This window comes from Crassostrea angulata, chromosome 3 (assembly GCF_025612915.1).
Source record: "Crassostrea angulata isolate pt1a10 chromosome 3, ASM2561291v2, whole genome shotgun sequence".
NCBI classification, from domain to species: Eukaryota; Metazoa; Mollusca; class Bivalvia; order Ostreida; family Ostreidae; genus Magallana; species Magallana angulata.
The window spans coordinates 6,406,075-6,467,022 of record NC_069113.1 but is presented as its reverse complement, the minus strand read 5'-3'; the positions used below and the strand labels follow the sequence as shown (position 1 = coordinate 6,467,022).

General features: G+C 34.9%; 3 protein-coding genes and 1 pseudogene across 6 annotated transcripts in view; all 4 read left to right on the top strand.

The window, feature by feature from the left end:
- The first annotated feature begins 1,260 nt into the window (after nt 1-1,260).
- On the top strand, nt 1,261-24,506 carry LOC128177202 (organic cation transporter protein-like; annotated as a pseudogene).
- Nucleotides 24,507-24,673: 167 nt separating this feature from the next.
- On the top strand, nt 24,674-30,068 carry LOC128177199 (uncharacterized). Its single transcript, XM_052843796.1, has 2 exons — nt 24,674-24,725; nt 25,088-30,068. The coding sequence occupies exon 2, from the start codon at nt 25,245-25,247 to the stop codon at nt 30,066-30,068; it is 4,824 nt and encodes a 1,607-aa protein (XP_052699756.1). The 5' UTR covers nt 24,674-24,725; nt 25,088-25,244.
- Nucleotides 30,069-33,531: 3,463 nt separating this feature from the next.
- On the top strand, nt 33,532-44,257 carry LOC128177201 (organic cation transporter protein-like). 4 transcript variants are annotated; one of them, XM_052843797.1, is made up of 12 exons: nt 33,543-33,610; nt 35,553-35,578; nt 35,985-36,133; nt 36,253-36,449; nt 36,751-36,981; nt 37,370-37,572; nt 38,745-39,050; nt 40,028-40,162; nt 41,450-41,535; nt 43,220-43,340; nt 43,511-43,583; nt 44,007-44,257. In XM_052843797.1, exons 3-12 carry the CDS (start codon nt 35,998-36,000, stop codon nt 44,202-44,204), a joined length of 1,686 nt encoding a protein of 561 aa, XP_052699757.1. In that variant the 5' UTR covers nt 33,543-33,610; nt 35,553-35,578; nt 35,985-35,997; the 3' UTR covers nt 44,205-44,257. The 4 variants fall into 4 exon arrangements, with proteins under 4 accessions (XP_052699758.1, XP_052699757.1, XP_052699760.1 ...); XM_052843799.1 differs by lacking the exon at nt 33,543-33,610 and adding an exon at nt 34,064-34,315; XM_052843798.1 differs by lacking the exon at nt 35,553-35,578 and having other exon boundaries at nt 33,532-33,610.
- Nucleotides 44,258-52,618: 8,361 nt separating this feature from the next.
- Nucleotides 52,619-60,948, top strand: part of LOC128178718 (follistatin-A-like) — a 9,565-nt gene continuing 1,235 nt past the window's right edge. The window contains exons 1-4 of the mRNA XM_052846013.1: nt 52,619-52,886; nt 58,390-58,584; nt 60,351-60,569; nt 60,669-60,890. Of these exons, the coding sequence (XP_052701973.1) occupies nt 52,829-52,886; nt 58,390-58,584; nt 60,351-60,569; nt 60,669-60,890 (694 nt within the window). The 5' untranslated portion in view covers nt 52,619-52,828. The remainder of the gene's footprint in view (nt 52,887-58,389; nt 58,585-60,350; nt 60,570-60,668; nt 60,891-60,948) is intronic.

The window sequence follows — 60,948 nt, the reverse complement described above, 5'->3', positions numbered from 1 at the left end:
TGACCTGACTTCATTCCCGGGGATCATGATGTGAACAATCTTGAATCTACTCTACCTGTTGATGCTTCCACGCAAGTTAAATATTTTTTGGTCGATTGGTTTTTGAAAAGATGTTAACAGATTTTTCTCTACACATTCCTATTTCTACTTCTCCCCCATTGTTGCCCCACTCTCGGGGATTGTGGTATGGACAATTTACAGCTTTTCTGACCATTTGGTTTTTGAGAAGTTATATTTTAAAAATGTCGAAAAAATTCCAATGATTGTTTTTATTATTTCCCCTTTAAAGAGGGTTTGACCAGTTTCAAACAAAGTTTTAACTTAAATTTCTTGTATAAACTTAGGAATGCTTGTCATGTTTGGTTAAAACCAGTCCTGTGGTTTTGGAAAAAAAAATTGAAAATATTAAAGTTTATTCACAGACATATAGAAGGACAGACAAAGAGACAGACAGGCAACGGGAGCCGGTCAAAAAGGAACCAGAGGAGCTCACTTAAGCTTTAATCTCAGATGAGCTTAATGGGCATAGGCGTCGGAACCGGGGGGGCTAGGGGGGGGCTTAGCCCCCCCACTTTTTTTTCAAAGTTATACCTAACCATTACAAACATAGCATGATAGAGGGTTCAGCCCCCCCCCCCCACTTTTTGTCGTAGGAAAGATTATTGTTCCTAAATTTACCTTGAAAGATTGAGAAGTTATATTCAGAAGCATACTAGCCCCCGCCCCCCCCCCCCCCCCCCCAACGGATTAGGAATTTCATGATTTTGGAGTAAAAAATTTGGGTAAGTAATTTTTTTTTTGGAAGTATAGGAAGTATAGGTATACTAGGTATACTCCCCCCCCCCCCACCCCCCACGGATTAGGATTTCCATGATTTTTGGAGTTACTTTTTTCTCAATATTTCTGAGGATTAGTCTAGCCCCCCCACTTTCAATTTGCTTCCGACGCCTATGATGGGTTGTAAGAATAAAAATTTGATGAAGTTAAATGTTGAAGCCTCCCATACATCTTAAAGTTTAGACAAACGCTTGTATCATTAGTAAAATATTCGTATGAATTGAAGTTTCCCAATAAAAATTTAAATCTGTTACATGAAATTTATCTGGAAGTAACATAATGCTAGAATAAAAATGGTATCTATTTTTGATATTTATGGTTTTTAATGAACGCAAACTGCTTTAAAACATATTATTGTTTCTTACCATTTGAGTCTCAAATTATGACACAGGGCACATAATCATTGATGGATGTCATGTAAAAGTCTAATTCTAGAGGAAAAAATAATTGAATGAAATCAGAAACGTTTCACTTTAAACAACCTAGCTACAATGTGCTTTCTGACACCACGATAGGGAGATCACCCATTACTAAGTCCTGGTAAAGCATACATTTCTTTAATCTTTTTATCAACATCCCTCCCGAAATTTAAAACCACGTTTCCTTCATGATGATGTTAGTTAAAATTTATTAAACAAACTGATCATGATTTTAATTAAAGTGTTAATTTATGGTGTTCCGATAGGGCTACTTCGACCTTTTCACTTATGCCTTTAGACTGAAGATGTGAAAATTCAAAGTTGCGAAGGTGTGAAGTCGAAGGGGCGAAATTGCGACGGCGAAGCGAAAGCCAGTATGCGAAGTCGAAGAAGCGAGATAGTAGTATTGCTCCTTCGAATTTGCACTTTCGCCTTCTTTTCTTCGCGCTTAAAGGTGATAGTGCAAAGGTCGAAGTGGCCCCATCGGAACACCTTTATCCACTGAAAGCTTGAACTGAATGTAAGTAAACCAAACCACTGTGCTGGATAATTATGCCAGTGCAAAGGTGGCACAATTTTTTCATTTATACCAAATTTTAGACCATTGTCTAGAGGATATTGGTATGCAATGCCTTTTGTCTTTAGTGTATCTCACATGAGAGGTGAGATTTAAAAATTAATATCCCATAAGGAAATAAACATTACCATAGGAGATATAATATTCCTACACGAAATGTTGAAAATACAGTAGTAATTTCTAAAATGTAATGGAGATTATATTTCCGCGATAAAATTTTCGGAAATAAGCATTTCCTGAGAAATTTGATTCAAACAGGTTGTTTTCCTATAGCAATTTGTAATTTAAAAAAAATTAAAAATCGTGCATCGCTTTTGCGAGTACACAAAACGTTGTAAGCATTCGAATTGATGTGCGTTTCATTATAATTTGGATCGCATTCGGTCGCATCTAAGAAGTGTGTATGTCCACAATTTTGAGGAGCCTTGATGCGACATCAAAAACGCATGCAACGAATGCGAGACCTCGTGCAATGTATTAGATAGGTCGTGCGAAGCCACAAAATTTCGATCTCAAAGTGTTGAAAAGTGCTCGTACGCCAATTGTGAACATGCATACTATTCATGCACATTCACACTATTATCCCAATGTAACGCACGGACATCTGTACTAACTTTAATTAACAGCGCTTTGTGTACTTGCAAGAGTGATGCAAGATTTTTAAAGGTCGTAAGATGAATTGCAGTTATCTATGCATGTGATTTGCGACCATGAGACTGTTGTTCAACGTGTCTCATATAATCTTGCAAAGTTTTTCTCTAATTGTACGATTTATCAGCTTCAATACTTTGCCACTAAAACTGAAACTGAACTTAATTTATTTTACAACGATTGATAAGCAAGTTCTACAACTTATATTAATATCCTCGTTGGCACGGATGTAAGTGCGAGGGGGTCATTGGTGTGGGAAGAAGCCGGAGTACCCGAAGAGAATCCATGTGTCAAAGCGGGTGACCGCCATACCCTATCACATACAGCCACTGTCGATCAAAAGGATCGAACTCTGGTCGCAGCGGTGACAAGCGAGTGTATTGTCTACTACGCTACTTGAACACCACTACGCTACTTGGACACCACTAGTATATGTACCTTGTATAAGCATATCTGATTAAAACCTCAATTGACCTTGGAAGTTACTGCACAAAAACCTCTTCGCACTCAACTATGTCTACTGAAGAGCGTCGGAAACGGGCGGTATTATTATACAACAGTCACATATATTGACGCCAAGATATATCACAAGATTTAATGCGTTTGCATCGTACAGCATTCGCTCTAGATCGTGCGAGCACAAATTGTTTTTTATATGCGATTATTTAGGCAACAATTTACGATCCAAATCTAATTTTTTTTAGTGCACGAACATTTGGGCGCTTCTGCTCATGCGCCAATTATGAAAAGGCTTTTATTGAAATATTTTTTGTTGAAGAAGTTACTTCCCGTGTCGAGAGACTTTTTTTTAAATTCGAAATTCGATATGTATCGATTAGTTCCGATTTCGAGTATGACGTCTAATGACAACGTTAACGTCAACTTGATATATAAATAGCTGAAACAAATGGACAGGAGACAAAGAGATTTTTCAAGGACCGATTTGTTGACAAACATTTATCTAATGATGTATTTCTTCTATATTTTTTATAGGTATACGATACATAAAAATCATTGCATGGCATTTTGTATATATCGCATCCCATATTTGCCCTCGGTTGCTGTATATCGGCCCTCAAGGATGACAGCTCTTGAGCTGATATATAACGATATCTGGCTATCATAAAAATGCAACGTAATAAGCAATATACATGTATAATTATAACATATTTATACTATGAGCTGATCTTATTTCACAGATGTGACATATTTTGTGCATTTCAAACTTAAGATCTCTAATTTTCACCTCTTTTGACTTGTATACATTTGACTAGTGATACGTTACTTTCTGTAACATGCAAATAGTCCTACAATTGCATGTATTTAAATATGTAGTATTTACAGTATTATATACAAATTTGTTATTGAAAAATACACTTTCGGCATTTCGAGAAAGTAACCCTTAGATTTGTAAGCCCTAGCTTTTAAACCCAAGAAAATTTCTCTTTGTGAAGCTCCACAAGGCTTTTAAAACTACGCTCCACGAGGCCGAGATAATTGTGCCCCATAAGGTATTTAGAACTATGCTGAATAAACCCTCAAAACTTAGCTCCACAAAGTCTTTAGAACTATGCTTCACAAGGGTTTCAAAAACACACCCCAAGTACTTCAGAACTGTCCTCAACAAAGTTGTTAGAACTATGTTCCAAAAGTTTTTTTTAGAACTATTCTCTACAATTTCATTAGAACTTTGCTTCATAATGACTTTAAAACTATATTGCACAAGGTCTTTAGAACTAGGCTCCAAAAGGTCTTTTCACTATGCCCCACAAGGTCTTTATTCGGAATGTTAGAGTTATGACTTTGAGTGTATATCTTGTGAAAGTAGAAAACTGGGCAACTTATCAAATATTAACCAAAATGAAGTTCTATGTATTCCATTTTCAAAATTATTTTCTTTCACAAAATAATAAATCGGCAAATCGAAACTTAACCTGTACAGAAGAATGCATGTGAATATTCAACCTGAGGATGTACAAACAATGATTTTAAGTGGGGTGTGCGGCCATCTTGTAAATTTGAAGATAAGAATGCAAACATGTATTAAAATGGCCTGTCTCTGCCCGAAACTGACCAAAACCGCTGCCAAAAGATATAAAAGCACCAAATATGAGATTCCAAATGTTCTTCTGCATGCAAATCATGCACACAAAAACAGGACAATGCCCCTCCAATCACTCAAAACAACCGCCGAACCACGCAGCCACAGACCCACTCCGAAGATTTAAAAATCTGAAGAAAAAAACATGAAGGGGGCTCACCGGTGTCCCCTCCACAACCACCCGTTGAGAAAAAGTCCGAATCCGAGCACTTTTATGCTGTGACTCTGCCTCAAAATAGGTTACCCTATTTATATTAGCCAGCATGGGATCTATTTTTAGAACAAGAAAAATCAAGTCTATAGTAAGAACTCCTGTGTCTTTGGAGGCACATTGACATTATATTTTCATAGAAGAAAATAAATGTCAATTCAAAACAATTCGTGTTTAATTTGATATACATCTCTTATACCTGTCCCATTTATGTTGTATGGGTTTTTTAAGTTCTATGAGGATAGATTAAAGTAAATTCTTTTTTAAAAGCGGTGTGTTAAAGCCCCACAAGGTTTTTATAACTGTGCCACATAAGGTCTTTAGAAGTATTCTCCAAAAAGTATTTAGAACTATGTTCCACAAGGTCTTTTGAAATATTCTATATCAGCCATGAATACTGTCCTCTACAATGACTTTAGAACTATGCTCTGCAAGAACTACAGGTATGCTACACAGAACTTTACAAAATATAACTTAAAACTGAAACCTCTTCACCCAATAATGCTTTTTGCCAAGTTTGGTTGAAATTGGTCCTGGGGTTCTGTAGAGGAAGTTTACGACCATCAGTTGACAACAACGACAGACAACTGACAAATTTTGACCAGAAAAGCTGTCTTGAGCCTTTAACTTAGGTGGTCTAGAAAAGATAAGATCAACTCACAACCAGATATACATTTTTCTTATCCAAACGAAATTGCCAGTTTGTTTTATGCATTAGGTTGGAGTCTCATACGTTAGTAGTGTTTTTCAACATAATTGCAAAATTAATGAAAGGTATCATTTGTGAAAAAACCAACCAAGTGAAAACTTCATGCCACTTCTAATTTATACCACTTTAGACAAAGACAAACATATGGTGCACAAGAGTATGTACCTTAGAATATTTACCCATCTTAAGTCTTTATATGAAATCTGTTTTCAATTCATGAAAATTAAATTAAATTTCAAAAAAGAATATAACCACCGTTCTGTCGTTTTAAAGAATTGATACAAAACGGCAAACTAAAGCGACCTAGATACTTTCAAACATGAAGCGTTGATATTGTCCGTTTAAATAACATTGAGGTATATTTTTTAATTATGTAAGGGAAAACCCATAAGACCACTGTACCTAACAGCCGAAACTATATAAGTGATAGTGATATTATATTGCTCAATTTTTAAGGGTTATCGAACATTGGTATGGAGCAGATGACATTAACAATCTATAAATAAATCATTATAATGATGGTTGAATTGTGCCACCATACAATATAAATATCAACCAGCTTTGAGATCGAGATTTAAGTCGAATGATACGAGCACACCTGGCATAAACTGCAAAAGGTGGAACCAACAGTCACTTCAATATTGGCATTTCAGGCTATTAGAATTATTTATTCAAAATTATACTCCAACTCGTAGACTAGCAATACTTTTTCTCGTTTGGATTACCTTGAAATGGTATTCTCAAGCAGATTTTCGTGAGCTTTTTCTTCTTGAAGAAAAACTATTATAAAAAGTCATTTAAATCTATGAACAGTCATTATATACAATAAATTAATTTTTTAAAAAGAGATAAAGAAACCCCCTCCCGCAAAACAAAAATACATTTTCCTTACTGATATATTTAAAATTAACAAGATAGTCTGAACTGATGTACATGTATTCATGGTTTTAACTTACCAAAATGTGATAGGTTTTAGCAGATAATTTATAATAAATTGTATGAATCAAACTAAATATATTTAATTCTACAACATATTTTGATGTGAATATACTATATAGAATATAATCCATACAAATTTGAGTAAAATACTCTCAGTAATAAAATTAACCATTTACTTATAAAATTAAATTATAATGATGGATCGCTCTATAGTTCAATATGTTCAATATCTGTTAAGGAATTTCTGTCTTATTGTAACGATGACTAATTATCGTCTTTATTCACTAGACGGGGATAGGTTTTTTTTTTTAAAATGGTAATTAAGTGTTATTAATTATAAATTTGGATGTAATCGAAAGTAATGTGTAATTGACCAATTTTTCTATAATTTCTATAATTTATTTAAATACTTTCAAAAAGGCATGTAATTCAAATTACTTAAAATTCTTTCAATTACATCCTGATGTATATATGAATAAGAAAGCTGTCTAATATCCATTGTCCCCCACACTTACAATAATACATAATATAAAACATCAATATCAATGTGTCAAATATTTATCAATTTGTTAGAGAACAAATGATTTTGATGGTATGTTCGATCTCTTTTTCTTCAAAATTTTAATTTTTTTTATTCGTATAATTAATGTTTCCAATTTTAATTGAATATCATAAAATTAATTCTGTTTATTTTACAAAAAAATACTGTTATTTGAAATGAATAAACTAAAGTCACGCTGGTTTAATTGACAGTTTAGCGTAGCGTTATGGCTTCAGTTGGGTTCTAAGTTTTTGTTGCCCAATACGTCCCTGTGGTCGGTTTCCGTAATGACCAATTGACCAACAGAAGTGAACTTTTGATGATAACAATTATAGTCTGTTCTCTACCCCAGACACACCCGTATTTTCCCAATGTGTTTATATTAAAAAAGAATTTAGTGAATATAAATGTTCAGTTTCAGTGATCCAGAAAAGACATTTTAAAAGTTGGTTAGGGGACATGAATTCTAAACAGTTAATGAACATTAAATGCAACAAATGAACATATGTAGGTGCTGTAGCTAAATCATCAGTTAACTTTCATAACATTACTTGTACATGTCAATATATTAAATACATGTATTTTCTCAAATGTAATTTGTAATCTAGTTAATTATTCTTGCAAAGTAATTGTTATATAATTAATAACATTCGAAAATCCTTGTAATGGTAATGGTTATTTAATTGAAGGTTTAAAGCAAGAAATTGCAATAAATTACTTTGAATGTATTTGACCCCAGACCTGTAGCTCGAATTTTTTTCGCTTTCCAAAGTAATGAAACTTTCAAGTAGATATGCACATTGTATAAATACAACAAATATTAGAACTTGATTTATAAATTGTATGTACCCGGCCATTTTCTTATATTTTGAATAGTACTTATTTTGCAAGTTACATGTCATTTTAGCTGATAGACGGGAATTTAACCGACTGTTGTGTTTATTTCATAAGACACCTGTAATTTGAGCTGATAGACATAAATGTGAGCGACCAATGTGTTTATTTTATAAGATACCTGTAATTTGAACTTATGGAACAAAACTTGGATGTGGACGAGATTTGGAGAGCGTTGAAACCATGGGGCCGCTATCAGATCCGACAGATAATCTTTTTGTTGGCTACAAATCTACCATCTTCCCTTAACCTTCTGGCGGTGGTTTTTATCGGTAAGACAGAAACATGCACATGGTGCTGATGTTCACAATCAGGCGTCTATGGTCTTTTGATATAACGTCTCAAATATAAATTAATTTTTTCATTGGTAAATTAAATTACTTTTACAATTAACAGGATACAGACCCGACTTCCAATGTGCCGAAATCTCGCCGACCAATCTCAACAGTTCAATCAATTCCACATTTGACGTCACGTATGACGAATGTTCGGTAACGATGTCCTACAACCAATCCAATTCTTCTCAGACGATCACTTCCTGTCCAAACGGCTACAAGTACAATGCTCACGACGACATCTCTTTTGTTACGGAGGTAAATGTTTAAATCATCAAGTTTCTGAATTTGAGTTCTTTCATCCAAATTGCAAGCAAAAATAAAATTTGAAATAACTTTAATTATTATCCACTCTAATTTTGGTTAATTATTACACCCAAAACCGATTGCTTTGCGTCAAATTGGGGCTTTATGGATTTTAACATAGCCTTGTCTTTCAACTATGGTCGATGTATATTTTTTACAAGCAATAAGGTAAAGAAGACACACTCATGAATATTCTTAAATCAAAGTTCACCAGGAGGCAACAGTTGAATTTAATCAGAAAGAAAAAATATCAAAAACGCTGAAGCTAATTTTTTCTTTTTTGAGTAATTGATGAGTATATTTTCTTTCATTAAGATAATTAATTAAAAACAAAAATTATTTTGTGTATTTGAGAATTTAAATCATACAGTTCATTTAAAGTACTTAGTATGAAATCACGGTCTTTCTTTCTTTTTAGTGGGGACTAGTGTGCGGAGAGTCTGTCAAAGTGGACATTTCTCATTCTCAGAACTTGGTCAGGGTGTGGGCGGTTTCCTGTTTACCGGTCTCTCCAATAAGTTCGGCAGGAAGACTATCCACGTCAGCTCTCACATCCTTCTTTTTATTCTATGCCTTGTCACTGCATTCATCCCATCCTATGTAGGATTCACCATTCTCAGACTTTTCACTGGCATGGCAGTGGAGGTACACTTGATAGAAAATAAATATTTTTGATATCATTTTTCGAATAATTTTTTGATATTTCACCTAGAATGCTGGGTATTAAGGAAAAGGAAAGAGGATCAATTTGAATGCAAGATTTAATTTGTCACCAACATGAATTGTTCTAAACTTTAATCTTCCTTGCCTAGTTCACTTAAGGGGGATGTGCGGTCATCTTGTACATTTGAGAATAAGAATGTAGACATTTTTTGAAATGGCTTGTTTCTATCCAATATTGGTCAAAATTGTTGCCAAAAGATATAAAAATAATAAATATGAAGTCCTACATGTCAAATGTACAAGATGACCGCACACCCCCCTTAAAAAACAACGTCTATGCAGCCTTGTTAACACTAAAACCTTTATAAAGAGTCGTTATAGTATTGAGTACATTCTAGAGAACACTTGGACGTTTAAAATTTGCTCTTTGTTTCCTTTTTTTTAAAGGCATGGTCACGATTTTAGTCAAATTCTATTTTCCTGTTTTTTTATTTTTTAAAATGCTTTAAGAATGCATTCTAATTATCAAATGAAATATGAGAGTCAGTCGTAGAGTTATAAGCAAGATACAAGGCACACAATTTTTTGTCATGTAAAATATAAGTTCTCTCGGTTTTTGTTTTTGTTTACATAGGTTCAATTGAATATACCTGTAAATAATCTTTTTCAAGCTGTTTTGTCTGTTTTCGTATTCATTTTAAGCATAAAAAACCAGATCCTAACGTTCAACACATGAATTTTATGTCAAAAACTAGAATCTTCACTTCAACATTCAAAATGTAAACAAAAGCTTTGTTTACACAGCGAAGAATTGTAAAAAAAAATGCTCTGTAAGTCATTTCTTACCCAACGAATGATACTCAAATTTTGGCCGCCTATTAGAAATGCCTGACTAAAGAATTGCAAACATTAAAATAAGAAAAAAAATATTTTTGATCAAAATCGTGCCCATGCCTCTTCAATGCTCTTAATGTTTATTATTACCAGTAAATTATAAAAACAATTGAAAAAATGCAGATGACCATCCATTTAACGAAGTATATTTACTATGCAGGGATGTTTGTTGACCAGTGTTACACTATGTGTAGAAACAGTTCCCATGGAGTGGCGATTCATCGCAGAAGTCGCTGGAATCACCGCCTGGACGACAGGAATGGTGATGCTGACTCCCTTAGCATATATTATGCAGACCTTCTCCTGGAGATACCTTCAACTTCTCATGGCACTGCTGTCTGTGTACATCTGGTAGAATACTGGTACAAAATATCTATCAAAGTAATTGTACATACTTTGAATATATATATAAAAACTGGTTTTAGCGAAGTCCTATGGACCAGTGGATTCAGAGTAGCTTCAAGAGATTAACGAACTCGTAATAATAACTATATCGAATTCACCATAAACATGTTTTCTTTCACAAGACTGCAGTATTTGCTCATTGAGGCTTAGAATGAAAATACACTATTTTGATACCTTTAATGATTGGATTGTTAATTTGTTTATTTAAAAAATTGTGTGAAAATAAATTCATCCAAACTATTATGTTTGATAGTAGTGAAAACTTTTTTAACTGAAAAGAAGTAAGCTATAGAAGTGCTATATGTCTTTATTATTCACTTCTACGGGACTCAAATTCAGTTCTCTATATCTCTAAAAATTTGTTATATCCGAATTCATAATAACCGTTAAACTTTGCAATTATCAAATAAGACTTTTGCAGGGGACTAAAAAAACTTCATTATATTCGAAATTTTGCTATATCTGTGTTCGAACTAAACGATTTTCTCTCTCTCTCTCTCTCTCTCTCTCTCTCTACTTTAAAGCTTTCATTGTCCAGATGTGTTTCTTTCAGGCTGTTTGACGAATCTCTAAGATGGCTTATGGCAAATGGTCGTTTGGACGAGGCAGAAAAGGTGGTACGGAGGGCCGCTAAAATGAACAAAACGTCCTTTAAGCAAGTAATCAATATCGTCAAAACTAAAATGCGTGTAATGGAAGCTCTGGATAAAGAAAACGGTGCAATAATGGTCGCATCTGACTCTGATGCTGTGATTCAAACCTACATCCCAAAAAATACTGAAGTCAGAAAGTATTCAATGATTGACATATTGCAGGATCGACTAATACTTATTAATTCCGCCATACTTTGGTTTGTATGGTAAATAGACACGCTTGACCTATAGTTCATTTTTTGCACTTAGTAATGAAGTTGGTTTAAGATCACCTGAATCAAAGGTATAGGTAAGCGTTTCTGATCACCTGTTGTCCATTGTCTGTCAGTTTGTCCGTCCGTCTGTCTGTCAACCTTTACATTTGTTAACTTTTCCTTTAGAACTACAAGACCAAATTTAACCAACCTTGGTACAAAGTATCATTATGGAGAAGGAAATGTAGATAATTAAGATAAAGAGCAACATTCTTTTGAAAAGGGAGATAATTCTGAAACAGTGAAAAAGTGTGTGTGTCTTCTTTATCTTCTCAAGAACCGCTGCACTAAAACTGCCCATATTTACATTAAAGCTGGTATATATAGTGAAGATTCTAAAATTGTTGAAATCGTGACCCCAGTATGATACTTAAGCCCAAATACAGGTTCATAATTTATCATTTAAAAAAATTGGAAATATTTGAAAATCTTCTTATCTGGTACTAGAATGCTACAACTTGTGATATTACTGCAAGTATTCTAGGATAATGTAGATTATAAATTGTGAAAAGCGTGATCCCCATACTAATACCGGGGTCCCAAAAGATATTCAAAGTTTAATGTACTTCACTTTGAGATATTACTTTGAAAGCATCCTAAAAAATTGTGTAAATTCTAAACTGTGAAAACCGTGACCCCTAGACTAATACTCAAAGTTTAACATAGAAATATATAGGAAAAATATTTGAAAATCTGATTAAGTACTAAAATGCTACAGTTTCTGATATAACTATGAAAACATCCTAAAAGTTTGTGTATATTCTAAATTTTTAATACTGTGACCCCTTGACTAATAATAGGGTCCCAAGACGGGTTCAAATTTTAACAAAGAGATACATAGGGAAAAAGTTTAAAATCTTCTCAAAAACTACAATGCTATATTGTGTGATATTTCCATGCAAGAATCCTGAGATAGTGTAGATTCTAAATCGTTAAAATCTTTTTCATTGAAAAAAGTCTCCAAATAAAAAAAAATATTTCTTTTAAAAAAATAATGGGATATCATTGGTCAGCTTTTAGTTAGATCTAATGTAATACAAAAGCATTTCATGCGATAAACATGATAAATAGATCACTCTCTTTTGGTGATTAACGAAGCAGCAAAATTTACTTCCAATTAAAATTGTTACGCAAGCAAACAAAACGGGGGGGGGGGGGGGGTTGTTGTTATGTAATTGTTCCATTCTCAAAACAAGCCCATTAGAATAATATTTTTAGTAACCTACATCTAATTAAAGATTTACGTGTACCTGATGAATGATAATGGAAAAAGATTGGCAGACACATGTGGACTTTACAAATTGGTGATAGGTGCGACCCTCTTCTCTCATAAAGATATCTACAAGAAAACTTGGAACTCACCCAATAGAAGGGACTAAAATCAGATTCATCATATCATCATCAACAGTCGATGGATACACTCAATTGAAAATGTCTTGGTAAAAAGAGGTGCAGATGATGGTGGTGATTACCATCTACCTCTTGTTATGGTCAAACTACAGCTGAAAAAGGCGGAGAAATTGAAAGACGGAACAAAATTTATTCATAGATTTAACATCACCCATCTAGAAGAAAAAAAGTTTACCCCCTTGCTTAAAAACAGATTTCAAGTACTAGGTGATATAGGTAAAGAATTGACGAACACCCCTGTGAGAACATCTGGGAAAGCATCAGGAAAGTTTTACCGACGTCAGCAACACAGTATTAGATGTTAAAAAGAAACAAGATAAAAAATGGATTGATGCCAACATCTGGACCCTTATTGACAACAGGAAACATCGAAAAGAGAAAATGATGAATGCGAAATCATAAAGACTGTTGGAAAATTATAGTAAAGAATATTGTAAAGCCTAATAGGCATGATAGAAGATCAAATTTAGACAAAGAAGCAAATGAGGCAGAGAAGCAGCCTAAAGATTTAGTGAAGTTTACAGAATCACAAGAGATCTAACTTGAAGCTACTCCAAATACAGTGGTACTGAGAAAGATAAAAACGGAAATGAAATAACATCAGAAAACCCTAAACTCAAAAGTTCGGCAGAACATTTTATCCAAGTACTCAATCGCCTCGAACCAACAGAAACATCATCCGTTGATGAGAACTTTCGGGAACAATAAGAAATAGAACTTGAACCACCTCTGAAGGAAGAAATAAAGAGAGCCTTTAACAATTTAGAAACAACAAAGCTCCAGACATAGACAGTTTAGAGAGTCTACTGTTTGAAGCCGATCCCAAGATACCTACAGACCAGCGACATGTCCTGTTCACAAAAATATGGAAGTTAGAGGCGTTTCCAAAGGACTGGCATAAGGGACTTATTGTAAAGTTGCTAAAGAAGGCTGATAGAATAGACAGTTCAGACTGGCGTGGTATAACATCCTAATCGATTCCTAGTAAAGTCTTTTGCAAAATAATCTGCAGCGGCTTAGTGAAGTAATCGATTATAAACTAAGGAAACAGCGAGCAGGATTCAGACCAGATGCAGGATGCATAGACCATATCTTTACTCTGTGCAACATCATGGAGCAATGCATCAAATGGAACAGCAAATTGACCTGAACTTTATCGACATTGAAGAAGCGTTTGATAGAGTGCATCGTGAGAGACTATGGAAAATACTTTCAGCATATGTATGCTCAGAAAAATTTATTCGAATTTTTAAAGCCTTCTACAATAACTTCGCTTGCAGCGTGATTGATGACAACAAATTAGCAAGTGGCTCAGCATCACAAGTGGAGTATGACAAGGAATTATCATGTCACCATTCCTATTCTTTGTGGTAATAGACTGGGTCATGGAGAAAACAGTCGGCAACAAGCGTAGAAGAATAAGATGGACCATTACATCTCTGTTAGAAGACCTTGAGTTTGCCAATTTAGCCTTAACTTCTTCCAACAAATACAGAGGAAAACGTAAGATCTTTCCAAACATGCAAAATAAATTGAATTAAATATCAATAGAATTAAGACGAAAATATAATGCAGCTAGCTCCGTCGAACTGTAGACAATGAACCATTAAAAGAAGTAGAAAATTTCACGTATCTTGGAAGTGTCATCAGCAAAAGCAATGCAACATCAAAAGATATTGGAAGCAGACTGCAGAGGACAACCATATCATTTCAACAACTAAATAAGATATGGAAAAACATCATCTTAAACAGCCAGATGACCAAAACTAAGACATACAACAGCAATGTATTTTCAGTACTTCTATATGGATCAGAATGTTGGCGAATCACTCAGAAAAATTCCTAGAGGCGTTCAGGGTGGTTCCATAACGGATGCTTAAGAAATATCTGCAAAATTTACTGGCGAAACAAGATCACCAACCATGCACTGTACGAGAAAACAGCTCAAAGAAATATCATGATCTAAATAAAGCAAAAAAAATTGAGATGACTTGGACATACAGTAAAAAGGGAGCCAAATAACATCTCAAAAGTAGCGTTAAAATGGACTCCGGGAAACGCCAGAGGGGAGAACCAAAGGAAACTTGGTGAAGTACTCTGACCACCGAGTTCAAAAACACTGGAAATACCTGGGTTGAAATGGAGAAAATCGCTTAATTAAGACCGTTATCACTGGAGGTCTCTGGTTACAGCCTTATACACCACCAGGTGCAAAGAGGATAAGTTAGTAAGATTGAAGCTGTCACCGCATAGTAATCAAAGTAATGCGAGGCGCAAATCCAATGCCAGCGCAAAAAGTAAAATTTGCCGCATGCCTCATAAGAACACACATCTGATTTGCCGAGGCCGATCGCAAAAAGAAAATAATGATAAGTTTATTGATTAGCTATTTTGAATATTTCGATCCCGACATCAATGTTCACTAATTTCCAACATTTTCAGGGTGTGGATCTTTGTTCTTAGTATTGATTCACGAACACACAAAATAAGCAAGAAAAAATATAAGAATAAGGATTTTTTTTTTACAATGTAGCAGTCATTGATAGTCGTTGATGAATTTTCCACGTTTAGTTTATAACACAGCTGAGAATGCAAATGGTTAAGATTCTTCGATACACTATTATTTGAATCTTTCTTTCAAATGTAATTTTAAAACCACTGAGATCATTTTTACTATGTAAACATCGTCATATATTCAATATCTTATATACAGGTTACAGTGACCTTGTTTTAACTTTTTTTACTTATTTGTAGTTTATTTTCGAATTAAGTTACCTTTAATACGTTGATGCTTTGGATAATGAGATTGATCTAAAGTTAGGATATCTAAAAAGTAAGCTTCTTTTAATTCGTTGTTTAATTAAATGTCAAATCTTCGAATAAATGAGATTTTACCTATATATTTTCAAATAGAATGATACAAGAACTACAGTTCAGGTGGGCGATGTAGCCCACAGACAGCAAATTGAAATGGCAATGAAAGTGTATATAATTGCCTGACATATAAGGGAATTGATGATATGATCTTTCCTCAGTTACTGGCGTCACATTTAAAAGATCTTTTTTTTATCAAAATCAATATACCAGTCAATGAAGTACAATTCAAATCGATAAAAGGGAAAACCCCAAGATTTCTATATTGATCTTCATCTGTTCATACCCAGAGATGGTTTATACACCATTCGGAAGTACCGGGACACCTCGCACAATTCTTTAACGTTATCAACTGGGGTACTTTATGTTGTTTGCAATGCGAAATCACCGTACTTTGGTTATGTATTGAAACCTGAAGTAGAAAGGGGGGGGGGGTGTCAAAACTGATAGACTGGACTTTTAAATTTTGTTATGACCTGGAAATCTAACTCATTCTGTGATTTCATTTCATTTCTTGCAAAAAAAGTGTACCAATCGGTTAGAAATACATTCCACAAACACTTTCAAGAGATTTAACTTTGAAAATATTAAACTTTTTATGACACAACAAACACCACAGGAGTCAATGGTAGGATATATCGCTATTAATTTCTAACTGTTTGATCAATGCTCATTTAAAAATCATACGAAATCAACTTCTTTTTACTTACTTAGTGATTTATGATGTTTATTTGCGTGTTTATAAGAGAACCGTTTGTTTTTAGCTGCTTTTAATATTAATCCATTAATTCAGGGTGACAAACAGTCTTACATATGCCGGTGTAACGAAGAATATTGACCCGGGTTGAAAATTGACCCGGGGGTCATTTTTCAACGTTGAATATTGACCCGGGGGGTCATTTTTCAACGTTGAAAATTGAGACCAAAATCGTGAAATTTATACCCGGGGTCATTTTTCAACAGTATGAGAAAGATTTTTCTAAACTCTGACGACATCGACACGTTGAAAATTGATCCTGTTGAGAATTGACCCCAACCTCAGAGTTTTGATCTGAACTGGAACTTACTCTACACAGTTTAAATGTACAATCATGCACATATTTGAAAGTTTTAGTTTTAAAATGTTCATACTGTCCGATACATATGCGGATGGGCTAATTTCTTTTAGGTTGATAGGTCCAATTAATCATTTAATTTTGAGACTGAAACTATGATATCCATTTATTATTACTATACTATGTAAATAAAGCTAAGAAAATGACCGTTTGCTTCGGAATGGAACAGGCGAGTAGGGCTAGAATACTTTTTGACATAGATGACATGGTTTTCATCCCTCATGTGACAGAATTTTAAGTTTCAACTTGTCATAATCTCTGATAAATATATCTAACAAATGTATTGCCCGTTATTGTCACTTTTAATGCAATTCAACAGAGCTCTATTCGACAAGCACCTGGCGTTGTATTTTCTAATAATTGAAAATATAACCTCTATACTGTTTTATTGGGTAAAGGGTATATGTATTTATATCAAGACAAAATGATATAATGTCAAATACCTATGCTTAATTTGAAGAAGTCAGCATCCCTGACAAAAAAATAAATGAATGGTTGTCATATTTTTATCTTTTTTATGTATACTGTATTATTCATATATACTTAACAATAATTTTTCATAAACTTGTCGGATTAACTTTATTGAAGCACCATCCAATTTTCTGCATATGCAGAGACGTAGTTCTTTTTAAAAAATGCAATTTATTTAGAACTATCATTTTGAGTTTTCAATTCCATTAATTACCGGTAAATTAGAAACACAAGCAACTGACGTAATATATTTCCTCAAAATTAAAAACATATAGTATACAGCAAAAATGTTATCATTTTTTTTTTTAAAAGTAGGTTTACATCTAAATATACAGTCGGAGGATGGTTGATCTAATTATATTAATGGTATACATGAAAAGGCATGCAAAAAGTTGAATATATTAAGATTACTCAAGCATACAATTGATAGATAAACACTAGTTAAAATTCGGCTTTTATCAGACCTAGACTGGAATATGGTGATGTTGTTTGGAGCAGCTGCATCAAGGAAAATCCGAATTGCTTAAACATGTACAAATTGAAGCAACCAGGACAGTGGCATGGATAAAATTGCAAAATTGTTTTCCATATTTATATTTATATTAGAGCTTCAAAGCGTTTTTGATTCTCTTAGGTTACACGGTTTAAACCTATTTAAGTATTATACATGTATATTTACTTAATACGGTATACTAGTATAGTCCCCTTTTATTTACTGTTCTTTTCAAATGGGCTGGATCATGAAAATGTCATTCTTATGTTTGTATCCCTGCAGGTATAAATGAAGGTGATATGTTTGTAAATGTAGGTGTGAGTCAACATGTCTACCAACAATATGTCATACAATCATATATGATAAATATTCAGATAGTTATTTAATATTCAAGTATCCCCTGTCTTATATGCACATAATATCAATAATATTCTGTAAACTTGTAATACTATATTCGTATGACTATAGATAATTTATTCTTGACTTTGTATGTTTGAAAGGGTTTACATAGGCTATGACTCTTATCCAATCCATTCAATAATTTGAACATTCCGTTCAATAAAACACGTTTAAATTGAATTAATAATGTAGGTGGCTGTGATGGAAAGGTCAACCATCTACTCCAACGCTGCTGTATGATCTTCTTCTACATATTTCTATTCAAAAAATGCAATTTACCTATATATTGACGAAAACAACTACTGTTAGTATTTATGATAAATTTTTGTAATCAAAGCGATTTAAAAACTATTACAAAAATTAGGTTGCTAACTTGCCACAGATTCCATGAAGCAGAATTGTGTATGCCTAAAAAAAATCAGCGGTTTGATGATATTTAGTTACCCTAGTAACTACGTAACAAATAGAATTTTAAAAAAAGCTTTCAAGATATAGTTACTACAGCTTATCATGTTAGCATATCATCATTTTGTACACTGTTATTGGCTGGATAGGTGTGAATACAAAATTCAGATAATCACAGTTTTAACAAACTGAGTGGGTGCAAGCACAAAAATCTCTAAATTTTGTAGTTGCACACACCCAGAAAATCTACAATGAACAATATCAAAGTTTCAATTTACTGGGTGAACGTAAAACCAAAATTAAACAATATGATGTATTGTAATTTTTAAAATATTTACATTTGTACACTTCTCCAGCGAATTTAAAAAATGGAGTTTAACTTCATTGAATATTTTAACGTGTAATTATGTATATGTCAAGGGGTAGCTAATATATAATATTCTGGGCTACATTTGGGAACAATTAAGAACTCCAAGGCCTTTTGTGGAAATGACGCTGAATATTTATTGTTGTATTTGTATATTATCGAATAAATGGTTTCCTCAAGTACAGCTAGGTGATCTATAATCATATACAATTATAATATTACTAAAGCACTCTCATTCTCTACATTCACTCATTAAATTTATCTTTAGTTAAATAATATTTAAATTACACATATTTGATTAAAATAACTCACCAAGTATAACAGCAATATGAACTAAGATAATAGTCGGGTTGACAAGCTATGAAGCTTAATAATTCAACCGTCTGTCTTGGGTGGCGTCGTGATATTAAATCAAAGTCGTGCTAAAAATTCGATAATGCAAATGGACATGCGCACTCACTCACTTAAACCCGAAAAACCAGTCTAACACACCCATTCATTCACTGATCCACCCGCCAAACGTAACTACGTGACCTTTCGTACTACTATCATACAATGAATGATTGCATGAATGAATGAAGCGGTGTAAATGTAAACAAATGAACAATGGGAAATGAAAACATGAAATGTTGAAATAAGTGAACGCAAATATGAATACTAATGAACTAAAATAATTAATCCTGTGACATATACAAATATTCTTAAAAAACATATATTTTTTAGAGAAATATATAGATATCACACAAAACAGCAATTATACGCGAAAAATTTATTATGAATAAAATAGTTATTACATATTTAAAGGGATAATATGGAAATTAAAAAATATTCATTTATAAAGCTTCATTTTTAACCCCCCCCCCCCCCCCCCGTTGAAACATATAAATATAAAGAATAAATGTATGAACTGATAATTTTTAATTAAATAAACTCAAGTTATAATATTGATTCCTTATTTTGTGCTTCTTTGCTGTTGAATTTTGAACTGGTTTCATGATCATAATTCAACGATGCGGGTCAATTTTCAACGGATTAGGATCTTTATTCAACACCTTTCGTCTCATTATTCAATGTGGAAAAATGACCCCCGGGTCAATTTTCAACCCGGGTCAAAATTCTTCGTTACACCGGACTGAATCTGATTTCTGCCACACTGTATGGAAACCGTTTCGTGAACTTCTTTCTTCTAAGTGCCATTGAATATTTCTCAGCCTTGACCGAATTTCTTCTGTTAAACAGGTAAAACATAACAATAATAATCTTCATTAAGTTTAATTTAAACTGAAAATTAAGAACGTTATTAGAAATACTGAATTTTGAGAAAAAATATTCATAAATTAGTTTATAAGTAACTTTTTTGCACAATAAAAATACATTTTAATATGAATGGAACTGTAGCTGTACGGTTTCTCAACCCGCATTTTCCGTGAGGCTATAGTTGTGGAACTAATCTGTACTTTACATATCAGAATTTGTGTCGATATCTTATCGATGTCACGTCGGCGTTGTGAAACTCCATAATAATCATTAATGTCGTATTATTGAACCTTGGTGTCGATATCGACGATATCGGATCAATATCTATTTGCCAGCATCAAATAGGCAAATACAAATAATCAGGAACGATATCGGTGTCGATATCGTCATTTTGTGTACAATATCCTCGATATCGACATCGACATCATAAATGTATTGCAACCTATTTCAGGTTCGACAACTATATCCTCATTTTGTGTATGACATCAACATCGACATCATAAATGTATTGCAACCTATATCCTCATTTTGTGTATGATGTCCTCGATATTGACATTAATTTAATACAATTTATCAGGTTCAATATTGATATCGATATCGTCAATTTGTGTTCGATATCGTCGATATCGACATCGTAGTGGTCTAGGACATGTATGATGATAATGATAATAATTTGCTTCCTTACATTGTCTTCATTTAGAACTGATCTCTTAAAACTGTAAATGTTCTTCCAATTTGATTTAGAAACTTATAAACAAGTCATATCTATCAGTAATATTTTTTACGTTGCGTTAATTCCTTAATTAATAAACGACGTCGACATTATTTTTGAAATAATAAATATAAAGTGAACTCACAACCAAATTAAGAAGTGTAGTTAGTTTATTACAGTTGTAAAAAATATCGCCACAAATATCATGTTTGTTGCTCGCAAATCTATTATAGATGTCAACTGTTAAAATTCATGTGCAAAAGAAAACAGCATCCTTAAACATTGAATGATATTGTAAGCTCTTTGTTTACATCAATTTTCATGGAGCCATTCCTACCGATAAAATGTAGGTCTACTTTCCGACATTGCGAAAATACTATTAAAGACGTACACGATGCTTTAAAGAATTGAATAGAAACAACTGACTGTTCTAAATTTAGTGATTTAATAAGTGCATTTGACAAAGTGAGCTTTTCTGATCACAATTTGTCCGTTGTCTGTTGTCGTCGTTGTTGTCGTCGTCGTTGTTGTAAACTTTTCACATTTTCATCTTCTACTCAAGAACCACTGGGCAGATTTCAACCAAATTTGGCACAAAGCACCACTAGGTGAAGGGGATTCAAGTTTGTTCAAATGAAGGGCCACGCCCTCTTTAAAGGGGATATAATTGAGAATTGAAAATTTGTTGGTATTTTTCAAAAATCTTCTTCTCAAAAACTATTCGGCCTGAATAGCTTAAAATTGTGTGGAGGCATCCTCAGGTAGTGTAGATTCAAGTTTGTTCAAATCATGGTCCCCAGGGGAAGAAAGGGGCCACAAGAGGGGGATCAAGTTTTACATAGGAATATATAGAGAAAATCTTTAAAAATCTTCTTCTCAAAAACTATCAGGCCAGAAAAGCTCAAATTAAAATGGGAGCATCCTCAGATAGTGTAGATTCAAGTTTGTTCAAATCATGGTCCCCGGGGGTAGGAGGGGGGCCACAATTGGGGGATCAAGTTTTACATAGGAATATATAGAGAAAATCTTAAAAAAATCTTCTTCTCAAAAACTATTAGGTCAGAAAAGCTCAAATTAAAGTGGAAGCATCCTCAGGTAGTGTAGATTCAAGATTGTTCAAATCATGGTCTGTGAGTGAAGGGTGGGGCCATAATAGGGGGAATATGTTTTACATAGGAATATATAGAGAAAATGTTTAAAAATATTCTTCTCAAAGACTATTAGGCTAGATTGGCTCAAATTAAAATGGAAGCATCCTCAGGTAGTGTAGATTCAAGTTTGTTCAAATCAAGGTCCCTGGGGGTAGGGTGGGGCCACAATGGAGGGATCAAGTTTTACATAGGAATATATAGAGAAAATCTTTAAAAATCTTCTTCTCAAAACCTATTAGGCCAGGAAAGCTCAAATTAAAATGGAAGCATCCTCAGGTAGTGTAGATTCAAGATTGTTCAAATCGTGGTCCCTGGGGGTAGGGGGCCACAGTCGGGGTATAAATTTTTATACAGGAATTTATAGAGAAAATCTTTTAAAAACTTTCTTATGAAAACTATTTGGCCAACAAGCTCAAATTGGCGTGTAACCATCCTCAGATAATTTAGATTTAAGTTTGTTCAAAGCACGGTCCATGGGGGTAGGGCGGGGCCACAATGGGGAATAAATTTTAATCTATAGAGAAAATCTTTAAAAATCTTCTTCTCAAAACTATTAGGCCAGGAAAACCCAAATTTGAGTGGAAGCATCCCCAGATCGTATAGATTCAAGTTTGTTTAAATAATAGTCCAGGAGTAGGGCGAGGCTACAATGGGGGATGAATTTTTACATAGGAATATATAGAGAAAATCTTTAAAAATCTTTTCAAAAACTATTAGACCAGGAAATGGGGGGGGGGGGTATATTGGAATAGAGAAAAATTTTCTTACAGGTACAACAACAAAATGGGGCTTGGTATTTACCAAAAAAAAAAGAGAGGTGGATAAAAATTGGGAGATTTTCAATTTTTTTTAGCAAGATCTGCTGTACTTAGTTGTCAAGATGTTTTGATACTGTAATGCTAATTTGATCAGAATTAAGGCAATTGTTGCTCAGGTGAACGATGTGGCCCCTGGGCCTCTTCTTTCTTTAGAATTGAGAGGAAAAAAACCGTGATTATGCTGATTGGAATTGCTGGGGGATCCCTTTTAATCTCTACGCTGATATCGTCGTTGCAAGGTATACAGAAGTAATTTCAATCTACTTTTGATGTGCTCCTTTGTAAAACTTTCTTTCTTAAAAAATGACTTTGATGTGACGATGTCATCCATTGTATTTAGTCGAAGTCTTCGTTGATTTAAAGGTGGTGTGGGACACCCCCATATTGTGATGTACTGCCTATCAAAATGAACGATGAAATCAAGTATAAATTCATATACATGTAATATTTTGCCCCGAAATAGCTACTCAACAGTGAAGCGCAGTGGGTTAGAGTTACTAAAAAAAAGAAGAGCAACAACAATGAATCTGTAGTTCATGAGTTTGAATCCCACTGAACCTTTTTTACATCTTTCCAAACATTTTAAAATCATTTTTGGATAAGAAAATTAAATGTGTCTTTCCGACAAACAATATAATCCTAACTCCTTTATGACACTTCTATAATCTTGCCATTTATTCAAAGATCCACTACGACAAGAAATTTCAACAAATATTTCCTTTTCTGAATTTTGATAGATTTTGTCACACAAATCACTTCCATGAACCCTTTCAGACGTTTATTTTCGTTCATATTGTAGGGTAGAGCTCGGCCCTAGGATACCTGGCAACGTTTTTCGTGGTGATGGGAAAGTACGGTATTACCGGGGCGTTCAGTTCCGTCTTCTTGTTTACGTCCGAGCTATACCCCACGAATCTCAGGTATTTGACATTGTTGGTGTTTAAGTACTATCCTTAATAAGCGATGTGTGAAAATATTGAATATAGGAACAGATTTGAATAAACACTTTTTCATTCGTCGTATTGTTTACAGGAATTCTGGCTATGGATTTGCCGCGGTATTGGCGGTGCTTTGGCTCCTTTTGCAAATACTTTTGTAAGTGTTTACACAATTAAAAGCATGTAATTGTAGGGAATGTTCTGTCAACCAAAAAAAGATTAAATAAATACATAAATAACAATAATTACATTTGGTGTTCTTAAAAAATGTTTAACGATATAAGATGTTAAAGTTAAGTGGTCTTGTTTGTTTGGCAAAATTGCCAAAATACTTTTAATCATATTCGGTATTTGATTATTTAAAGTCTTATTAAAGGTACTAACACTGTGTTGTCTAGTAGAAAGAGTATATTATTAATATGATCAATGGAGGTGATATAATTGTAACTTGGTTTGTACCAATAACGTTTTTATCACCTGATGTAATGCGTTTAAAATTGATTACTTTTAGCACAGCTACGTGGCGTGGGGACCCGGTGTGGTATTCAGCATCATGTGCTTTCTCTCCGCCATTATGACATTTCATCTACCGGAAACACGTGGCCGAGAACTTCCGACCAGTATAGAAGAACTTAAAATGTGGTATAAAGAACACAGCGGCTTGGACCAAACAAAACACAGACACTGTCGAGAAAAAAATAAACTAGATGTTATAATTTGTGTAATGAATTGAATTAAATGATTTACTGTATTTTTGGTCTTTCTTTCTTTTCTTATCATTCCATATCTCAATATACGTGTAGTGGAATTCATTTGTTACATTAATTGCGCTCCATACATGCGAGCTAGTATTATCTCCCTTTTTTGTTATGCACCACGTGTTGAATAAGAAGCTTTCCATTTTGAAGCTTGTGGGCCACTACAATGTATGTTTTTGTTGTTTTATATGTGCTCCTAAAATGTTTAAGCTTATGAATACCTTATATGATAGTTTTTTCTTTGTAAACTTTACTTATCAAGAAATTAACGGTCAGCAATGATGTCAATATATTATTTGGATATAGTCTTTCCTTGTGCAGTTTTGAGTATTGTTCTCATATATTTCACAATATTACACTGTCAGAATGTTAAGAATTACATATATTTCAAAGTAAATGTAGGATTTATCAGTTTCCCTAGTCCAAGTATTTTCCAAATTTTTTATGTATGGAACGCCATTCTTGTCATCAACAGTACATGTGTGAATTTATAAGACAATTGTTTAAATGTGATTTTTGTTCTTTTGTAGCTTTTTACCTGCTTTATCCAATAAACCATGAAATGAATAAACTGGTTGAAACTTTCTGTATCAGAGACAGAACAGTAAAAAGATTGTAACGACTTGGACAAGGAGATTCACATTTTGGCGTCTACGACGAAACGGCGTTCATCGATAATTGGATCTGATGTCTTATACAAGTCTAACTATGGAACAAGGCTCGGAACTTGAAGACCCTCAGTCACGAATAAGGACTCTGACCGAAAAGGGAGCAGAGGGATTCTCAAAGCGTAGCGATGATTATACTACTCACATAAACGCTCAATGGGCAGCTGTCGAGAACCTAATTTCAACATACAGCTCTACCATCACAAACTTAGAATATTTAGACAAATTTGAAGGTGACCTTTCAAAAGCTTATGCAGATTTTTGTTCAACATCTGCTGATTTTGCAGCATTTCTTACAAGGACAAGAACAGAAGATAGCATTCAAGAGCTTCAAAAACATTCAGCATTTATGCAAAAATGCAAAGAACTTGTGAATTCAGTGATCGATAAAATATCTGAAGTGCGCGGAGTAGCTCTTGAAAATGCTTCACGTCGGTCAAAGATATCGCAATCAAAACTCACACATATATCCAGTTCCTCTTCACAACTGGCACGCTCAAAGGCAAAGGCGGAAGCAGCTAAAGCTCGGTTAGACTATGTTCAACAAGAGACATCCCTACTGAAACAACAGGCAGCTATTGCTGAACAGGAAGAGATATCTCGTGCAGCGGCCATGAGGAAACAGAAAGAGCTTGAAGCGGAACTGAAACTCTTGAACACTAAACAGGAAGTGGCAGCAACCAAGGCTGAAGCAGAAGCACTAGAGAATGAAGAGGCTGAAGGTAAACCCACAATGCAGAATATAGAAAGGTTGAATGCACTTATCGATCCTATAGAGCGTACAACACAATATATCAACGAACAATCGGCTATTAACCAAAAAGATAAGGAAAAGCCACAAGTTGATTTCAATTCAAATGTGCAAACATTCCCTTTGATACAGCCTCATACTCAAGTGGATGCATTTATCAGTCCTGTGGAGCAAACAATCCCTCACATCAATGTACAGTCGAACAATAACCAAACTGAAAAAATGAAATCAGAAGTCAACTTCAATTCGAATGTGCAGACTTTTCCCATAAGCCAGCCTCATACTCAAAACACTGAAAGTGTCATGCCAAACAGACCCGATCAAGTTCAAGACTTTACTAAGTTTCTTCTGAAGAAAGACCTGCTAATATCTCGTCTCACTCGATTCGATGATCAACCACAGACATTCATATTCTGGAAAGCACAGTTCGAAGAAATAATGAAGGAACTCGAGGCGACAAACACTGAGGAACTCGACCTTCTTACAAAGTGGTTAGGACCAACTTCATCAAAGTACGCTGCAAGCATTAGATCGTCAAACGTTTCAAATCCAGCTGAAGCCCTAAGAAAAATTTGGGAGCGTCTTAATGAACGATATGGCAGCCCTGAACTATTGGAGTCCATGTTGATGTCTAAACTATCAGTTTTCCCAAAACTCACTAACAGAGACAATGTGAAACTATATGACTTGCTAGACTTAATCTCAGAAATTGAATCCCTTATGGCAAATCCAAAGTACACAACTTTATTGAGCCATTTCAATGCTTCATCAGGTTTAGCGCCAATACTTGGTAAGCTTCCACATAACATACAAGAGAAGTGGACTTCCTATGCTTACAAGTACAAAAAGCAACACAACACTGTCTTCCCTCCCTTCTCTTGCTTTGTGGAGTTCATGCAAGACATCAGCAAAATGAAAAATGATCCGGGGTTCATGTACAACAGTGAAACTACATATTCAAGCACAACAAAGGAGAAAGCTGGTCCGAGATCCAATCTGGGGAAACAATGGATAGCAACAAAGAAAACCGAAGTTAGACAGAATTCAGAAAACATGAAGTCCACCTCCATGTGTCCTCTCCACAAGGCCAATCATAGTCTTAATGATTGTCGTGGCTTCAAAGACAAATCATATGAGGAACGGAAACGATTTCTGCGAGAGAACAAACTTTGCTTTAAATGTTGCAATTCTGATCAACACAAGTCCCGGGAATGCACAGAACTTATTCACTGCAATCAGTGCGGTAGCAGTTCGCATCCGTCAGCACTTCATATTGGAACACCCGTGAGCCGTTATGGTGGGGAGAAGACTGGCGAAAATTCCGCAACATCCGCATGTACCCAGATACGTAAAGATGGATTCTCAGGGAAGTCATGTGCTAAAGTGATTTTGGTAAACCTACACCAAGCCAGAAATCCAAGCAAGTCGCTGAAAGCATACGCAATTATAGACGACCAAAGCAATAGATCCTTGGTGAAGTCTGAAGTTTTTGATCGTCTCAATATGGATAGTGTAATGACAGACTACCAGTTAACTTCCTGTTCAGGAGTAACTGACATGCTTGGCAGACAAGCTCGAGACCTTATCGTTTCATCGCTGGACGGATCGACATCTATCATTATACCCAATATCATAGAATGTAACCAGATCCCCGATATCCGAAATGAGATACCTACACCGGATGTAGCGAGATCATACACTCATCTTCAAGACATCGCTGACAACATACCTGAAGTTGATGAAAACATTCCGATTCTCCTCTTGATTGGTCGTGATACACCAGAAGCACATCTCGTAGAAGAGCAGCGCACAGGTGCGAGGAACTCACCATTCGGACAGAAACTTACCTTAGGTTGGGTGATTGTCGGCGAATCCTGTCTAAACAAGGTACACCGTCCTAACTCTGTCGTGGTAAACAAAACTTACCTTTTACCAAATGGGAGGTCGTCAATATTCCAACCATGTCCAAACGACATACACATAGAAGTTCAGAATAAAGATATCAGTTTCTTGCCTCAGGATCTGGATACATCTATATTCATGAAACAGAAGGATGATGACACAATCGGTCTCTCAGTTGATGACAAAGATTTCATCAGGACCATGGATGAAGACGTTCATCTCACTGCGGAAGGAAATTGGGAAGCTCCTTTGCCGTTTAGAGAAAATCGACAACGACTTCCAAATAACAGATCGTATGCACTGAAGCGAGCGCACAATCTGGATAATAGTCTTCGAAAGGATCAAACGAAACGAGAACATTTTATGACATTCATGAAAAAGATATTCGACTGCAACCATGCGGAAATTGCACCACAACTCATGAAAGAAGAAGAATGTTGGTACTTACCAATATTTGGGGTGTACCATCCTAAAAAGCCATCCCAAATTAGAGCTGTGTTCGACTCATCTGCCAAATATCAGAGTATTTCCTTGAATGACGTTCTTCTTTCTGGTCCGGACCTGAACAACAATCTGTTAGGTGTACTTTTACGCTTTCGAAAAGAACCAATAGCTGTTACAGCTGATATAGAATCTATGTTTCACTGTTTCCTAGTTGATAAGAAGCACAGGAACTTCCTCCGCTTCTTCTGGTACAAAGACAACGACATTAACAATGAGTTGATAGAGTACCGTATGCGAGTACACGTTTTTGGGAACTCACCTTCACCGGCTGTAGCTGTATACTGTCTTCGCAAGGCCGCTTGTGCCAAGGAAGACGACTATGGATGTGATGTCGTAGATTTCGTCAGACGAAACTTCTACGTGGACGACGGATTAATTTCTCTATCGACTCCTGACGAAGCGGTCAGTTTGCTCAAAAGAACTCAAGCTGCTCTTAGAGAGGGTGGTAATCTACGTTTGCATAAAGTTGCATCTAACGACAAGCATGTGATGGATGCCTTTCCGTTTGAAGATAGAGCAAAGGACTTCAAAGATATCGATCTTAGCGTTGACAAACTTCCTATGCAGAGAAGCTTAGGGTTGAACTGGGAGCTTGAGTCTGACTCATTCACATATCGTTTGTCAAAGGAAGAAAGACCTTTCAGTAAGCGGGGACTATTGTCGACTATTAATGGCATCTTTGATCCCATTGGATTTGTTGCACCAGTAGTAGTTTCTGGGAAAATCTTGATGAGAGAGACTTTGAGAGGTTCGTACAACTGGGATGATCCCCTTCCTGTTCATCTCTTGGACAAGTGGTCAAACTGGAAGAACTCTCTGAGATTCCTTGAAGATGTACATATACCAAGGACATACACACCCTCTTCTCTATCAAAAACCCTCTGCAAAGAGCTCCATATTTTCTCAGATGCTTCAGAGGCTGCCATTGCCTCAGTAGCATACTTGCGCACAGTCGACGACTCGAACAACATCCACGTGGGATTCATTTTAGGAAAATGTAAACTTGCGCCAACAAGTGGTCATTCTGTACCGCGCTTGGAGCTCTGCGCAGCAGTGATGTCCGTCCAGTTATATGACATCATAAGTGAAGAACTGGACATGAAGTTTAACACCGTTAGGTTTTACACAGACAGTATGGTGGTGTTGGGTTATATCAATAACAAAGGCAAAAGATTTTTCAAGTATGTTGAAAACCGAGTGGAAAGAATCAGGAAATCAACAACACCCAAGCAGTGGAGTTATGTCCCAACAAAATCCAACCCAGCAGATGCGGGCACGAGAAACCTTACTGCGGAAGTCATTAATGACAACATATGGATTCGAGGACCACCTCAACTCAAGGAACCTTTGGAGGAGGATCCGAACACTGATTACAGTCTTTTTGAACCAGAAAATGACCCTGAGATTCGTAAGGAAGAAGAGGTTAAAACCCTGAAAACAGCAGTTGACGGAAAAAAGGACCAATCTGCGACTTTTTGTATAACTCACAGATCAGAGAGGTTCTCCAGGTGGAAGGTGTTTGTGAAATCTATAGACTGTTTAAGGTCTATATCTAGGAAGTTCCATCACTCCTTGGATATTCAAGCCTCACCAACATCAGAAGAACTGATCATACGTATGGTTCAACATGAAGTTTGCACAGGAGATAATGTGCTTGCAATCACGGAAGTCATTACCAAGAAATAGCAGTCTCATCGCATTAAATCCAATAATCGATGATAAAGGTTTACTACGGGTAGGAGGTCGTTTGAAAAGAGGATACCTGAGTATCAATGAGAGGCACCCACTTATCATCCCAAAGAATCATCATGTGGCTATACTGCTTGTACGACATTTCCATGAAGCAGTAAAACACCAAGGTAGACATTTCACGGCCGGAGCCCTGCAATCTGCAGGGTATTGGATCATTGGAGGAAAGCGCCTGATATCATCTCTGCTACACAAATGCATAAAGTGTCGGCGTCTACGCGGCAAATACCAATGTCAACTGATGTCCGACTTACCTGCAGACCGACTACAGCCAAGTCCTCCTTTCACCTTCATCGGGCTAGATACCTTTGGACCATGGAGCATTGTGACTCGTAAAACAAGAGGAGGAGCCTCCAACAGCAAGCGTTGGGCCGTTCTCTTTACTTGCCTTTACACTAGAGCTATCCACATAGAGGTGATCGAGGAATTATCATCATCCTCTTTCATCAACTGTTTGCGAAGATTCATCTCTCTCAGGGGCAATGTGAAGGAAATCCGCTCTGACCGGGGATCCAATTTTGTGGGAGCAACTGAAGACCTTGATGTCAACGTCATTAATGTGGAAGACAATCCTGTTCGAGAATTTCTGTACGACCAGAAGGTGACGTGGATTTTCAACCCCCCACATTCCTCCCACATGGGTGGAGTGTGGGAGCGGATGATTGGCATTGCGAGGAGAATACTCGACTCTATGCTTATGGACTTACATTCAAGACATCTCACTCATGAGGTATTGACTACTCTAATGGCTGAAGTATGTGCCATCGTGAATTCTAGGCCAATTGCACCTGTATGTTCTGACCCTGAATCTCCAGTGACCCTCAGCCCAAACATGTTACTTACACAAAAGTCGGGAGAAATTTCAACAAACTTTGTACAGCAAGATATCAAAGATTTGTACAAAGCACAATGGCGGTGCGTTCAGCACTTGGCAAATATTTTCTGGGACCGTTGGAAGAAGGAATATTTACAAACGCTCCAATCGAGGACCAAATGGCAGTCTGTGGTTCCAGATCTATGTGTTGGAGACATTGTACTTCTTAAAGACCAGACAACTGCACGGATCGAGTGGCCGATTGGAATCATTACCAATGCTATAAAGAGTGTCGATGGCCGGGTCCGCAAAGTCCAAGTCAAGGTATCAAGAGATGGGAAACCAATTGTATACACGAGACCCATATCAGACATTATTCTCTTAATACATGACGAGTGACATTCTCATGTTGTACTGCAATCCACTTAGTTGCCAAATGTGTTCATTGTAATCATTTGTTTGAATATGATATTATAATATATTTCAAGAAGAAATATGTCACTATACGGTTTAATGTATTATTATTGTTTAAATGTATAAGATAATAGTGATATTTTCAATATCAGGTGGGGAGTGTAGTGGAATTCATTTGTTACATTAATTGCGCTCCATACATGCGAGCTAGTATTATCTCCCTTTTTTGTTATGCACCACGTGTTGAATAAGAAGCTTTCCATTTTGAAGCTTGTGGGCCACTACAATGTATGTTTTTGTTGTTTTATATGTGCTCCTAAAATGTTTAAGCTTATGAATACCTTATATGATAGTTTTTTCTTTGTAAACTTTACTTATCAAGAAATTAACGGTCAGCAATGATGTCAATATATTATTTGGATATAGTCTTTCCTTGTGCAGTTTTGAGTATTGTTCTCATATATTTCACAATATTACACTGTCAGAATGTTAAGAATTACATATATTTCAAAGTAAATGTAGGATTTATCAGTTTCCCTAGTCCAAGTATTTTCCAAATTTTTTATGTATGGAACGCCATTCTTGTCATCAACAGTACATGTGTGAATTTATAAGACAATTGTTTAAATGTGATTTTTGTTCTTTTGTAGCTTTTTACCTGCTTTATTCAATAAACCATGAAATGAATAAACTGGTTGAAACTTTCTGTATCAGAGACAGAACAGTATGTACACCTCGAAGACGCTTGAAATAGACAAACAGTCATCAGCAGTTAAAGAACTATGGTATCCTCATATAGTTATTAAGTAGCAAAATCACAACAGATTTGTCCCTTAAACACAACATACAACAAAGACCACAAGACCGTAAAAGCAAGAGTGTACAGAGACCAAGTATTGGTAATCAGATTTCAAAACGTAAACACAAATAGTCAAAGGTAAATTGAGTGTTAGGTCATTTACAATGTTCTCTTGTTAAAGCGGTTTTGTCAATCTAACAAAAATATGTTGTTTTTTTAATTTATGCAGAGAAAAATTGAGCTAAAGTATAAGAATTTCACATGAATATATAAAAACATACCAGCATGCCATTCTCGTCCTTCATTTTTTTCTCGTTGCTCAAAGTGAAAGTGCCTGTTGACAAGACCCACCCCGTCGAGTTAGACCCCTGGAACTGATTTTCAGATCAAAACACAAAATCTTTCAAATACATGCATACCACGCACCGTTTAAACAAGATGCCACATCGCCTACCTGAGTAACAATAGCCCTAATATAATCAGCTTTTATTTTAGTCAATACACAAACGTCCCCCAAAAACAAAATAAAACAAAAACAACAACATCAACAAAAACAAATAAACAAACAAACTTGGATAATGTAGTAGAATAGATGCTTGTATAATAGGGTTTTCTATTTTTTCACTATATATTCTTATGTTTAACATTTAGCTCCTTTTGTAACGGGATGATTTTTTGTCCTGTCACATTTGTATTTGAGAAAATTTTAAGATTTTTCTATATATAATCCTATGTAAACATTTGACCCTCCCCCCATTCTCCCCTACTGTAACCCATCTTACCCCTATATATGGATAATAGATTTAAGAGAATATTTTTTTAAGAATCTTCTTCTCAAAAACAAATTGGCAAGGAATGATGTAACTTGAGTGAGGAATATCTGGAGAATACCTTAGGATGCTTTCAAATAAGTAACAGTTTTATTAAGACTTAGTACAATACAGAGAATATCAAGTTGTTTATATTGAATGATAAATTAGTATTGGTGCATCTCCATCTTAATGAAATGTACAAACAGCCATCACGTGCACAACATGCATTTTTTAGCTATGATATTCAATTAATAAATTCAGGTCCCACTATGTCCTCCTTCTGTACCCAGATTGGATAATATTTGATCCCAAAATCCCAAGAAAAACTTGTAAGTTTCAATCTTGTGGAAAACATCCTTTATTGAAATGCTTTCAAATGTTGCCTAATAAATGATCTCATATTTTTCACTTTAAAACCATAGTATTTGATATCAGACTGTTTACATAAGCTTCTTTAAATAAAGAAAACTGAGTTCAAATAATAACCCACACGTTGACATTTTTAAGTGATCTGATGGTTATTACGTTGTAAAATTTGTAAATATGAGCCTGCATTAATTAGAATAGAAGCCATATCGAGTCAGGGTTCAGTTGAGGCACGCACACACACACATTCGACAGGAGCGGTATAGGGTGCGAGGTGAGTTCAAATGCTCGAATATATGACAAATCGGTGACATTAATATGTGTGGAAAAAACCCTCTCAACTATTCAGTCAATCAGGCAAAAATAAAAATAGAGATATATTGTAATATTTAAGTTAAAAGTGTGGATCTTCACTCATTTTATCTGACTGATTTGTTGCATTTTGTCTATTCATATAAACTAAAAGCAAATGATAATTTTCTCTCTTTTTTGCGTTATTACCTTATGATTTTGTTTTATCTATGATGGAAAATTTCCATTAAGAATACAAGGATATGTATTTATCTTCTAATAGTACACAGGCGCTTGATCTCAGTAACTCGGTCATTGATAACCTTATTTGGATAAACTTCTGATGAATTGAACGCGTTTGAAGAAATAATTGTTTTGAAATATCCTCATGATGCTTCATGGTTGTTTTGCAGTCAACAACATTACATCTACTGGTTGCTGCAATTTGGAATAATATATACAGTTATAAACTAAAAGAGTTCTCAATGTCTTACTTTGGAAAACTAATATACTAAATAGTTTTTATCTGATACTCAAGATAATGTACCCAACATTCTTTTATACTATTAACGTTTGATGTGAATTTTAGCTCACCTGGTAAATTAAATGGCCTGTTACTTGATCACGGTTTGAGTGCCTTTTTGACTATCTGTATTTCAACTCCTTATTGAAACTTCAACCAGACGTGGTACGTAACATCTTTTGGTGAAGAAATTTCAAGTTTATTTAAATCCTAAAGACCCTGAAAGAAAACAAACCGTTAATGTCATATTTTGTCAGTTTTTTGGTACATAAGATAGTTCATAAGTTTGTTCAATCATCGACCGCGGAGGTACATATATATTAAAGGCTCGAACAAAGTTTGAAGATTGTAGATCTGGTGGGGAAGGGGAATTTCCAATTCATTTTGAAATATATAAAATATATTTACCTAAGATGCTGTGAAAGATACGTGAAAACACGTTACTTAACATAGTTAATTTATGACATAAACCCTAAAGTCAGGTCACTTTGGAGTTGGTAACATATTTACTTGTTCGAAGAAATACGTAGGGAAAACCCTTTCAGGAAAACTGAATATTCTTTAGAACGTGAAGACTTCAGACATGGACGCTTACTAGAATTCTTAGGAGATCAAGGTTATGTATTCTTTAACACTTTTTAATATCTTTTGCTCATCGTTTAGGAAAGGAGAGGTTCCAAATTTACATCTTACATTACTTAAGATCAGTGTAAAACGTTTTAAGTTTTAAATCTATAACCTGTAGGGTTCAAGAAAGTACCAAAACTATGGTTTAACATTGAAAGTTTTATTTTGAATAATTGCTGTCTGGGTTCAGAAAAATAAGCAAAATCTGATGCAATAGGATAGATACATGTACATATATAAGTACAGATAGATGTAGATAAAGAAACATGCTCTAGAATGTGGAAGCAATAGATATTTTAAAGATTATTATGCATGATTATTATTATTAGGCATAATAAAAAGTTACAAAAAGCCACATATTGATTACAGAAAGGATTCACTATAGCAAGTCCACATTCAAGTTGTACACAGCAATTGGGATAAAATGAAATCAGTTATTATCATTTCTTGATTTTTCATATTCTATATCCTAATTTACATGGATATAAAGAATAACTGTAGTTTCAAAGGACTAAAAAAATCCATGTCTTTGTGACTTCCTTATCTAAATAAGTTTTAATTTCACTCATTCTTATCTAATCTCATGATTTTTAACTTGAATGCATAGCAGAATATTTACATTTTCTTGAAAGTGAGAGGGATAGGATAAACAATGTTCTGAGATTTTTTTCGATAATGATTTAGACGACGTATGAAGGAATTAAAAATATGTTAATGAATACAATTTTGTATTTGATATCGTAGAGCTAGTTAGAATTATTTATTTATTTTTTAGACTGGTTGAACATTGATGCAGTACAGGTGAACAATTTATTCCATAGGTTTTTTGTATATTCAACTTAATATTAAATCTTTTACCATAATACATGGTTTATGTCTGGTTTTGACAAATGACTTAGTCTAAGACGCTTAGTGGACATCATGCATGGCCATCTCACAAGTTCAAACATATGTCTGTGCATAAAGTAATAAAGAGTACATGTTGCCATTGATGGCAACCTAAAATCATGCAAACCTACTGAATAAAGGTAAGTTTCTTAATGCAGGGGCACGTCTTGAACTTAATTTATTGAACTGGAAGGGGAAGGAAAATCAGAAATTTATTTATATCAATAAAGTAGTTTAAATAATCACATGTAGTCATAATTGTTTGAAAGGGTATTTAGATTGTATATATTTATCCGCACATTATATTCTATTTTACAAGATAATTAAAACTGATGGAACAAAACTTGGACGTCGACGAGATTTGGAGAACGTTGAAGCCATGGGGACGCTATCAGATTAAACAAATGTGTTTTATGTGGGCTGTTATGCTACCATGTTCACTGCATCTGCTGGCGGTGGTTTTCATCGGTAAGCAAATGGTGGGAAAAGACAATACACTTGTGGTAATGTCCACATACGGTTTTCCAGAAAACTGAAAACCTTCAGGTATTTGCGTGTGTTTTTATTAGAATAGTTTTGATTTACAGGATACAGACCCGACTTCCAGTGCGCCGAAATCTCGCCGGCCAATCAGAACAGTTCTATCAATTCTACTTATGATGTCACATATGACGAATGTTCGGTGATGATGTCCTACAACCAATCCAATTTCTCTCAGACGATCACTTCCTGTCCAAACGGCTACAAGTACAATGCTCACGACGACATCTCCTTTGTTACGGAGGTAAATGTTTAAACCATCAAGTTTCTGATGTGAGAAAATTGACAAGTTAAGATGAACGTCCAGTAGAAAAGTAGAAACTTTTCGACAATTTTTAAAGATCTTTTGCGTCTTTTTTTTCAACAGTATGTTTTCAAGTATTTTATTATTTCACCAAAATTGTCTTATTGCGACAAAATTGGTAGTATAAAAAAATCAACAGAATATAATAGAACGCCGATTGAAAGTGATATTATCAGACCGGCTATTGAAAGACAAGTACATATCTACCGTCATGGCGTCTTGACTTTTTCTGTTTTTTCAGTGGGGACTTGTGTGCGGCGAATCTGCCAAAGTGGACATTTCTCAGTCCCTCATGCTCCTGGGTCAAGGTGTGGGCGGCTTCCTGTGTACTGGTCTCTCCGATAAGTTCGGCAGAAAGACCGTGCACATCAGCTCTCACATCCTTCTCTTTGTTCTATGCCTTGTCACTGCGTTCATCCCCTCCTATATAGGATTCGCCATTCTCAGATTCTTCACTGGTATGGCTGTAGAGGTAAGCCCGTGTCTGTCAAGTAGAAATTATTACATGTAGTTGCAATGCTAACATTCATATTTGCAAAGGTGTTAATAAAACGGCTCGTTTTTTCGGGAACTGTCAACAAGGTCAAATGCAGAATATATATCTTAATTTGTTTACAGTAGATATTGGGCGTTAATTGTGAATCTTTGCTGTGGTCTAAAAAAACCACGATGACTGTATCGAAAAAAAATGGCTCTATATAACTTTAATGACGTCACATCGAAAAAATGCGCGAACCTTTCATTTGGACACTAACTAAATATAACTTTCCAATATTTAACTGGTTTATTGATTTACCATCATTTGGTCAATACAAGGAGTGGTTGTAGAATTAAATATGATACCGGTTTATCATAAACAGGGTTTGTTGTTGTCCGGCGTTACCCAGTATGTAGAAACACTTCCGATGGAGTGGCGATTCTGCGCAGAAGTCATTGGACTCGTCGCCTGGACGACAGGAATTGTGATGCTTACTCCCCTAGCTTACATCATGCAGACCTTTTCCTGGAGATACCTTCAACTTCTCCTGGCACTGTTCTCTGTGTACAGTCTGGTAGAATACTGGTACAGAATTATCCATCAAAGTAATGGTAGAATACTGATACAGAATTATCCACCAAAGTAATGGTAGAATACTGATACAGAATTATCCACCAAAGTAATGGTAGAATATTGATACAGAGTTATCCATCAAAGTAATGGTAGAATACTGATACAGAATTATCCATCAAAGTAATGGTAGAATATTGATACAGAGTTATCCATCAAAGTAATGGTAGAATACTGGTACAGAATTATCCATCAAAGTAATGGTAGAATACTGATACAGAATTATCCATCAAAGTAATGGTAGAATATTGATACAGAGTTATCCATCAAAGTCATGGTAGAATATTGATACAGAGTTATCCATCAAAGTAATGGTAGAATATTGATACAGAGTTATCCATCAAAGTAATGGTAGAATATTGATACAGAGTTATCCATCAAAGTAATGGTAGAATACTGGTACAGAATTATCCATCAAAGTAATGGTAGAATACTGATACAGAATTATCCATCAAAGTAATGGTAGAATATTGATACAGAGTTATCCATCAAAGTAATGGTAGAATATTGATACAGAATTATCCATCAAAGTAATGGTAGAATACTGATACAGAATTATCCATCAAAGTAATGGTAGAATATTGATACAGAGTTATCCATCAAAGTCATGGTAGAATATTGATACAGAGTTATCCATCAAAGTAATGGTAGAATATTGATACAGAGTTATCCATCAAAGTAATGGTAGAATATTGATACAGAGTTATCCATCAAAGTAATGGTAGAATACTGGTACAGAATTATCCATCAAAGTAATGGTAGAATACTGATACAGAATTATCCATCAAAGTAATGGTAGAATATTGATACAGAGTTATCCATCAAAGTAATGGTAGAATATTGATACAGAGTTATCCATCAAAGTCATGGTAGAATATTGATACAGAGTTATCCATCAAAGTAATGGTAGAATACTGGTACAGAATTATCCATCAAAGTAATGGTAGAATACTGATACAGAATTATCCATCAAAGTAATGGTAGAATATTGATACAGAGTTATCCATCAAAGTAATGGTAGAATACTGATACAGAATTATCTTTCAAAGTAATTGTACATTTATATACTATCAACTAACTTTAACTTCCCATAGCAATATAAATTTTAGATGTGTGTTTTGTTTCAGGCTCTTTGACGAATCTCTTAGATGGCTCATGGCAAATGGTCGTTTGGACGAGGCAGAAAAGGTGGTGCGGAAGGCTGCTAAAATGAACAAAATGTCTTTTGATAAAGTCATTAGTATCGTCAAAGCTAAAATGATTGAAATGGAAGCTCTGGACAAAGAAAATGGTTCTATACAGGTTGCATCTGACCCCGATGTTGTGGTTGAAACCTACATTCCTAAAAATACGGAAGTCAAGAAGTATTCAATGGCTGACATTTTACGGGATCGGTTGATTTTTATCAATTCTGCCATCATATGGTTCCTATGGTAACATTTTAAAATAATTTAATTCTGATTGTAATGCCTCATTTGATTGGCTAAACAAATTCATATATATCGTATATAACATAACTTGCCTACGTCATCACAATACGACGCGCGAGCGAAACGTATTAATCCGCTTGACGTTACGTTTAAATGTTGTACAAATTAACCTATTTTATCTAATTAATGGGCCTTATTATTTAATTTAAATAGTGAAATAATTAAATTATAAGGAATAAATTTAATTTCTACCTATGTTATACGAGCATAACACAACTTGGAATAGTTTATGCTTTTTTATAAACCGCTTCGGGATATATAAAGCGTAAACTGCTCCAAGTTATGTTATATCGTATAACATACAATGTAGGTAGAAATTAAATTCATTCCTTAACAGTTATATGAGTTTGATTCCATTTAAAGCAGTAAACCTGGTTCCGTTCAAATATAAACCTATAAATTACAAAAACAACAAATTAAAGGTTTTTTAAAAACAATGTTGAAGTTCCTGGTTATATACTGTCTAGTATTCTGATCAATTTTATAATTCTACGGTTATAATATTAAGAACTGACGTTGTTGTTACTCTACATGTATTTGCCTTCTGTGTCTAAATATTTTTTAAACTTCCTCAGTAAAGCTGTAAAGTGACAAATAGCAGTTTAGTTTCAATTTAAAATTGACTCTCGATCTGCTTGAGAGTGTACTTGTATCATGCTTTACTTTCTATGGTTAGTGTGGGTTTAAAAACAACCTGATGCAGTAAAAAAATATTTAAAATACTTGTAAACAAAAGCCGTCCCGAATTTAAGACGAATTGCAATAACTGTCACGAATGCAAGGATCATCGTTCATAACTTTAGCATCCAATAATTGATTCAGAATCCATTGTTCTCATTGCAGTTTGTGTTTAAGATCCCTCTCCGTCAACACAGTTATTGCTCTTGGTTTGTATTTGATTTTGTTTCTCTTTTGACCAGGGTGACGAACAGTCTAACGTATTACGGACTGAATCTGATTTCTACCACACTGTATGGAAACCGTTTCGTGAACTTCTTTCTTCTAGGCGCCATTGAATATTTCTCAGCCCTGACTGAATTTCTTCTGTTAAACAGGTAAAATATATATATTTACATTCTACTGTGTTTTTCCATTAAATTCTGTGACGTTCAAATGCCTCTAAATGCAACAAGTAGTCAAAGGTCAAATTGACTAGTTTTCTTATGACGTCACAAACGTTGAACGCTGTAAACTGCAACGTCACAAGCGAAAATCAAAGTTCACGCTTGTGGCTGTTACTGTGGCTCTTCCATTTATATTAACTTACCCTTAGGATAAGATCATAATTTTAAGGTATAATTCACATTTGCAGACAAGGCAAGAACTTAAAAAATGTAAATATAAGCATTAAATCATGATTTTTTGAAGTATACACTCTCATAACTGCCGCGGTGTGTGCATACAAATTTTCATAACGCGCTAACGCGCGTTACTCAATTTGTATGCACACACCGCGGCAGTTATGAGAGTGTATACTTCAAAAAATCATGATTCAATGCTATAGTAACCTGCATTTAGAACTTAAGAACACTAATATAATGGTTATCTAGTTGCATTGTACAGTAAGTAAAATGTTAGAACCATTTTAACAAAAGCTTGGACTTTGAGTTGTGTCAAATAGCAATGTGACGTAAGTGTGTCTATTTCTTTGCTGGCCACTCAGCCATGACTCTTTGAAATCAACAAGATTTGTCTGGCTTTTGAGCTAAGACTACGCAATCGATCATTTTAAACATGTTCTGATGCAAGAAATAGATAGCTTCGTCCAACCGAAAATCCAAGGTCTTCTTAAAATTGTTCTAAAAGAGGAAAATGATTCTAGCATATAAAAAATATTATTGTTTCTTTTAATACATACAAATGTAAATGTATAAAGTATTAAATTACAAATCTTGACCTATATTATAATATACAAAACATTAGAATGGATTACAAATCAATTAATTTTTTTAATTTTTCATATCTTTTAAACCATACAAATATAGAAGTACATATATGTACAAATGAGAGATTTAGCAATACGAATTGAAATTGTGCAATATTAATGAAAAATACACAATACAAATGGAAATAATAAAAATTACAGAGTATAAATGAAAATAACATTAACATTATTAACATAAAAAGTAAGATTTTATTGATACAATTTCACGAAAGCTTTGCTCAAGCTATTTCACAACAGATAAAAATCTTAACTTTGTATCTCGATTGTAACTCAACTAATGACACCGACATTTTTGTGAAATATCATAAATGCCTATCTAAGCCGTTCTAAACATTAAAGATTGGGAAAAAATGAAACTGAAGATGTTGAATTTCATTTTGTTGTTTTTTTCCTTCAGAATTGGAAGGAAGAAGACTTTGATTTTCCTGATGGGTATATCTGGGATATCTCTTCTAATCTCTACACTTATATCAACATTAAGAGGTATTTCTATCAGCGTCAATTACATTTATTCCACCTCGTGTGTGTGTTTTTTATCAATTGCTTATATTTTCTGAACGAGTACATACTTGTAGTGTATATAATGGGTACATTTCGTTGACCTGTGACTTTAAAAGGTGTAGATTTAGACGATTTACAATTTCCGATATTCGACAAAATTTAATGTTTTCTTTTCGTATTTTCTTATTTCTTGATATTTTTGGATAAAACTTGCCATACTTTAAATAATGAACTCCTTATTTATCAATCTGTTAGTTTAAATATCATTTTTTAGAACCGCAAACATCTTGTTTTGTGATTTTTATCAGGCCCCGAATTTGCCGAGTTTTTACGATCTACTGTACCAGTTATCGGCTTCGTGATAATAACAGTAAAATCCCTGTACATGTTGATTTTATACTCTGCTAAATGAAATTTGAATTATGCCCCTTGTGGGGTCAGACTAAAGTAGTCGAGGTTGTGATACATTATAAACAAAACTCATAAAATTATTCGTTTATTATCATACGGTAATTCACCAAATCGTACACTATTAATACATAATTGTGCAATCAGGCCTTCAACTGCGGTACGAATCTCTCGGAGAGTAATTTTAAAATTCCTTTTGTTTATACATGTCATATGTATTGATATTATATGTAAAATCAAAGGAGGGATATAATAACGTACCACAAAGAGGTAATATTCTATTTTTAACTTATTACGTCATTTTCCCCACTGCTGAAAGTGCAAAGATTGTAAATCAGCGGTAAACAATGATCGTTTAAGCTCATGTATAAAATATATTCAAGAAAGTTTTCAAGCAAACCTACTTTTCTTTATTCGAAAAAGACGACTGAATTAAAAAAGCTTGGGTTGTCCCGTGCTATAAACCCGAACTCTTAGTTTAGCCGATAACTGGTCTTAGCCGATAACTAGTACAGTACCAGTATAATCATGTATAATATTATGGTTCCAAAACCAGGGAGAGTGCACCTGTTTGGGGTGGAGATTGTTTTTCTTCCTCTCTTTTGATCCAAAACCACCCTACTTGTTTTTTTTTAATTTACTGTAGAAAAATAATGTCCCACCACGATTTTGAGATTTTACTGATGTGCATGTTTTACTTAGATGCCTCACTTACAAAATTGCTGATACAGTGTAGGTAGGCGGTTGATAATTTGCTGAAAAATACCGTTTCCCCTCATGTATCATGCATTTATCATGATGCTATAGGCGATTAATGGGCAACTGATAAAATTATATACAGCGAATAAAACTGTTCACGTGCATTTAAGTGTAAATAATAAGCTTCTTTTTTATGATGCTTTTGGTCACTGTTAAATTAAGGTGGTATGGGACATCTGTCGATATTAATGTGTATTAAAGTACATTATCACCGGATTAGAAATTTTCAAATTTTACTATACTTAACCAAAAATACGTTTCAAAATTTTTTAAATTCCCCTGCGTGATTCAAACTTATGACTTACAGGTCCGTAGTGAACTCTCAGACCCACTGCACTATACGTTGTTAGATAACAATTTTTCGAAAGAAATTATTTTTAAAATATACTTGATTTTATTGTTTACTTCGATAAATAATACGTCACAACATGGAGGTGTCCAATACCACCTTAAGTCTCTCTGGAAAAAGGAGACGCTGGAACATTTGATCTTACTTTAGGGGACAGTTCGGCTCTGGGCTACCTGGCGACGTCATTGGTCCTGGTTGGAAAGTACGGTATTACCGGAGCGTTCAGTTCCGTCTTCCTGTATACATCAGAGCTATACCCCACCAATCTAAGGTATTTGGCAATGTTGGTGACTAATTAGTACCAGGCCTATACATTGATATAATTATAACATGCAATGAAATATGTTCAGAACATTGTCATTCAGCAGTATATGAAAAAATACGTATAAAGAAACAGCATATATAAGATAAATAATTGTATTAAAATTCAATTATCAACAGGAATTCTGGTTACGGATATGCCTCTGTTTTTGCCAGAGTTGGTGGTGTTTTAGCTCCTTTTTCAAGTACTTTTGTAAGTATTACATTGTAACACAATACTTGTACAGTGCGTACAAAATTTGTTGGGAATGTTCTGATGTACACAAAGTACAGTAATGTAATTGTATAACTGCGACAAATAGAGTTCATATAGGTAGAAATAATATACGTGTGCATATTTAAATAATACAGACATCGCAGTTGCGTGGTCAGTTTCAATGTTGGTAAGTTTGCAAAATGTTTTTAAAATCCAATTCTATCTGTGATAATCCAATTTTGAACAATGCAAGTTTAAAATGGCAGTTATCAACATATAAATTATAGAATTATATTTTTAATTGTCAGGTTGGTGATTATGAAGATAAGATCAGCACAGTTGAATAGTACACGACCAATATATATCTATGTCGGTAGTAATACGTGCGAGCATAATTTAAATATTTTTACTGACTTTTAGCACAGCTACGTGGCGTGGGGACCCGGTGTGGTATTCAGCACCATGTGCTTTCTTTCCGCCATTATGATATTTCATCTACCGGAAACACGTGGACGAGAACTTCCTACCAGTATAGAAGAACTTAAAATGTGGTATAAAGAACACAGTGGAATCCAAAATTCTGGAACCAAAGTTAAAAAAGAAATTGCCCATACATAAATGAAGTTAATTACACAGTTCGTGGAATAAATTAAATTAAATATGCCACTTTTTGTCATGTTTTGTTCACTTTTATCTTTTTATAAAGACACGCATGTGCACTGAAATTACACTTCAAACACCCCCTCTGATTGTTTGTTTGGATACTTAGCACTAAAAAGCAGCTATAAAGAGTCTTGACATTCTCATATAATACTGTTGGATATAACGGTGCAAAATCATTATGAAGAGCGAGCCCCTAGGGTCAACATATTACAGAGAGCACACAAAGAGAGAGCCTTGAAAGATCAGTCAGAAATTTTAAAACGCATACAAAAATATTAATATTAAAACATAATGTCCTCTTGCTGTGAAGGTGAAGTGGTCATCAAGTTTCTGAATTAACATAGTTTCCAAATGATGAGATTCCGTCAGATTAATTAAATCATCGATTATTCTTTTGATAGTCGAAATGGATAGAGACATGGGTGCAATGCGGAAGTCGGTGTATATTTAGGGACCAATAAAGAAAGAATATTGATACCAGTATCATCATCATTACTATCGAAACCCGCATCACGTGAAATATACATATAGAGATAGAATTCAATGAAAATAAAACGGCATGGCGAATATAAATGTCGTGACCATTTCAATAGATATATACGTAGTTCATTATTATGTATCATAACTTTTAGGGACCAGGGTTTTTCTGTTAATGAAATACGACCACGCTCTTTGAATATATTGAAATAAACACCCACATAAACATTAAAAGTAAGCTCGACATTTTCTCATAACTTTCATTTAACAAAGTCACACAAAAAAAGAATACACTCAGCTCACATCAACTACTGTAGAAGCAGAAATATTCGTTTGGGATTTAATTTGTTTATTTTCGTTGGTAGTGCATGTATTAATCAACGAAATTAAATCCATGACGAATTATTAACGTCAGCATTCATAAATACAGAGTTGATACGCGATATATTTTTGAGACTGCGATATGAAGAAATTAATCAGGTTTAAAAACAACGAATTTTTAACCCAATTGCAAAGAACATAATCATATGCTTTTACAGGATTTTATAACAATGATCTTTACTACATCGTGAGGTATGGATTTTTTTTATCCATAAACCACATACCCGATAATTATACCAGTTACATTGTTTTGTGATATTTACTAAATCAGGATTTCAGTGCGTGTTGGGGGAGGGAAGGGGGGGGGGGGGGGGCAAAATAAAAAACAATATACGAGTTACCGTTCCTTTCCTTCCGACCAGTTATTGTAAGCTGTCAGAACGTCATATCTTGCATAAGGTATACGTCCTTTTGTTCTGAATCTCATAGAAAATAACTATGGACGAAAGGCAGGTCGGCGATTTACTGCAATTCACGTGATGGAATCAATATATCTGCAAATTAATTATTCTCTTTTGAGAAGTGGACAGGCATAGCCAACATCCACTTCTCTTCGCAAGTCTTCATATTTTGATTTTGGAAAATGTGTAAATGTGGGAACCAAAGACGGTTTCCGCTTCATCCCATGTTTCGACTCCAGTTTCCCTGAATTTTCTTAACAGACCTACTATTTCTACATTTTAAACATTATTGCATCCATATATCAGAAAAAAATCAACAATAACCTGCTGTCATATCATTTTCTCAACTTCTACATTCCGGGTTTAAATTATGAGATCACTCGCTATATAGGTATTATTCTGATTGTAGATTTTAGATTAAAGGTATTTTTCTTATAATTTACAGAGGTATATAGGACGGTTTTACAATTTAAGACAAATTAACAAAATGCATACGACAAAGTAAGTAACTGTCACATGAAACAATGAAAATTCTTTATTTCAAAGTTTCTTGTATGCTATATTAATCAATGTTCGTTTTAATGTTTAAAAACGGATGTAGAGCAAAATTTGTCACCTAAGAGGTGGCTAAAAAGGGGGAAAATACCACACTGTAATTTTGAGACTCGATATTTGTTTGTACATTGTAAGATTAAGTTGATTAAGCTACGTTTTCAACATTATTGTATTAAATAGGTTTCCAATTTTATCCGAAACATAAAAATTTAATCTGCGCTGACCTAGATAAACAATGTGATACACAAAATTTAAACCCGGGATGTAGAAGTTGCGAAAACGAGTTGACAGCGGGTTAGTTGTGATTTTTTTGTGATACATGGATGCAATAATGTTTAAAATGGAGAAATAGTAGGTCTGTTACGAAAATTCAGGGAAACTGGAGTCAAAACATGGGTCGAAGCGTAAACCGTCTTTGGTTCCGACATTTACACGTTTTCCATAATCAAAATATGAGGCTATGCCTGTCCACTTCTCAAAAGAGAATACAAATTCACGGGAAACTTTAGATAGAAGAATTACATGCGCGGATCCAGAAATTTTTTCCAGGGGGAGGGTCAGACGGTTATTTGAGTGATATTCTTTGTAATTTTTTAATGTGATTTAAACAAAATTGGAATTTTGCAAGGGAGTCCAGACACCCCTGACCACCTCTCTAGATCCGCGCGTGAATTATACAACATTGGCATGCTCATTTTCTATCAGTCCGATTAAAACCACACCCTTTCTTCTTAAATGTGTGGGATAACTGTATACAAGAAAACTCAAATTTCTTTAAAAATGTCCAGATAGAAGCAGGTAGAATAATTATAGGTCTTCGGAAAAACTCATATAGGAATGCTTTGTATTCAGAGTAAGGGTAAGAATCATTATGTAAGAGAAGGGAAAGACCAACAACTTTTATTATTCCACAAGATCATTTATGATATACATGTACTAGTAGTCCCTCTATAATCTTACCTTTTAAACTACCGCGGCATGGTTACAATCTTCGTAACGTTGGTAACTTTAACTTTGTTATACCAAAGTCTGGGACAATTTCATATTACGCGTATAACAGGATTTTGCTATCAACTACATGTATTTAGCCATGGAATAATTAACACTGGAAACAAAATGCAATGAGTCCTTTTCATCCTTTAAACACGTGCTCAAAAAACAACCCGTTGAAATAGCAAAAATGTCAAAAACATTTATGAAAATCGCAAAGAAAATATTGTTCACTTAAATTTCAATTCAATTTAAGTGACACTTCAGTTTGTAACAATTGTGGACACACATGTGAAAATAACTTTCATTTTTTTCTTACCTGCCCATCTTGAAGTGATCTAAGACCATTGCGCTTTACAGTTTTCAAAATACTAGAAATCTCAAAAATCTCAATTCTGATCAAGTTTTACATGTTTTGATTTTCAGCGATAGACAACTTCCCTATAAAACTACCGGTAACTGCTCAATTTTTCAAGGAGTTCAACTCTAGATCAAGTCAACAAAAAAATTCTTATTTACTGTAACACTATGTTCATAATAAACATTTTGCATAATATTATCATACATAATATCTCAGTTTACCTAAGCACTCTCTTATTCTTATGTTGTATATTTTCTTTGCTGTATATTTCATTTACGATAATTATTCATATAATATTATTTTTTTTATTTTCTATCATTTATGACTTTTTTCTTCTTTTTTGTTTCTTTTTTTTTCATTTCTTTTTCCAAATTAGTTCGAATTCCTTTTCTGGTGCAATTACCTATTATAACAATGTATGTACTTATTACACTGCATACTTAAATAGAATTAAACACCAGTTATAACTTTGATCCTTGGGAAGAGGACTTACATAGACATTCTAGAGGACTTAGATTGGCACTGTCTGATGTCCAATCCTTTTATGTATCTATTTGCACAATAAAATATTTGTTAGATATAAATATCCAGACCTCCTGAGAATTATTGATAGCATTGTTGATCATTTGATCCAGACGGCGGGATATGACGACGCGCTCTTCGTTTGTTAACCCTGACCTTGGAATTTTTGTCTCCTTGACATCAAAATATTCATGATAATGAATTCCGTGATTCTGATGGATTGCAAAAACTGACCTAATTAGCCATTGTCTGCTTTATCTAAATTACTCATGTTTAATGGCGACCGGCATTTAATTTGAAAAATTCTCAACATGACAAAACAGATTTAAAGCAAAGCACGTGACTTAGCCCACACATCTACATCAATCAGGTCTAAGATCATAGGGAGGCATTAGCCATGAATTGCAACTCATTGTTACAAAACACCTACATATTTCACGCTGTTTTGCGGATTCAAATTCAGAGACGGTATTGTTGACATAAGCTAGGAAACTATGATCATGTCACGAAACTGCGTACTGTTAAGATGAATTGTTATTGCAGTTTTCCTTAAGCTTGAGTTATCGCACTTCTTTTATAAGGTGCATAATCAATATTCTTTATCTTTATTATTTTAACAACATCATTTACATAATAAAGTCAAGATAAATGGTACACATTATTTATTTTGAATGAATTTTTACGCTTAATCATGTACAATGTATACAGTCAAGCTTCCCTACCCCCCCCCCCCCCCCCCCCCCCACTACATATCACAAAGAGAAAAATAAAATAAACGACTTTAAAAATGTTTGTTGACAAGATATTGAAAAAACATGACTTAAAACTCCTTGAGAGCGATATAAGTGCATACTGGAACCAACATTTTAACTCATTAAAAAGGCGTTCATTTTTGTGGAAGGGAAAAACCCCATTTTTTGCAAGGATGGAACACAGTCAAAATGTGACCCTGCACTTAAAAGTTAAACAGAGGAATGCATGTGGAGTTTAAACAAACTTGAAGTAATCAACCATGTAAGATATTGTTTTTATCCCATGCAAATGTGCACAAGCCGATGACACGAACAAACCTCTACTGAAGTATGTATAAAAGAAAAATTAAAGTGCATTTTAAAACCACACGCCATCAAACAAATAACGGATAAAAGCAAGGTCTGCTGTACCCGATAATCTCTCCCCTACGTCACCGACCAGCGCGCCCCCTGTCGCCTACCACCCGACGCGGCGGGGGCTCTTGTCTGCCTTAACATAACTAGAGGGCAGATCACAAGATTTATGAACAAGATTCCATTTCCGCAACGTGATAACGTTTATCGTAATGATTTATTATTAAGTTCTGTCTTGAACATTAGCAAATTGTGAAAAAGCTAATTGTCTTTCAGGGACATTTAAGTCCGACCCTTTGATTTTTTATTTTTTGCTGCTTATACAGAAAGAACCTCAGACTTTAACATGTAGTTACCTTACCGACTAAATAAGTATAAAAAATTTTGCACTTGAAAACATTACGTGCACTTATTTTATAAAAGTCGTTCATATTGTTTCAAATACATATTTACTTATGTTTCAAGCTATTTTAAGCAATATAAAATTCACAAATATATCAGAATTCAAAATATAGGCTCTAATATGAAACCATCAAGATTATAACTGCGATATCGGTCACTAGTTGGACAGTTTCGCTTCAATCTTTGAGAATGAAAAAAGAAAAAAAAGTCCATCTTTGAGAAAAGTTTATCAAAAGTTTAACAAAAGGCGCTTACAGCTGGACCACTCTAATTGGTTAACAAAATCTCGTGAGTTATTTTATATTATGTATTTGATAGCATGAATTATGAACCTGTTCAGATTATGATATAATGATATAGTCGATATATCGCTTCAGTGTAATCATACATGTATCAACTCTGTAGGGAGGACAGTTGAATAGCAATTTTATTTCAATCGTGAGCAATGTTTTTTTTTCTTATCACTTTTTTATCAAGTGAGTGAAACACTTGTAGTAATGCATTTATTTTCGGAAATATTATCCGTGAAATAAATACGCGGATCTACAACTTCTTTTTGTAGAGGCCTTGTTCCACGGTGAAATACTTTTTAGAATTTACCACCACTTAAAAAAAATTAATTAACTAATAGTGCACATTGTGTGCGTCGTGCTTGATTTTATGACCGTGAGGCCATATAATACGCTATAATAATTTGTCGCGAAAATGACGTTACGTAATATACTGTTGATACAGGGTCACACTCACATTTGTTACTCGCGCAAACGTACGTCTACAAATGTATTCATGTCAGACTTGGAGCTGTGCGGACTGGAATCTGTTGTTTCTGTCAGTGCCTGACCATTCCTGATGGGAGAGCGAGCGGTTTCTCTTTTCATCACAATGAAGTTTTAAGGAGACTGGTTGGTCATCCAATTAACCATAAGATCTTCCTTAAAATTTTAGATACAACTTTTTTAGCCTTAATGTCGAAAATGGGCACGGCCATTTATTCCTCTTAATCACAGAATTCAAACACTCCAAGATCTTTGTTTTACATATGTTATATTAAAAGTTTGAAACTTTTAACATTGGGGTTCGTGCTAAAACAGAGGCTTGGTACCGACATGTTACCTCCCCTCACAGGAAGATAATACTGTACACAGAAATGAGTCAGATTTTGAGTAGAAGCACTCTTATTGAAAAACACATTTATTCATCTTTAATAACACTCAAATTACTTTGTAATACGTCACAAAAGGCGGACTACGTGAAATACCTCACATCCGCGTTCAAATACAGGAAATCAGTTTGGAATTTACAAATATCCACAAATCTGGTGAAAGTGAAAATTGTTAAAACAAACACGTAAGTTAACTCCAACACCAAGTGCCACCAGAAGCGCTACAGGTGGAGTGAACGAAGGACGAATATATAAGATGATGCAGGGTTTATATTACTTATCTATGATCAGCCATTTCGACTTTTTCTTAAGCTCTTTTATTGCTGCTTGTGTCCCATAAAGTGCTTTATACAAGGTGTCACGTAACAGCCATTAGACAGACTATGACCTTCGACGTCTGGAGACAGACGTATAAACCCACGGCGCACGGGGGAGAAACGTAAAGTTTGACAAATTAAAGAGTACTTTTGCATCAGCGATCATTTTTGACTGTTCACGACTTCTTTTTATCCTAGTAGTCGGACGTAAACTATCATAAGATCCTTATAAATCCAGTGCTTTGTTCTGAATAAACTTTTTGAAAGAACGATCTTTGATTTTTTACTAGAAGTACATGTTTTAAATCCATGACTATAGACTGAGTCAATATTTGATAGTAAGAATATACACTTTAAGTGCATTTTATGGATTTTTATAATTAAGTGTCAGTTAGCATAACGCATGAATTTCCGAGAAAAGTTGTATTGTGTAAAATATGTTCCTGGGTTGTTTTTTTTAATTTATGCAAATTGCAAAGTGTTACGGATGTTTATATATTTTTTAAGGTAATCAGCTTTCTGTGAATCGAAATTATAAACCATTTATTTTTTATTCTAATAAACCAAGTTTTTATTGACCGTTTATGTAATAAACCATTACTTACAATATATATCCCACAGAAACCAAACTAAGGTAACAATGATAATTCACCAGAACACCATTGACTCAAAAATGCCGTGATCGATTCTTAAATGCTTGGCGATATCAGCATTTCTCTACTAACTTTTTCATTTTCTGAATCTCTCTCAACCGTACCAGTCACTGTCATAACGAGAGAGAGAGAGAGAGAGAGAGAGAGAGAGAGAGAGAGAGAGAGAGAGAGAGAGAGAGAGAGAGAGAGAGAGAGAGAGAGAGAAATCGTCTTGTACACGTATAAACACAAAATTATTTTTGTTGTCTAATGTATTCATAAATATTGCACCCAGGTTGCAAAAGGAAAAAAAAGGTTTTCAGACGTGCACCAAAACAAATTTCAGATAGCAATCACCACACCTATAGAGAATAATACAACTGGAGATCACAGGCTATATTAATAATGCTTCATTTGTCGTATCACATAACGGCTCTAAATATATATCTGTCTGTAAATGTAAACTGTTACATAATCTTTCTAGAAATGGCCTTGAGGTCGAGGAATATGTATGCAATTATACGCCTTTGACAGAGAGATGTCTCATCTCTTCAAAAAGGGGTATCTATTGCCCGATCCAACGACGTTTAAAATTGTCTTGAGTAAAAGGCCTATATCAAAATACACACAAAAGGAAGATCACTCATTGCCAAACCAGGAAATCCACGATGTTGTCGTCACAATACAAATCTCTGACCTACAAATTACCCAATACACGCCCCGACGTCATTGTGATACACCTGTGCTAAAAAAAAAATTGAAATATTTGGTATCGGCAAGTCGACAAATAGAGACTCGTCCCATATCTATTTATATGTCTCGGTTGTCTTTTGATAAACCGCCATCGCAAAAATAACTATTCAAAGCATATCAATCGTAAATAATGCAATTACTTGTTAATGCAAGGGCAGCGACCGTGCACCTGTAGTGGAATTATTACGCGTTATATAATTGATTGTAAACCCCTTGACTTGACTATACCACCCTCTCACGGTGAGAGCGCCAATACGCTCGCCTTCCTCGCGGTATGCCCCTCCCCCAACACTGGCCTACTCTGACTACCAGTCATGCCTAATAAAATGCGGTGACACTGTTCAGAAACTTACTATCAACATTACTAGCAGACATTCACAGGCTACGATTTCACTATGTACGACAGTGTCTCGTTGTAACCTCGCGAGAATCTCGTCTATCATCATCAGTTAACTTCGTGTGTGAGTTTTTTTTACTACTTTCCCCAAAAATCATTTTGCTTGAAATGTGAGACTTTAACATGGATATAAGTGGTTTAGTTGTATTGGGCCTCTTAGCTACTGCTGTTGGCGTACAAGGTGAGTACAATAAGTATGACTTTTACAATCATTATCTCTGCTTCTAATTACCAGAAACCGTTACAAAACTGGCACTTGATACTGTAAAGTACTGCAAAAGAATGTCGTGCATTCTAGGTACCTCTTTTCTTGTATGCAATGCCCCAATTTCTATACTAGTTCATCATCATCATCATCATCATCATCATCATCATCATCATCATTTACAATATGACTTTTAAAAGTTTATTACAATAGCTGTAATATGTGACAAATTCAAGTTTGATAAAGATGAAACAGCAAGTACATTTTAATTCAGATTAATAGTTTTATGAAAAAAAATCTAGAATTACTAATTAAGCAATTGTGTGTTCTACCACGAAATGGACTGAACTTATTAAATCCTTTTTTAACTTCTTGGAAATTCCCCGAATTGGCGCAGTATACGGAAGCTATAATAAATACTTTCTCAGTCTATACGAGGAAATAATATTAAGTTTTTCTTTGAAACTTTTTTAAATATGAAAAATTGAATTTCTGGCCTTTTCGATTAAAGTTACCTTTTACTCTTGGTTGCAGTTTTAAAAACTTACTAAAGGAACTTTAAATAAACGTGATTTGCACAATTTTTTTTACATGAATGGAGGAAAAAGTAATTAACATTGCCGAGGAAGCGTGGGACTGTTTTTATACTCATTAAATTCAGTTAGTGAATCGCGTAGCTACTTTTAGCGCCAAATCTCTCTGCACGGCACCTGTAGCCGATCAGATTAGACTGGTGATCATGGCATCATTCACAAAAAACCGTGTTTATTTGTTACCTGACGATTATTATGAATTCGCTGCGATGATAAATTTGGTGCTGCAGAATAGGTGATGTTATTAAACAGTTCAAACAGCCTCCTCCCAGGCTTACCGGCTTGATCAAAGTATTTTAACACAACAAAAATTAGAATAATTAATTATATCTGCGTCAAACTTGCTGAAGATCTCAATCTGCTTCCGGTGGGCGATAGATTATGATGTTCGTGATGATTTCTCATGCTTTTATAAAAGATGTGAACGAACCGAGTAACCTCACCCGAGAGTAAAGGCCGAGGTCGTATTGTGAAGACGACTTACTGCTGCGCATATACCCGATATACCATCTCTAGTATGCTACATCAAAGTCACCTCTTCTCACAGATAGTTTGCAGATTTGTCATTCCGCATTGTCGCTAAGTTAGACAAACTTAACTGAACCCACTTTTGAGGTAATTCCGGGTTCGCACGTCTGGGTCGATTCTAGACTTTCGTCCAGTATGTGACAGCCATAATAACACGTCTGTCTTTATGCTGGGGGCACGGACGATGGATGGATGGGGGTGCATGTCCTTACAACCACCTGTTGTTTTCGTTTTGAATTAAACTTGGTGCACTTATTGTCATTCCAATCGGGGTTGTGTGACAGAAATAAGATGTTAAATGGCCTGCTTATCTGCCGGGATGACTGACTGGGGATCAATAGCTGCTGATTGATTTCTGCTGCATGTCTAGACGATGTAAATAAAGTTACATAATTTATAACACCGCGTATACATAGATATGTCTGTAGCAATTGAGTGACTTGTAAGTAGCGCAGAGTCCTGTACTTTATCTAAGTCAATAACAAACCTCAAAAAGAAAGCGAAAAATACAAAAATAAAACCCAGTATGTCTTTGATGTGTTCTCTGTGGATCACACGTCTCGATCGAATTTAAACTTCTTGTTTTATCATTTTTTTGCTCGATATTCCAATCGTGTGATAGATCGCGGTGGGTATTTGCTTACACGTTATTTACTCCTATTCTATGTTGACTCAGTTGTAATACAAGCCAACGTGAAACCGTTATTTCCGACAACCGCCATCATTGTTTTTCGTTACAATTCCGCACTTCAAAGGAAATATTTTCGCTACCCGGCAAACCAAGCCCCCTATACCTATTCAAAACGTGTCCGGAATCTAATCGAGATTATTCAGATACCGCATTGCTTCAGACCTTCTTGTTGTGTTTCAATATGTTTTCTCTTGTCTGCGTTAAATGAACGAGGGATTAAAATAACGAAGGATAGTCCCTGGGATCAACCCCAGACAGGAATGTCGGCGTGTACTTCACTGTTCGAATTTTAATATCGATATTTTGAATTTTGTTTCTTTACTCTCATTAAAGTTAAAAGTACAAGTTCTGGAGATTTCACCAGACATCTCAAGATCCGGGTCAATTACTAGACGTCGATGACTCCAAGTTTATATCGAAAGAACACGACGAATCCCCCTCCCCCAATTTCTTGTAATATGACATTCAAGTGTGTTGTTTGACATTAAGTTAAATGCTACTTATAAATTGTTTTAATTACTTTTTAATAAGGTGCTCGTGATTTAGGTTAAGAACATCATCATTTGACATGACTTCTTCTTTTAGGTCTGAGAGATTTAACATTAGCATCAAAGGATATAACAGTATATCTGAAGAAAAAAACTTTGAGAAACGTGGGATATGCTTCAAACAAATATTGCTTGCAGGTTCCCGATAAATATTTTTTGCTTCAGATGTTAAATATATACGGTACTTTTGAAGAGCAATTAATCAACACTATTAGACAAGCAGACAAACAATGGCTCATCCATAAACAGAATTGCACTATACCAACCGCGAGACGAAACATTTTGTATACATAAGCTTTTGTGTACCGAATGTTCTATCAAAATCTCACCAAAATTCGTGATTCGATAGATATTTCACACAGAAAGATTGGAGATAAGCAATTTGTATATATTTATGTTAATCAGAAACATTGACGCATCTAATTTTAATGGCGGGCATACAAGTGCTAACGTTACATCTATTCAAGACCGCACGCAAAAGCACATAAATTATGGTTGAAGACCCGTCGGATGAATTATTTGTTTCTGATCTTTCTTTAATGACGAGCTTTCATAGCGAGCACAAGGTTAATCGCATCAAATATGTGTGGAGAATCGCGCCTGTTCCGGAGTACATACAACATCATCTCTAGAAGACATTGCCATCACTTCAACAGGTACTCGTAACGCAGTGCAGCATCTGAACAATACCTAAAAGTCAACCATCAGGAAAAAATGTGTCTTTGAAAAAGCGTATTTTAAGAACACTCTAATCAAATTCTGTCAATTCACAATCGATAAATTCGTTGGATTAGAAACGTGAATTTTGACAGCACTAATTAAAAGTTTTATAGATCCTACTTACTTGTATGTATATCATTTTAAAGAATATTTCGACAAATATAATATTTACCAAGAACCAATTATTTGCCCGGATTAAAAGCCTCGACCTGCGATTGATGCCGTTCTGTAGTTCTCCAATAGCCTTAGATTCGGGCACCACGAAGACCAACCCCCGTCTTTGTTGTTTGTCATTATTTCATTTGTGTCACTGAAAATTCAATCAAATCGTTTGATGTGCGTAAACCAAATTTAGATTTACAATATTTACTTTGTCTCAAATGACATAAATGTAAAATTCCAAAATTCTGTGACTAATTACCTGAATGTTTCGTGACCTTAAAAGGTACGAGAATGGCAGTGTAATCGCATCTAAAACCTTTAATTGCTTAAATAACTACAATTTTGAAATCTCCACTCTCTGAAATTTCACCCTTGATATGGTGTCCATTCCAAGAACACAAAGGGTGGATTAAAGGAAAATGGCTACCCTCTAAAGTCCTTGAAAGCGATCTTTGCCATCTTCCCCACTCCCACAACTCCTCTGAATAGTTCAGATCAATAGAGATAGGGGGTGGAGCAGGCCAGTCATTGACCCCGCGGAGTAATACACTGGTGGACACACGGACACTTGTGAACATAGCAACATACATAGGGCCGATTGTGTCAATAGAAATAGAATCATAGACCTATATCTTGAAATATGCAAGATTTACTTAAGATAAATTGAGTATCGATAGGTGTTCTACGAACTCATCTGAAAGATACGGGGCACTGGTTATAGAACCCTTGTTGTGTTTGTTAATCAACGAAAGACATCATATAAAGACGTTAAAATAAAATTAAAAAATATTCATTAAAGTATGCTGACTAGATGACTGATAATGGAGACCAAGTTCTTCGTTCTGTCCATTTGATTGAATTTTCAGGACACGACTTTGGTTGTGTACTTGATGACCGAAATAAAATAAAACGGGAACTAAAGTCTTCTTATTCTACTAATGACAGCAGTACTCAACCTCAGGAATTTTGTCTAATTGGTAATGAACACGTCGTACTGCTATACGGTTGACGAAATTAACACTCTGGCGCTGCGAGGCCCTCAACCAACTTAACGAATACTAGAATAACTCTTATTATAGAAAAATGCGACTTTTGTAGGTAATCAAGTTTGATATTAATGAAATCTATTTGTTTTCATGACAGATGTTTCAACGGCTCTTATTTAACAAGTATGAATAATGTTAGGTGCATTTGCTGATGCGGTTTAAAAACTCATATAAGCATGGGTGTCTTTGATATTAGCGAACTTCATAAATCTATCTATGAAAGAAGAAACATCCCCGAGATAAAATCTCCTCAATATTTCACGTCGATTTGGCGCTTTCCGTTGCCATCGCCCGGGCACCTGCCGTGAACGACTTTAATATTGCCTCACCCCGCACTTCCTCTTTGTTCACATTAACTTCAAAACGCGGAAGTCAAGGAAGTTTAAAGTATCGGCTTTCTTCACGTTTTGTTCGTTCGTCATAATTTATTGAATTCTTATTCAGGACGCTTGTGACATTTACAAGAAATTCGATTTGTTTACTATTTTGTTTCGATATTTTTAGCATTGATTGTTTTCCGGAGAGATTGGAATATATAGAAACTGAAAATAAAATCAGGGTCATTTGACAAGTCACTTCTGACATATTACCTCTGTTGTAAAATTCATCCACAAAAATAGTGAGTTTACAGCAGATTTGACACAAAGAAATGGAGACCTTCGTCAGTTGACGTAAGAGACGTTTAGGGGCACTTAGACCTTATCTGAAGGTTTTCTCTCTTGTTCTTCAGCTACTTTTGGGTCTGCAACAATTAACAAAGACATTTCACTAAACAATTTGCTTACTGAGATCAATCACCAGAATTATTACTTCTGTAAGCGACCTCTACCTTTGTTTTCGGGAGCCATTTGATACAATTTTTGAACATGATACGAGCTACTGGTTTCATTGAAACACGATGTTTTATGTGTACATCGAGTGGGTGAATTGTTTGTTCTCACAACTAACACACATTTGAGCATTAATTTTCATCAAATCGACATTCACAGCATCACAGAGAGAACAATCAAACACAATCGTCGTTTGATATCGACAACGCTTTAGAGTACTACATTCATAATGATGATGATGATGATGATGATGATGATGATGTAGGTTATGATGATATCAATTTTATCATTATTATTTTTTTTTTATTTATATTAATATGAATATTATTGAAAAAAAAATATATGAACTATTTTCTTATAGCGGGAACCTGCTGGTTATCAAAGACAAAACAGAATCTATGCATGGGGGCGTTCAGCCTGAACGTGTCCAAAGAGGAGTGCTGCAGGAACCCCTCCCCTCACGTCAGCTGGACCCCTCAGACGTTCACGTCCACTGGGGATTTGTTTTACTGGCAGGAACTGATAGGGGGCGCTCCTGACTGCGAACTTTGCCATGGTTAGTACACCGAATGTCTGCATTAGGGACCACCTTCAATCATTACTTAATCTATATGATATATACAACCCCGTCTGTATTTTTATCATTTAAACAATAAAATGCGTTCTTTGGTAATTCATCCGGAATATGAAGGTAGCAACAATGCAGATTGCATTACATTACGCGCGTTAGCGGGTAATGTAATTTTTTTTGGGCAATGATTACTACCTTCATAACCCGCATGAATCATCAAAGAAAGCGTTTTATTGTTTATATTTATATCTTTCTTTAAACAAATTAATGAATTGGATCGTAAAGAATGAGTAAAAGTAACTAAATTATTATTAATGTACATCAGTATGTTAGATAAAAGAAATAGCCAAGTTGTTTTATATGGGAATTTGAATCTGACATCATCATGATTATTTTGAGCAGTCCGGGATTTTTCTTAGGTTGCTGAAGGTTTCGACCAATCGATAAAATGGTTAGAACTAGATCATGTAGATTTCAGTCCTGTCTGTTTCAATAGAGGTATGAATTACAATCGGTTTTCTTAAGAAATAGAGGAGAAACTAGTGGGTAGGTGTACATACATGTATATGGATATAAATGCACATGACAGTATTTAGTTTAAGTAAGATTAAGGTAAATCTTTAACGTACATGTATAAATTTTAAATGTTTTACATGTTATCATTTTCTCAGAGAGAGAGAGAGAGAGAGAGAGAGAGAGAGAGAGAGAGAGAGAGAGAGAGAGAGAGAGAGAGAGATTTACCATTTTTTGAAAAATATCGGTCATGAATCAATTTTTTTTTAAAGATAATAGATAAGTTATACGAAACATCATTGTAGTAAAAAACGATGGAGTGTATATATATACATGTAAGTAAGTATATAGAAAAGATCCAGTTAATGAGTCCCCGTTGTCGTGTGTAGGGTTTATTTTTGTAAAAATCGTGATGTTTGGTTTCTATAGAGAAGAGTTAATTTTATAATCCAATTTTTAGAGTAATTTCTAGAGATTTATGCGGTTCGAGTCTTGCTTTTATTTCGTCATTGCGGAAATGGCGCGAATTATCCCGAAGTCTACACGAAAGGCATATACTAATCACGATCGTTAACTTCTGCCCTATCAGCCGTCTTTATGATCATGGCAGCCTAATTATAACTCAAATTATTCCCCAAAATTAATACCACAAATGTTTTTGTTCCCTGCTAACAGCAAAGTAGAGGCCATTCCTTGCCGTATATCATCAAGTTGCACAACACAGGCGCACTCATTGAACGAAATACGGTGCCGAATTACTCTATGTCTAGATTTGCTCCCTTAAAATGATTATTTCTAAATAAAACAACACATTTGCAAGCGCAAAAAATCATAGAAATGTGTTAATAAATCACGAAGAAGGTTTTGTGTTCTATAGATTTATTTTTGAACAAACCAGACTCTTTTATCTTCATGATATTTATTGCATGTTTATGTTTTTTTTGGTTCATTGATATTTATGTCGCGACGAGCATTACTTTAAAAAAATCAGAGGAAACCCAATTAAACGTATACATGTATTTAAACCTCGCACCGATGAAAATCCCATATTGACACACAAATCCACTGTACATTCTTCCAATACTTAAAGTTTAGCATATGATACCCTTATCAACAGAATCCAACTAATTGTTCCCATCACCTCTGCTGCAGATCTCCTGAAGCTACCATTGCTGTCATATAATTCTGTGTTTTGTGTTTGACAAATCCGGATAAAGTTGGTTTCCTCACTGTTTCAGATACCTGTGACGGTGTCAAATGTCCCCAGGGAAAAGAGTGCCGACGAAGGAGAGGAGTCCCTAAATGTGTCTGTCTGATTAAATGTACTCAGAGATTGAGGAAGTCCAGGAAAATCTGTGGAACGGACGGGAAGACTTACAACAATGAATGCCAACTTCGCCGCCGGAACTGTAAGCGGGAGACCTCGGTGTCCGTAGCGTACAGAGGCGTTTGTAGACGTAAGTTTGAGCGTAGCGAACTGTGAAAGCAACGCTTGATTCTTGCGAGCCATGTGTTGGGATTTTATTGTAATTTTTTTTGATCATCTGCATTTTTAGAATCTTGCAAAAAAGTGAGATGCTTGGATGGAAAGCGTTGCTTAGAGGACCAAAATGGTTTGCCTCATTGTGTTCACTGCCAAGTCCATTGTCAGAACAGCGATGACGATCGAGTTTTATGCGGAGAAGACGGCGTGACGTATCGCAATCCATGCGAGCTCAGGGCAGCCGTCTGCAGACGACACAAGTCAATAAGAATCGCTTACTATGGCAAATGTCGAGGTACAAATTATCAGAACTCGTCTTTTATCACGATCTTTTACCGTCGCACATGTCTCGT

Bases quoted from the DNA above. Each gene is read 5' to 3' on its own strand.
- LOC128177199 (XM_052843796.1), top strand. From the start codon at position 25,245: ATGTCTTATACAAGTCTAACTATGGAACAAGGCTCGGAACTTGAAGAC.
- LOC128177201 (XM_052843798.1), top strand. From the start codon at position 35,998: ATGGAACAAAACTTGGACGTCGACGAGATTTGGAGAACGTTGAAGCCA. The intron at 43,341-43,510 runs GTATTTGGCAAT...AATTATCAACAG, and splicing joins CTATACCCCACCAATCTAAG to GAATTCTGGTTACGGATATG. The intron at 43,584-44,006 runs GTAAGTATTACA...ACTGACTTTTAG, and splicing joins CTCCTTTTTCAAGTACTTTT to CACAGCTACGTGGCGTGGGG.